This window comes from Neofelis nebulosa, chromosome X, assembly GCF_028018385.1.
Source record: "Neofelis nebulosa isolate mNeoNeb1 chromosome X, mNeoNeb1.pri, whole genome shotgun sequence".
Classification (NCBI taxonomy): Eukaryota; Metazoa; Chordata; class Mammalia; order Carnivora; family Felidae; genus Neofelis; species Neofelis nebulosa.
The window spans coordinates 59,637,319-59,698,266 of NC_080800.1; the positions used below are offsets into that span (position 1 = coordinate 59,637,319).

General features: G+C 40.3%; 2 protein-coding genes and 1 long non-coding RNA gene across 19 annotated transcripts; 2 read left to right on the top strand and 1 right to left on the bottom strand.

Moving 5' to 3' along the window:
• The first annotated feature begins 11,425 nt into the window (after window positions 1-11,425).
• NONO (non-POU domain containing octamer binding) lies at window positions 11,426-27,524 on the top strand. The gene is made up of 11 exons (XM_058714464.1): window positions 11,426-11,583; window positions 18,744-18,903; window positions 19,876-20,069; window positions 21,245-21,546; window positions 23,030-23,125; window positions 23,310-23,506; window positions 23,849-23,933; window positions 24,329-24,431; window positions 25,008-25,047; window positions 25,274-25,383; window positions 26,497-27,524. The coding sequence occupies exons 2-11, from the start codon at window positions 18,753-18,755 to the stop codon at window positions 26,629-26,631; spliced, it is 1,413 nt and encodes a 470-aa protein (XP_058570447.1). The 5' UTR covers window positions 11,426-11,583; window positions 18,744-18,752; the 3' UTR covers window positions 26,632-27,524.
• Window positions 21,366-21,968, bottom strand: LOC131503094 (uncharacterized). Its single transcript, XR_009257318.1, has 2 exons — window positions 21,828-21,968; window positions 21,366-21,588 (listed from the first exon to the last, which is right to left on the bottom strand). It is a non-coding gene; the product is annotated as an uncharacterized LOC131503094 (long non-coding RNA).
• Window positions 27,525-27,667: 143 nt separating the features above from the next.
• Window positions 27,668-59,145, top strand: ITGB1BP2 (integrin subunit beta 1 binding protein 2). 17 transcript variants are annotated; one of them, XR_009257311.1, is made up of 13 exons: window positions 27,668-28,221; window positions 28,470-28,519; window positions 28,608-28,664; window positions 28,743-28,888; window positions 29,793-29,887; window positions 29,992-30,050; window positions 30,191-30,261; window positions 30,380-30,479; window positions 30,708-30,821; window positions 31,071-31,133; window positions 34,590-34,628; window positions 50,494-50,677; window positions 52,344-52,392. XR_009257311.1 is itself a non-coding variant. In XM_058714469.1 (13 exons), the coding sequence occupies exons 1-12, from the start codon at window positions 28,158-28,160 to the stop codon at window positions 52,380-52,382; spliced, it is 897 nt and encodes a 298-aa protein (XP_058570452.1). In that variant the 5' UTR covers window positions 27,668-28,157; the 3' UTR covers window positions 52,383-52,419; window positions 57,909-59,145. The 17 variants fall into 17 exon arrangements, 11 of the variants coding, with proteins under 11 accessions (XP_058570452.1, XP_058570455.1, XP_058570449.1 ...); XR_009257314.1 differs by lacking the exon at window positions 50,494-50,677 and adding an exon at window positions 35,984-36,155 and having other exon boundaries at window positions 52,344-52,360; XR_009257312.1 differs by lacking the exon at window positions 52,344-52,392 and adding an exon at window positions 35,984-36,155 and having other exon boundaries at window positions 50,494-50,710.
• Window positions 59,146-60,948: the final 1,803 nt, after the last annotated feature.

The window sequence follows — 60,948 nt, forward strand, 5'->3', positions numbered from 1 at the left end:
TTCGGCTTAGGTCATGATCTCACAGCTTGTGAGTTTGAGCCCTGGATCAGGCTCTGTGCTGACAGCTCAAAGCCTGGAGCCTGCTTCACATTATGTGTCTCCCTCTCTCTCTGCCCCACCCACGCTTGCACTCTGTCTCTCAAAAATGAATAAACCTTAAAAAAAATTAAAAAGAAAGAGAAATATATCTGACCTCATGCATGGTCTGGGACTTTGTATCCTGAAACCTTCATATTGTATAAATATATATATTTTTTGTCTTTAAGCCAAGAATGCCCACAGTTGATAGATCTGAATATGTACCAGCCACAGATAAAAGGCTGTAATATAGAACTGGGTGGGGGGGTTGGGTAAGAGTGTGGCCTGCAATTCAACACTGTCATTTTCAGCTTTGTTAGTTACCACACAGTTCTCAATTGTGTTACTTGTTAGTCATCATTTACAAAGCACTCCTGAAGTGCTGCAAGCACTATAAGGCAGGTAAAATCTCTATCCCTGTCCTCACAAGAGCTCTTTCATTTTAATTATATATACACATGTGTCTATATATAATATATAGACACATGTGTATATATATATGCACATATATATACTTATATATGTTTTCTGATTACAAAAATACAAATGTTCACTACAAAAATTTTGGAAAACATGAAAAACCTGAAGAGGAAAGCACTAATCACTTATATTCTACCTATTATACCTGGAGATAACCACTGCTCTATTTGATGTATAGCTTTCTGGTCCTTTTTTTGCATACATATTTTTTACAAAATTGGAATTATCTTGTACAATATGTTCTAGAACATATTTGTAATGGCTGTGTATTATTTCATCATTTGGATGTACCATGCTTTAATTAATTACTCCTGGATGTCAAACTTTATTAAAAAAATTTTTTTAGGGGCACCTGGGTGGCTCATTTGGTTGAGCGTCCAACTTCGGCTCAGGTCATGATCTCAGCTCGTGAGTTCGAGCCCCGCATTGGGCTCTGTGCTGACAGCTCAAAGCCTGGAGCCTGCTTCTGCCTCTGTGTCTCCCTCTGTCTCTGCCCCTAACCCACTCGCATTCTGTCTCTGTCTCTCTCTCAAAAATAAATAAACATTAAAAAAATTTTTTTTTAAATTTTAATGTTTATTTTTGAGAGAGAGAGACAGAGACAGAATGCAAGCTGGGGAGGGGCGGTGAGAGAGGGAGACACAGAATCTGCAGCAGGCTCCAGGCTCTGACTGTCAGCACAGAGCCCGACGTGGGGCTTGTACTCACGAACTGTGAGATCATGACCTGAACTGAAGTCGGATGTTCAACCAACTGAGCCACCCAGGCGCCCCTCAAACTTTTATTTTTTCACCACAGGCAAACCTACATATAACCTGGTCAAATAAATGGAAGTGCTATTTGGCGATCATTTGATTAGAGTGAAGTTCACTCTTTAGAACCAAGTATGGAAACACATGGATTCTTAATGTTTTATACCATTCTGAAGTACCCTGGAATGAAGAAAAGGAAATATGTATTTAGGGAGACATTGGGAAATGCTAGACGGTCAGTTCCTCAATAATAGAGACCAGTTTTTACTTATCTCTATCTCCAGCATCTAGCATAGTTCCTGATACTCAGTAAATGTTTATTGGATGAATTGATGGATGAGTGAATTAAGGACAGAGAGAGGAAAAAAGCCCCTGATGAACTCAAATTGTAGTACTATTTCTATAATGTAAGGCTTAACAAGGAAAAAGATAAGAGTGAAATAAGAGAGGAGCAAAGGCAGGAAGGCAAAAATAAGGAATCTTCATCTTTAAAAAGAAGGATTAGTATAAACCCACAACTATATGGTCAATTAATCTTCAACAAAGCAGGAAAGAATATCCAATGAGAAAAGGACAAATGGTGTTGAGAAAACTGGTCAGCTACATGCAAAAGAATGAAACTTAGCCACTTTCTTACACCATACACAAAAATAAATTCTAAATGGATTAAAGACCTAAATATGAGACCTGAAACTGTAAAAATCCTAGAAGAGAGCACAGGCAGTAATCTCTGACACAGGCTGAGGCAACTTTTTTCTAGATGTGTCTCCTGAGGCACAGGAAACAAGAGCAAAAATAAACTATTGGAACTACATCAAAACAGAAAGCTTCTGCACAGAACAAAACTAAAAGCCTACAGAATGAGGGAAGATATTTGCAAATGACATATCCGATAAAGGGTTAGAATCCAAAATATATAAAGAACTTACAAAACTCAACACCCCCAAAACATAATCCAGTTACAAATGGGCAGAAGACACACACATTTTTCTTTTTTTTTTAAACGTTTATTTATTTTTGAGACAGAGAGACAGAGCATGAACAGGGGAGGGGCAGAGAGAGAGAGGGAGTCACAGAATCTGAAACAGGCTCCAGGCTCTGAGCTGTCAGCACAGAGCCCAACGCGGGGCTCGAACTCACGGACCGTGAGATCATGACCTGAGCCGAAGTCGGACGCTTAACCGACCAAGCCACCCAGGCGCCCCGACATTTTTCTAAAGAAGACATGCAGCTGGCCAACAGACACATGAAAAAATGTCTAACATCACTTACTATCAGGGAAATGCAAATCAGAACAATGAGATAACACCTCATACCTGTCAGAATGGCTAAAATCAACAACACAAGAAACAACAGGTGTTGGCGAGGATGTGGAGAAAAAAGAACACTCGTGCACTATTGGTGGGAATGCAAACTGGTGCAGCCACTGTGTAGAAACAGTATAGAGGTTCCTCAAGAAGTTAAAAAATAGAACTATCCTAGCATGGGACTCAATCTTGAGATTGTAAATTCATGCCTTATGATAGGCATAGAGCTTACTTTAAGAAAAAAAAAAAAACTACCCTATGATCCAGTAATTGCATTACTGGGTATTTACTCAGTACTTCTATATGTGGAATTTAAGAAACAAAACGGATGAGCAAAGGGAAAAAGAGACAAACCAAGAAACAGATTTTTTTTATAATTTATACATGAGATTTAAAAATTTTTTTAATATTTATTTATTTAATTTTTTATTTATATTTGGGAGAGAGAGACAGACAGAGACAGAGCATGAGCAGCAGATGGGGCAGAGAGAGAGACACACAGAATCTGAAGCAGGCTCCAGGCTCCAATCTGTCAGCACAGAGTCCTATTGGGGGCTCGAATTCACGAACTGTGAGGTCATGACCTGAGCCAAAGTTAGACGCTTAACCGACTGAGCCAGCCAGGCGCCCCTAATGTTTATTTATTTCTGAGAGAAAGAGAGACAGAGTGTGAGTAGGGGAGAGGCAGAGAAAGAGGGAGAATTGGAAGCAGGCTCCAGGCTCTGAGCTGTCAGCACAGAGCCTGACACGGGGTTCGAACTCACAGACTGCAAGATCATGACCTAAGCCGAAGTCAGACGCTTAACCTACTGAGCCACCCAGGTGCCCCCAAACAGATTTCTAATTATAGAAAGCAAACTGATTGTTACCAGAGGGGAGGGGAAGGGGTTGGGTTAAAATAGGTGATGGGGCATTTGTCATGATGAGCACTGGGTGATATATGGAATTGTTGAATCACTATATTGTACACCTGAAACTAATATAACACTGTATGTTAACTAACTGGAATTAAAATTAGAAAACAGAAGGATTAGTGAAATGCAGTGAAAAATTCCTCCTTAGTAGCAAGTCCATTTGTGGCAATCTGACCTAGTATGCTTCTGACTATACTCCCCTCTTTAACATTCCCTCTGTCCTGTCCAAACATCTTTCCCAACTTTGGAGGCAACATACCCCAATTTACTCCCATAAGATCAACTGACTTTATAAGGCACACTCTAGGATATATGTGGGTCCCAAGGTCTCTACAGACTTTCTGCTATGGCACTATCCCTTGGGAAGTCAACTTACATAAATATTACTTCTCTGAGTTCCATTTACACTTTTTTTTTAAATGAGAACTTTATTGAGATAGAATTCATTTACTATACAATTTGCCCATTTAAACTGTATAATTCAATGGATTTTAGTATATTCACGGATGTGTGCAATGATTACCTCAGTTTTACATCGTCATCATTTATTTTTTTATTATTTTAATTCCAGTGTAATCAACACACCATATTATATTAATTCCAGGTGTACAATATGGTGATTCAACAATTTCACATATTATTCAGTGCTCATCAAGATACGTGTACTCTTAATCCCCTTCACCTATTTCACCCATGCACCTCCCCTCTGGGAACCATGAGTTTGTTCTCCATAGTTAAGAGTCCGTTTTTTGTCTCTTTTTTTCCCCCTTTGTTCATTTGTTTTGTTTCTTAAATTCCACATATGAGTGAAATCATATGGTATTTATCTTTCTCTGACTGGCTTGTTTTATTTATCATTATATTCTCTAGATGCATCCATGTTGTTGCAAATGGTAAGATTTCATTTTTTATGGACAAATGATATTCCATTGTATGTTTATATATGTATACATATATACGTATATATGTATTTCACATTTTTTTTATCCATTCATCTATCGACGGACATTTAGGTTGCTTCTGTAATTTGGCTATTGTAAATAATGCTGTTTAAATATAGGGGTGCATGTCTCCTTTTGAATTAGTGTTTTTGTTTTCTTTGGGTAAATACCCAGTAGTGTGATTACCAGATCACAGGGTAGTTCTATTTTTAATTTTTTTAAGGAAACTCCATACTGTTTTCCACAGTGGCTGTACCAGTTTGCATTTCCACCCATTGTTATCATTAAAAAAAATAGAAAACCTGTATGCTTTAGCTATATTCTCCCATCCCTCCATCCCCCATAGCCTTATGCAAGCACCATTCTACTCTCTGTCTCCATAGATTCACCTATTCTGGACATCTCATATAAATGGAATCATATATGTGGTCTTTTGTGACTGGCTTTTTTCAATTGACGTAATGTTTTTAAGGTCCATCCATGTTGTACCATATGTCAGAATTTATTCCTTGTATGCCTGAATATTATTCCATTGTATGGATATACCATATTTCGATTATCCATTCATCAGTTGATGTACCTTTGGGCTATTATGAATAATACTGCTATAAACATTCATATATACAAGTTTTTATGTGAACACACATTTTCATTTCTCTTGGGTATATAACTAGGAGTAGAATTTCTGGATCATGTGGTACATTATGTTTAATTGAGGAACTGCTACACTATCTTCCAAAGTAGCTGCACTATTTTATATATCCATCAGAAGATTTCTAGTTTCTCACATTCTTGCTAACACTTGTTATCTGCTAATCAAAGTCCATTTATTTAGATGTTCTTGAATTTCTTCCAGCAATGTTTTGTAGTTTTCAGAGTGTAAGTTTTATGCTTTTGTTAAATTTGTTCCTAAGCACTTTATTCCTTTTCATGTTTTTGTAAATGGATTTGTTTAATTTCATTTTCAAATTCTTCACTGTAAGTGTATAGAAATACAATTTACATTTGCATATTGATCTTGTATCCTGCAACCCTGAACTCATTTATTAGTTCTAATAGTTTTTTTCTTCCAAAGTCTCCAAATTTTTATTTACATTCTAGTTAGTTAACATATCTTGTGACATTGGTTTCAGTAGATTTTAGTGATTCATCACTTACATATAACACCCAGTGCTCATATAAAAGTGCCCTCCTTAATACCCATCACCCATTTAGCCCTCCCCCCCACGTCCCTCCACCAACTCTTTGTTCTCTTTTTTTAACTTAATTTTTTATTTATTTTAATTTTTTTGTTTTTATCTGTTTGTTCTCTATTGTTAACCCTCTTATGGTTTGTTTCCCCCTCTCTCTTATTTTCCCCTTCCCAATTTGTTTCCTAAATTCCACATGAGTGAAATCATATGGTATTTGTCTTTCTCTCAGTGACTTATTTTGCTTAGCATAATACACTCTAGTTCCATCTACGCCGTTGCAAATGGCAAGATGTCATTCTTGTTTATGGCTGAGTAATATTCCATTGTGTATATATTTATATATATGAATGGACACTTGGGCTCTTTCCTAGTTCTAGTAATTTTTTTAGCAGATTCCTTAGGGTTTTCTATATACAAGATGTCATCTGCAAACAGAGATAGTTTTACTTCTTCCTTTTTATTTTGGACACCTATTATTTTTTTCTTGCCAATTTCCCTGGCTACAACTTCTAGTACAATGTTGAATGCAGATGATGATCACTTATAGTTCTTAAAACAGTATTGGAGACCAGGCTGTTCACTTTTTTTTTCACTTTCTCTTTTAAAATTTTTTAAGTTTTTTTATTCATTCTGAGAGAGAGACAGAGAGAGTGAGTTCACAAGCAGGGGTGGGGCAAAGAGAAGGAGAGATAGAATGCCAAACAGGCTCCAGACCATCACAGCACAGAGCCGGATGTGGGGCTCAAACTCACAAACCATGAGATTGTGACCTAAGCCAAGATCAAGAGTCAGACACTTGTCCGTGAACAATCTCGCGGTCCGTGAGTTTGAGCCCCGCGTCAGGCTCTGGGCTGATGGCTCGGAGCCTGGAGCCTGTTTCCGATTCTGTGTCTCCCTCTCTCTCTCTGCCCCTCCCCCATTCATGCTCTGTCTCTCTCTGTCCCAAAAATAAATAAAAAATGTTGAAAAAAAAAATTAAAAAAAAAAAAAGTCAGACACTTAACCGACTGCACCACCCAGGCCCCCCCTTTTTCCACTTTCTCTTGATTAATGTTTTCTGTTTATTTAGTTACTTGGTAACTTACTGAGGACAGAAATCATACTTAGTACTGATATATCCCATATTATTATGTTCAGTACCTTGAAAGTATTCAATAAATATGATTGATAATAATAATTATAAAATATTGACCTCTCAGAGGTCAAACTCTTTTCCTCTGTTGCTTGGCTGGCTCCTCTCACCTTGAACTTGACTTGGCCAAAGTGCACCAATGGACTCCTCGCCCCACCCTCCCAATGGTGCTCTGCCTCCACTGTTTCCTATCTTAGTGGCATAATCAGATGACCAGGCACCACAAACAGAAACCTGGGAATCATTCTAATCTTCCACTCCTTACCCCTGCATTTAATTGGCTATTAAGTCCCCTTTGATCCTGCCTTCTATATATTTGGATTCGGTTTCCTCTTCTCTATGCCTACAACCACTTAGTTCAGGCTTTCATTTTTCACCTGAAATTATTATTGTATTCCAACTGGTGACCTGATCTCCTTTGTTATCTCCTCCAATCTTTTCTACACACTGTTGCAAGGGTGATTGTGGGAAGCTTAATAATGACCCCCAAAAGATATCCATGTCATAATTCCTGGAATTTGTGAATATTACCTCACATGGCAAAAAAGTAGGACTTTGCAGATGTGACTAAGTTAAGGCTCTTAAGATGGGGAAATTATCCAGATGGGCCCTGAATTTAATGACAAGAGTTCTTAGAGAAGCAGAGAGAGATTTGACACACAAAGGAAAAGGCAATGTGAACATGGAGGCAGAAATTGCAGTGATGCAGTCACAAGCCAAGGAATGCCAGCAGCCACCAAGAACTGGAACTGGAAGAGACAAGACACGGTCTCCCCTAGAGCTTCCTGAGAGATACTGAAGAATCACAGCCCTGCCCACATCTTAAAGTCTTCCCAGTGATAGTGATTTCAGACTTCTGGCTTCCAGAACTGTGAGAGAATAAACTTCTGCTTTTTAAAGCCACCTAATCTGTGGTAATTTTTTACAACAGCTTCAGGACAGTAATACAGTGATCTTTCTGAAGTTCAAACCTATCAGATATAGAAAAAATTTATTCTGTCTCTCAGTCTCTTTCACTCTCAATAAATAAATAAATAAATAAATAAATAAATAAATAAATAAATAAATAAAGAGGCACCTAGGTGGCTCAGTCAGTTAAGCGTCTGACTCTTGGTTTTGGATCAGGTCATGATCTCATAGTTCATGGATTTGAGCCTGACATGGGGCTCCTCACTGTTGGCGTGGAGCCTGCCTTGGATTTTCTCTCATTCTCTCTCTCTCTGCCCCTCCCCTGCTCACTCTCTCTCAAAATATATAAATAAGCTTTAAAAAATTAAAAAATAAATGAACAAATAAATACACACACACACACACACACACACACACACACAGAGGCACGCATGCCCACGTCTGTGGTAATCTGGAAGAAAATATACCAAAATGTTAACAACAATTTCTCCATAATGGGATTATGATGGTTTTTGTACTTCTCTTTTCAAGTTTTGCCCTCAAAAAGCATATATTACTTTTATTATCAGAAAAAAACAATATAAATTATTAAAAAAAAAAAAAAACCTCTTCAAGGAGCGCCTGGGTGGCTCAGTCGGTTGAGCATCCAACTTCAGTGCAGGTCATGATCTCGCAGTTCGTGCCTTCGAGCCCCACATTGGGCTCACTGCTGTCAGCCTGTTATGGCAAAGCCTGCTTCGGATACTCTCTCCTCTCTGCTCTCTGCCCCTCCCCCACTTATTCTCTCTCTCTCTCTCTCTCTCTCTCTCTCTCACACACACACACACACACACACACACACACACAAAACTTTTCAATGTCTCCCCATCACCTACAAAGTAAAGTACAAACTTCTAAGCACAGCACGGGCCCTTAATTTCGCGTATGCCTATCTCTCTTGCCTAATTTCCTATGACTTAGCTTCCCTACTTTTCTTCAACTATGCCAAATTACCTAAAACATAGGTCATTCTGCCTCTGATCCGTTGCAAATCGGTCTGACTTCAACCTCTTGGTTAAGACCCAATTCAAAAGTGTTCTTTCCTGTGAAACCATTCCTGATCCACTCATGCAGAGCCCTGCTACCTTTGAGTTACCACTAATATGAGTTACCTCTAATATGCTATTATTTTATTTGCCTAGAATATTGCAATTATTTGTTTATATCAACATTTCTCTGTTTATGTTGTGATTGTCTTGAGGAGATACACAAATGTACAATTTTTCTTTTACTTTGCTACCAAATATTTTCCAATATAAACAGCTGTTGTGATTTTTAACAAAGCATACATTCATTGAAGTGTTATTGAATTCATAGCTTTTTTTATAATTTGTATTTTTCATTCAAGAGACACTAAAAACCATCATTTGGGTGTCCGTAAAATATTTGATATTAAAAATTCCTCATAGATCTTTACACATTTATATGCAAAGAAAGCTAAATTATTTTGTAAAGTGAGAAAGTCATGGCTCAGAAAAGTATGTATAGTTTAGCTTAATCCTATGTGTATAAAAAAGTATGCACATTTGTTGACCAAGTCAGTACAAATATAGCAAATAGAAACATAGGGACACCTGGGGTAGCTCAGTGGGTTGAGTGTCCAACTCTTGATTTCGGCTTAGGTCATGATACCAAGGTCATGGTATTGAGTTCCTTGTTGGGCTCCATGCTGAGCATGGAGCCTGCTTAAGATTCTCTCTCTCTCTCTCTCTCTCTCTCTCTCTCTCTCTCTTTCTCTTTCTCTCTCCCCCTCCCTCTGCCCCTCTCCCTTGCCTGCATGTGCACATACTCTCTCTCTCAAAATAAAGCATTTAAATTTTAGCTAATTAAAATTACATACAATTAACAATTCAGTACCTGGGTGCCTGGATGACTCAGTTAGTTAAGCATCTGACTTCCGTTCCGGTCATGATCTCACGGTTCGAAGGTTCAAGCCCCACATTGGGCTCCTTGCAGGCAGGGCAGAGCCTGCTTGGGATTCTCTCCCTCCCTCTCTCTCTATGCCCCTCCCCTACTCACGCTTTTTTTTTCTCTCTCCCTCTCAAAACAAAAATACACTTAAAAAATAAAATCTTGGGGTGCCTGGGTGGCTCAGTCGGTTAAGCGTCCAACTTCAGCTCAGGTCACGATCTCATGGTCCGTGAGTTCGAGCCCCGCGTCGGGCTCTGGGCTGATGATGGCCCAGAGCCTGGAGCCTGCTTCCGATTCTGTGTCTCCCTCTCTCTCTGACCCTCCCCCGTTCATGCTCTGCCTCTCTCTGTCTCAAAAATAAATAAACGTTAAAAAAAATATTAAAAAAAAATCAGTAAAATAAAATAAAATAAAATCTTAAGGGATGCCTGGGTGTCTCAGTCAGTTAAGTGTCCCACTTCAGCTCAGGTAATGATCTCACGGTTTGTGAGTTAAGTGCTCCACGTGTTGGGTTCTGTGCTGACAGCACAGAGCCTGGAGCCTTCTTCAGATTCTCTCTCTCTCTGCCCTCCCCCGCTCACACTCTCTCTCTCAAAAATAAATAAACATTAAAAAAATAAGAAAATCTTTCTTTAAAAAAATAAAATATTTTAAAAAACACAATTCAGTTCCTCAGTCGCACAAATCATATCTCAAGCCCTTAGTGGCCACATTATGTATAGCCAGTAGTTACTGCATTGAACAGAGCAAATAACCTTTCTATACTTGCATTAGTTCGCATTGGACAGTGCAGATCTAGATCACTGACCCCACATAAGGTGACGCCAGTTTGGGTACCCTGAAACCCTGAGTGTGAAATAGTTAACTAGTGAGAACTAACTACAAACACCGATCAGTTGAGCCTTATGCTCTTGATTAACTTGAATCCTGAAAAATGAAAGTGCCTACCTGATTGGCATCCTAGAGAATAGAGAATCAGTCTGTACCTGTACATGGATACAATGTACCCATGGCAATGAAGACACCTGTTGAATCTGTGTAAATTGCAGGAACAATAGTGGTGTTTGGATTGCTGGGTTGCCTGGTTACCATGGAAATAGGTGCTGGTTACAATTATGTGCAATCACAGAGACTAAAGTATCAACCCGCCCCCCCCCCCCGTCCTCTCCCCCATCCCTTTCAAGAACCATAACCATAATCATAACCATAACGATGACTGTTTCAGTTGGGCTTCACGAGTAGACCTGGCAGCAGAAGCAACTAGAAACCTGATTAAGTATGGAGTGTCAGAGTGCAAGCCCTAATGAGGAAGTGTGAAAAAAGAAACATGGCGGGGCATTTTTTCAGAAGGAAAAGGCTAGATCTACCACGCTGAATACAATGACATTGTTACTCTCGCTTCTTGCACAGGCGCAGTGCAAGATTTCTCAGAGCACGCCTACGCGCATGTTTTCTCCCCTTCTCTTTCCACTTTTCCTCTCTCTCCCTTTTTTCCCCTTTCCTTTGCCGCTCCCATCACTGGGTCTTTCAGTCTTTCCGTCAGCCCGCTTATGTCTCTCCTTCCGACCCTCCATCCCCCTCCCTACCTATCCCCCTCCCCCTTCCTTTTCCGTCTGGAGCAGGCGGCAGTTTGCGCATGCGAATTAAGTGGACAGCCCCGCTCTTTGTCCCCATCTGTCGTTCACACGAACTCAAACCTTTCGCATTCAGTAGCCAATACGGTTGAAGAAATGGCGGAAAACCGATTCCGCCTTTGGAGATAAACCTTGATTGGCAACTCAGGTAACCAATGAAGAACACCACTTTGTACCCCTTGGGAGGCACCGAGCTCCGTCGTCTCGTTTCCGGCGGTCGCGCGCTCTTTTCTCGGGACGGTAGAGGCCGTGTAGCGTCGCCGTTACTCTGAGGAGAGAACAGTCGGTAGAGGGTGAGTTTTGGGACGACTTAGTTCTTCTTTGGGTGGGGAGTAGGATTTTCTGCGACAAGAGGCTAGGGCGAGGCTAGGTTTGGAGGGAGGTTGGCCGTTCGTTCCAAGGCCCCTTGAGGCCTTGTCCCCGCCGCCACACGGCGTCCTCAGCCCACCCGCGGGGGCCCATCGCTCTCAGCTCGCTTTGCTTTCTCGTTTGACTGGCTCCCGTTGCCTTTCCCGCTCCGTTTCTTTATGCGACTCGTCTTCGAATCCGAGTTCTGTCAGTAAGTTCCCCGGCCTTTTACCCGCCCTGGGCCTGAGGGTGTGGGGTCTATTATCCGAGAGCCCTGAAGTCGTTGCTGGAGGAGGAGGTGCTTTGCCGGCGCTCCTCCTCTCAGCCTCGCGAGGCCATTAATTCAGAATGAGAAGTGCCGCCCCCCCCCACCCCCAGCGATGTTTCTTTGTCAAAACTCTAAGCTGGGAAGTTCATCTGCTAGTCCAGACCCCGCGGTTTGCCTAATCAGGTTCTTTTTTTTTCTTTTTTTTTTTTCTTTTTAAGTCTTGTTGCCTAGCTACTCGACCCATTTACAGCATCACTTTTTAAAAATGAAAATTAATTTTATGGATTTCCTATTGGGTATTTTCCCCTTGGGGGAACTTGTTGTCCCCTGAAACCTTTCTTTGTGTTCTTAACAGAGAAATTGAGATTAGGGAGGACTTGGGAGGAACTTTATCTTCAGCCGAAGTTGAGGTAGGTGTAGGGGGTAGGACTGCCAGCTAAAACACAGGATGCCCCGTTAAATTTGGATTTCACATAGGAAACAAATTCTTTTTAGCATGCGTTGCTTGGGCTTTATACTAAAAGATCATTTTTTTTATCTGAAATTCAAATTTAACTGTATATTGTGTATCTTTATATTGTAAATCTGGCTAGATTTATACTGTGTGTTTGTCCAACTTCCTTGTTAATAAATGAAAGGTCCTAAGAAACACTTAGAAAAGTACCTTACCATGTCAGTGCATTGTACAGCTTTAAGGCAAGTCCATATCCATGCAGCCATCTAGGTCAGTAGATGTTTACCAGTTTTCCCCCACAGGTTCCACTTACAAAGTTGACCCTTTTCCTGAAAATGGATTTCAGATATGTATGGTGTAGTGTTTGGTCTTATACCTAAACCACATTTGTGCAACTGTACTGTGTCCAATAGCCCCAGTCTTTCTAAATCAGCAGTACATATTTTATCTCAAAAGTCCTTATCTGAGTTAGTCATTGGGACAGGTAAGTAGACAAATCCTTGATGCTGATCGTTGTGCTTAGTTCTCAGAGGCCCAATGGTTAGGGGGCAGTGAATTTATTGCTCACAAGAGATTTCTGCAGTTAATTCCAAATTCTGTTGGTGATCATCATCAGAAATAAGTGACAGGGCCAGTACTTAACTGAGTACTTGGTACTTTCCGGGCACTGTTTTAAGTGATTTATACGATATTATTTAGTCTTCACCATTGAATGCCTTCTTGGGAAAGAATAAACTGGAAGGAAAATTATAAAGATTAGCATTGTGGAGACATTTATTCAAAAACACTAAGGCAGTTTGGTTGTAAAAAATGATTTTTCCTAGAATCCAAAAGAGAGGAGGAAGCATGTAAATTAATGACATTTGTCTAACTAGAGCACCAATCAAATGTAGGAATAGGGATAGTGGTTCCCAGCAGGAACAAATGCTTGCTGTGGTCAGGATCTTATTTTAGTCCTTAAAGGAACTAGCCCTGTGAAGTTGCTGTTGTTACCCTCTTCTTATAGGTGAGTAAACTGAGGCTCAGAAGTTAGGTGACATGGCTAGTCAGTTTGTTGAACCCTAAACTTTGAAATTAAGCTTTGATTAGTTAGCTTGCATCATTGTGCTGAGTATGAGCTTTAGAGTTAAATAGATGTGAGTTCCACTCTTTGCTCCACATTTGAGTGACCTTAGATGGGCATCAGTTTTCTTATCCGGGAGAGTAATAGTTTTGAGCATTAAGTGAGATAATGCAGACTTAGCACAGTGCCTGGCATAGTGGTTGGTAAATATCTGGTATTATCATCTCAACTACCAGGCTCCACTTTCTAAAACCAAAAATAATCTCCCTTGAAGTTTAATCTTAAGTGGTTTAGAACGTGCTAGCATTTTATCCTCAAGGAAGCAGATCATTTCCTAGAAGTTGTAAAATGGTTTTTCTGAAATGGAGTGGTGAGGTTTGGTTAGGATGTAAATACAAATACAGAGTTTTTAATATTTCAGTTTTGAATAGATCTCTAGGAGAATTTTTATTGATGTGTAATATAAATCCATAATGTAAATTGTGTAATATTATATATATATAATGTAATGTGTAATTTAATCCACAATATATATTGTGGATTTCTGAATGGGATGCAAGATACTGAGGTTGGGGCCACTGACTCCGGAAAAAAAAAAAAAAAAGTTTCCTTGGATTCTAGCCAGGGGTAAGAAGGTAAGAGGACCTAGTTGGAGAAACGGCTGTGAAGACAACTCAAGTTTCTGAGATAGGCCAATTTGGAGTCGGGGAAGAGGGAGGTGTTTAATAGCTGGGACTCAAATAGAGATCTGATTCTAATGCCCACCTAACCCAAACCTCAACTGTTGCTGGAGTAGACTTTATAAATTTTTATGTTATAATCTCCTATTTTTACAAACATGATTTCCCTTTTTTAGAGGAAACAGTGCTGCACTATGCGGTAAGAGTCACAAAAATAGGTTCAATTCTAATTTTAAGAATTTATTATAAGGAAATATTTTAGAAAAGCAATAAGCAAGAAGATACTGCAACATTATAATAGGAAAAAGCTGAAAACAATCTAAATGTCTCATAGTTTAGTAAATTAGTGTATATCCACATGGACTTTGTATAGCTGTTAAAAATTATTATACTGACACACTAAAAGTGAAGAAAAACTGAATATACAATGGTAAATTATAACTGCATTATATTGAAATGATACTGTATGTTTTGGAAGGTAAATAAGTAAAAATCGAAATTGTAGGAGGAATATTTACTCATGGATGTGTTCCAAGATTTAGCTATGAACATGGTTTATATGTAATGTTGAAAAACTAGGAACAACTCAAGTGTCCAACACAATAGGTGCTTGGTTGATGGCTAAATACTATGTCCATTAAAAATTAATGTATAAGATTTGGGGGTGCCTGGGTGGCTCAGTCGGTTAAGTGTCCCACTTCGGCTCAGGTTATCATCTTACACACAGTTGGTGTGTTCAAGCTCCACGTCGGGCTGTGTGCCGACAGCATGGAGCCTGGAACCTGCTTTGGATTCTGTGTCTCCCTCTCTCTCTGCCCCTCTCCCGCTTGCACTCTGTCTCTGTCTCTGTCTCAAAAATAAACATTAAAAAAAATTTTTTTAATTAATGTAGAAGATTTAGTGATATAAAAGTTGTTTATCGTGTAATAAAGTAGAAAAGGCAGGTTGCAAAATAGTCTATAATATACAAATATGTATATGTACAATGACTGGAAGGGTAAATGTTGACTATTTTCTAGTGGTGGGTCTTTGGATTTTTTTTTTATTTCTAAGTTTTCTATAGTAAAGGTATGTTTTGTAATAGATGCCTTATTAATGAGAAACATAAGATTGATGAAATGATATAAATAAGATTCAAGTCTTGGCTTAAATGTCAACTTTCCAGTTAGACTTCTCTCACAGATGTATTTAAAATTTCAGTCTAGGGGTGCCTGGGTGGCTCAGTTAACCGGATTAAGTGTCCAACTCTAGATTTTGGCTCAGGTCATGATCTCACGGTTGGTGAGTTGGGCTGGCAGTGGGGAGCCTGCTTGGGTTCTCTCTCTGCCCTTTGCCAGTTCACTTTCTCTTTCAAAGTAAATAAACTTTCAAAAAAGTAAATAAAATTGCAGCCTTACTTCCTTTTTAAAATGTTTACTTTGAGAGAGAGTTCACACTCATGCAGGCAAGCAGGGGAGGGGAGAGAGCGGGAGAGAGAATCCCAAGCAGGCTCCACCCTGTTGGGCAGAGCCCAACTAGGGGCTCAATCTCAGGATTTGTGAGTTCATGACCTGAGCCAAGATCAGGAGTCAGATGAAATCAAGAGTCAGACACTTAACTAACCGAGCCACCCAGGCACCCTGCAGTCTTATCCCTTTCACTTCCTATCCACTCCCCCCTCTCATTTTTCTTTATTTTCCAGTAGTACTTATTTTTTATTAAGTACTATATAATTATGTGTATTTTGTCTTACTAGAAGGTAAGCACAACTGAAGTCAAGAATCTTTGCTTTATTCATTGATGCGTCCCAAGCACCTATAATAGTGCCTAGCCAATAGTAAACATTCAGTGAATATTTGTTGGGTGAGTTAGTGAAATATATTTCAATTTGTGTGTTTGTGTATACATATATATATATGTATATATGAAAACTGGTCAATAACGTATAAACAGGACAGGTTTCATTTTTGCTTGCCTTCTGTTCTTTGTCTACATTCATGATTTTACTTATTTATATATTTTTATTTAAAAAAATTTTTTTTAACGTTTATTTTTGAGACAGAGAGAGACAGAGCATGAACCGGGGAGGGGCAGAGAGAGGGAGACACAGAATCTGAAACAGGCTCCAGGCTCTGAGCTGTCAGCACAGAGCCCAACGTGGGGCTCGAAGTCACGGACTGTGAGATCGTGACCTGACCCGAAGTCGGCCGCTTAACCGACTGAGCCACCCAGGCGCCCCTATTTATTTATTTTTAATTTAGAGAGTGGGAGCAGGGGAGAGGGGCAGGGGAAGGAGGGAGAGAGAAAGAATGAGAATCCTACGCAGGCTCCACACAAAGCATGGAGCCCAACATGAGACTCGATCCCACAACCTGGGATCATGACCTGAGCTGAAATCAAGAGCTACCCAGGTTTCTCATTCATATCTTTTTGAAAAAAAAATACCCTTTTCCTCCTTATTAAACCTTTCCCTTTTAAAACATCAAACATGGGGCGCCTGGGTGGCGCAGTCGGTTAAGCGTCCGACTTCAGCCAGGTCACGATCTCGCGGTCCGTGAGTTCGAGCCCCGCGTCGGGCTCTGGGCTGATGGCTCGGAGCCTGGAGCCTGTTTCCGATTCTGTGTCTCCCTCTCTCTCTGCCCCTCCCCCATTCATGCTCTGTCTCTCTCTGTCCCAAAAAAAAAAAAAAAAAAAAAAAAAAAAAAACGTTGAAAAAAATAAAACATCAAACATTTTTCATGTTTACATAGTCTTCATAATTTTTAATGCTGTATAACATTCCAGTGAATAGATGTACCATAATTTATTAAAAACCATACCTCTAATTTTTTTTTAAATTTTGGGTATTTTAAGTCATTTTGTTACTGTAAAGGTCATTGAAGTGACTATTTCATGGATGTGGTTTTTAAATTTTAGAATTATATTCTTAGGATAAATTTCTAGGAGTAGAACTTCTTTTTTTTTTTTTAATTTTGTTTTTTAACGTTTATTTATTTTTGAGACAGAGAGAGACAGAGCATGAACGGGGGAGGGTCAGAGAGAGAGACACACAGAATCTGAAACAGGCTCCAGGCTCTGAGCTGTCAGCACAGAGCCCGACGCGGGGCTCGAACCCACGGACCGCGAGATCATGACCTGAGCCGAAGTTGGACGCTCAACCGACTGAGCCACCCAGGCGCCCCGGAGTAGAACTTCTTAAGTTACAGAATATTAACATCTTGATAGCTCTTTTTTTTAATGTTTATTTATTTTTGAAAGAGAGAGAGAGCAGGGGAGGGGCAGAGAGAAAGGGAGACAGTTTCCAAAGATGGCTCTGTGCTGACGACAGAAGGCCCAATGGGGGGCTTGAACTCACAAACTGAGAGATCATGACCTGAGCTGAAGTTGGACGCTTAACTGACTGAGCCACCCAGACACCCCAACATCTTGATAGCTCTTACTATTGTCTTATAAAACAATTTGTGGATATAGAATTTGATAATTGTTGTTTAGTTTTGGCGGGATATGATGAACTGTATCAGGAAAGTTTTTATATACGTAAAGTATTGTCATGTATCCATCATCCAAAATCAATAGTTATCAAGACATTGTCACATTTTCTTTGAGAAATAGTTTTCTTTATTTCAAAGGATTCATATAATGGAAACAACAAGTATTCATGACAAGGTCCTTCTCCACATCTTTCCTTCAGCTAAACTCTGACTAGAAGGTCTTGTGTTTAGGGGGAAGGATTGAGGATTGGCTTTTTCCTTTAATTACTGGAGAACTGTCCTTGAATGAGGAAGATGGTTCTCAGCTTGTTAACTAGATCAATTAGAAAATTTCCATTTTAAAACCAACTTGTGAATTCAGTCTGGATTGTACCAGGAATTTTCATTTTGTTTTCTTTTTTATCTTGATTTTTTAGATGAGATTTAATATTACAATTGTATATTCATCTTTGTGTATTGCTTTCATTGCTTTAGTAGTCCTTTATCTTTCTATTGTGATTAATAACAGTAATTACTGAGTGCTTACCAAATTCCAGTACTGAACTAGTGTTTTCACATATTTATGAACGCTCCTAGCCATCTTGAGAGGTAGGTATTTTTATTATCCCCTTTATAACAGCTTAAGGAATTTGTGAAGAAGTAATTTACTAAGTAGTACATAGCTGTTAAGTATTAGGACCATGCTTCAAATCTAAGTCTAACTCCACAGTTCATACTTTTTCTACTGTTAATTCCACAATATCTACTATAGGCTAGGACTGTGCAGTGTGCTGGAGAACAAGATTTACTACTAGTTCTTGTCCTTGTGGTAACTAGAATCTATTTCATTGTGTTTTAATATTATGATAGGGCCATTTTTTAGGGGGTGGCCTCTTTGAGGAAAGTAGCTTCCAATTAATGTATAGAATTAGTGAACTGGAAGTTTCCTCCAGTTACTCTCGTGAACCTGTTCTCATTCAGTACTTGTCTAGTTTCTGTGTGCAACATAACTGCTAATGTCTGGTTGTTCTTAGATTTTTGAATGGTACTCCTTTGCCATACTTGTTCAACATACCCGGTTGTTTGAATCTGGCAAAAGCCAGGACGTCAGAGATGATTTGTGGCATTATGTCATCAGGAAGGTGACTGATAAGCCCTGATCATGTTTGACAGTCCACATTTTCCTTTTAGGGTGCAAAAATGCAGAGCAATAAAACCTTTAACTTGGAGAAGCAAAACCATACTCCAAGGAAGCATCATCAGCATCACCACCAGCAGCACCACCAACAGCAACAGCAACAGCCACCACCGCCACCAATACCTGCAAATGGGCAACAAGCCAGCAGCCAAAGTGAGTTCACACTTGTAAGTGGGTAGTTTTAGATTAGTGTCTTGAGATTATAAGAATAAGCCTTTGTGGCACACCTTTGTTCTTCTTTTCCCTATTTATCTCCTAATACTTCTCAGGATAGAAAAAGGGTGATTCTCTGAAACAAGGAGCAGACGTGTTGGATAGCAGATGAGTACAAGTTGCTGTGCTGTGTTGGCATAGTCTACTGCCAAACAGACGTGTCTGTATTTTACCTCAGAGCTTGGTTCTTAGAGGTAATCATCAGATGACTGGTAGTTAGAAAATATAGAGCAAGTCTTTAATGGAAAAGAAGGCTGGTACTGAGTGTTATACTTTTAGCCTGGGGTCTGTACCAGCCTGTTTTTAATCAGAGTAAACATTCTTTAAAGGCACGTTCCCACTCATTTAGCCAACTTTGAGCACCTATTGTGTGCCTCTAACACTAGAACCAACCTTACCCGTCTTTTATTTCCAGAGATCCCTACAAAGAATACTGTTTCCTAACTCATTTCCTTTCATTCCATTAACCTAAGCATGAAAGAATGGGAGCTGTTAAGGTTATGAAGGTTGGTTTAAAAAAAAAAAAGGTTATGAAAATTGGTGAGAGATTGGGAAAATGGAGCAATTATGTTTTAAATTTAAAAAGCTGATCCCTTCTGACATAAGTCTCCTTGACTTGCTTAATTTTCTCTTTGACCAATAGATCCTGTATTGTCTTTCTGTCTCTGACTTAATCTGGGTGGCTCCTGGCCCATAGTGGTGCCATTGAGTCCTCTCAGATGTCTGCATACTGCTTTCACATTTTAAGGTACAATTTACTGATAAGTGGTTAGTGGATAGATTGCATTGGGAAATGGTGTTTGACTTCTCTACAGCAGTTAGGTTTCGTAATCTGGGAGCAATTGTAGCTCTGAGAAAGTGACTGTAGATCTCTTTGTCCAATCCTTTGAGTGACTGTATGTCTTCTCTCAGATGAAGGCTTGACTATTGACCTGAAGAATTTTAGGAAACCAGGAGAGAAGACCTTCACCCAACGTAGCCGGCTCTTTGTGGGCAATCTTCCTCCTGACATCACTGAGGAGGAGATGAGGAAACTATTTGAGAAATACGGGAAGGCAGGCGAAGTCTTCATTCATAAGGATAAGGGCTTTGGCTTTATCCGCTTGGTGAGCAACCATGGGTTTTTAGAATGTGTGCTCTAAAAGGTGGGGAAACCGGGGAATGATGGACTTGGAAAATTAGACAGTGGAAACAATTCTCAGATGGTCTGTTTGTTAAATGTTTATAGTTGGAGTTGGTAGCACAGGACAAAATGCAGATTTTGTTTTTATTTTTCCTCATAGGTTTTTGCTTTGTTTCAAGGACAACATAGGTTTATTTGCCTTGGACGCTAAAACTAAAGTATGCCTGTTGGAACTTTTTAATTGGTAAATTTCAAACATATAGAAGTAGAGTAGTATATGAACGTATACATACTTAATGCCCGGCTTCAATAATTATCAACTCATAGTTTATTTTATCTTAGTAACGATTAGGGTTTATATAATTTCTTTGAAAAGTTCTTACATAGGACTTTATAAAATCATGAGGGGACAATTTTATTTGTATCTTATTTTTAAAAAATTTTTAAGTTGTGCTAAAAAAAGGTTATCGTAACCATTTTTAACTGTAGATCTTTTTTCATAAAATCTGATTTAATTAGGAAACGCTTAAGTGTATGGGGGGGAATCTTTTCTAGACGTTATCTACATAAACAAGGAACATGATATGCTAGCAAGGTTATTAGAAGTGGCGGTTAGAACTAATTTCCATTCCAGATCTACCACTAACAAGAGTATATGGGCAAGTCATTTTCTCTGGGGCTCAAGGTTCCTCTTTAGTAATATAAGAGGGGGTTCCCATTAGGGTTTGTGGTTCTAAAAAGGTCTTGTAGAGGTCATGCATGATTCTCATTAAACTTGTATGTAGCTAGCTGAAATTAAAATATTCTAGCTACTGTTTTAAGGGTAGGTTTTGGGCTCATCATTGTCCCACTGATCTATTACCACTTGGGAGAATAACCTATGATACTGATGACCATGTAAGTAGTATTTACTTCTAGAATTCCCAATTGATTTATTGCAAGGCTATCAGAACAGTTAGGTTTATCTATTTATCATCCAAAGATTTATCTGAAACATAGCTCTATTCTTTCAGTACTATCAAGGTTCCTTTATATGTGTGTTGTCAAGGTTTTAGGGGGGGAGGCATTTTGTTTTGAGCTATGCTACTTTAGACTCTCAATGGCTGTGATGTGGTCTTTGTCAAAACTGAGTTATTCTGATTTCTGTCTGCTTCCTAGGAAACGCGAACCCTAGCAGAGATTGCCAAAGTAGAGCTGGACAACATGCCACTTCGTGGAAAGCAGCTGCGTGTGCGCTTTGCGTGCCATAGTGCATCGCTCACGGTCCGAAACCTTCCTCAGTATGTTTCTAACGAACTGCTGGAGGAAGCTTTTTCTGTGTTTGGCCAAGTGGAAAGGGCTGTAGTCATCGTGGATGATAGAGGAAGGCCCTCAGGAAAAGGCATTGTTGAATTCTCAGGGAAGCCAGCTGCTCGGAAAGCTCTGGACAGGTGCAGTGAAGGCTCCTTCCTGTTAACCACGTAAGTAGGGGTTGCTTTTAGAAATAGAATTTAGAGGGGCGCCTGGGTGGCGCAGTCGGTTAAGCGTCCGACTTCAGCCAGGCCATGATCTCGCGGTCAGTGAGTTCGAGCCCCGCGTCAGGCTCTGGGCTGATGGCTCAGAGCCTGGAGCCTGTTTCCGATTCTGTGTCTCCCTCTCTCTCTGCCCCTCCCCCGTTCATGCTATGTCTCTCTCTGTCCCAAAAATAAATTAAAAAAACGTTGAAAAAAAAAAAAAATAGAAATAGAATTTAGATTGCTACTTCTTTCAGTGGTATGGAGAGTTAGCCCCTAGGAACCATGTTCTTATGTTCACTTAAAGACTTTGGATACTACTTCAGCTCTCTAGTAGGGTTTTCAGTGTAAAATTAATGAAAATACTATGAGGATTAAGAAACCTTTCAGGGGAGCCTGGGTGGCTCAGTCAGTTAAGTGCCCAACTCTTGATTTTGGCTCAGGTTATGATCTCCTGGTTCATGAGATCAAGTCCCATGTCCACGCAGAGCCTGCTTGGGATTCTTTCTCCCGTTCTCTGCCCCTTCCCCCTACACATTCTCTTTGTCTCTCAAAATAAATATTTTTAAAAAACCTTTTAGTCTTTTAGTAGGTTGTCATTTAATCAGCGTTAAATCTCCCTTTACCTTGAAGTCTTAGAACTCTGAAAAGTTGGGGCACCTGGGTGGCTCAGTAGGTTAAGCATCCAACTTTGGCTCAGGTCATAATCTCACTGCTTGTGGGTTTAAGCCCCGTGTCAGGGTTTGTGCTGACAGCTCAGACCCTGGAGCCTGCTTCAGATTCTGTCTCCGTCTCTCTGCACTTCCCCTGCTTGCTCTCTGTCTCTGTGTGTCTCTCAAAAATAAAATTTAAGGGGCGCCTGGGTGGCTCAGTCGGTTGGGCGTCCGACTTCGGCTCAGGTCACGATCTCGTGGTCCGTGAGTTCGAGCCCCGCGTCGGGCTCTGGGCTGATGGCTCAGAGCCTGGAGCCTGCCTCCGATTCTGTGTCTCCCTCTCTCTCTGCCCCTCCCCCGTTCATGCTCTGTCTCTCTCTGTCTCAAAAATAAATTAAAAAAAAAAAAGTTAAAAAAAATAAAATTTAAAAAGTAATAAGAATTCTGAAAAGTTGTTTTGTGCATGCAAAACACATGTGCATGTATTTATTCCAAGTGATTGTCTGGTATTCTCTAGATACTGGATATTTAGGCAGTACTTAAGTATCCTATTTACTTTGAACATCTTTGAGGCTATATTCAGAGATCTAAAGCTTGACTCCATCCTTTCAACCTCAGATTCCACATAATGCCATCAAAAGACCTTAGTTACTTGGGGCTTGGTGTAAAAACCCCTTCAGAAATATGTTTAATTGTTCATTCCTGACCCCTGACTGGTTTGCTGTGCCAGTGACTGGTGTAGAGAGGAACCCTGGTATAGGGTATAATTTGATTAATGCTGAGCTGCTTGCTTCCAGATTTCCTCGGCCTGTGACTGTGGAGCCCATGGACCAGTTGGATGATGAAGAGGGACTTCCAGAGAAGCTGGTTATAAAGAACCAGCAATTTCATAAGTATGTGGTCCCATCACTTCCGTGTTAGGTGTTTGTCTATTCTTAAGGAAGCTTGTAAAGGGATGTATAAAAGAGGCAGGTCTTTGCTATATGTATTCACTGGCAATGGCCCTCAGGAGTAATGCAGTGCTTAATTGGGGGAATCTTTGACAGAGTTTTAATAGCCCAGGAACTTTGTCTATAGGGAGCGAGAACAGCCACCCAGATTTGCACAGCCTGGCTCCTTTGAGTATGAGTATGCCATGCGCTGGAAGGCACTCATTGAGATGGAGAAGCAGCAGCAGGACCAAGTGGACCGCAACATCAAGGAAGCTCGTGAGAAGCTGGAGATGGAGATGGAGGCTGCTCGCCATGAGCACCAAGTCATGTTAATGAGACAGGGTGAGTATAGGCCTGTAAGTCTTAAACCTAGAACAAGAACAAAATGGCTTTTTTCAGAAGGGTCTGTGTATCATTCAGTAGAAAAAGGCCTAAACCTCTGCTTTTATTTTCTGAAATATTTTGTTGATCTTGGTAGTCAAATGAGCTTGGAGATGTGGCAGAGAATACTGGATTCTATGGAGAAAGAAATCATACGTTTGACTTCATTTTTGGAATCTGGATAGCTCAGATGACCACTCAGGGGTTATATATCCCCTTTGCTTTCTGGATCTTTATTTATGGAAAATTATTGGGTCTGTATGAGGAGAATGAAGAATACTCTAAATTAGTCTGTTTTTCTAGATTTGATGAGGCGTCAAGAAGAACTCCGGAGGATGGAAGAGCTGCACAACCAAGAAGTGCAAAAACGAAAGCAACTGGAGCTCAGGTAACTAACTCTCAGACCCTTTTTTTCTGATCCCTCTAAAAGGTAATGTCTCATTACTGTTTCCTACCACCATGCTACCTCATGCATTTGTAAATGTGTTGGCAAATATTTCCTGGCTGCTTCTCAAGTTCTCCCTTTGGATGGGAAATATTTTGGCTGCCCATGGTTCTCGGAATTATCCAGAGCTGCACTAAAGGTAAAGCAGCTGAGTGCCGATCTCATGAGGCTCCTTTGTGAAAGAACTTGCTTTAGGGCTGGACACATTTACAGTGAATTTTTTGGAAAGCTATGATAGTTTTCAGTAGGCTCTTAATTTCCTTGGCTGAGTCCCTGTTAAGATAATCTGCTCAAGTTCTGGAATGTCTCTGCCTAAATATCTTGGTGACTCTCTGTAGGCAGGAGGAAGAGCGCAGGCGCCGTGAAGAAGAGATGCGGCGGCAACAGGAAGAAATGATGCGGCGACAGCAGGAAGGATTCAAGGGAACATTCCCTGATGCGGTATATCTCCCATGTGCCCATGATGTGCCAGGGCAGTCCTGATATGACAGACCCACCAAATGTCCACTTGGACTTTAAAACATTACAGGTTATGAGCAGTTTTTGTATTCTATGAAACTCTTTTAGAAGAATTCATAGGAAGGAAAGATAAGGTTTGAAGAGGAGTTCTTGTCTCATAGGCAATTTAGGATGAAGAGCTGGGGCCAGTGTATACCGTTTAGACTCCGTGACTGCCCAATGAGATCTGTCCAGTCCTATAGCAGCCTTGACTAGCTCTCTGGTGTCCTTGGAGTTGTTGCACATACTGGGGTCCTAGAAGAAATCAACTGTCTTTCCCCTTGGCTTTTACCTCTCCTTTTGTTCCTAATAGGGGACTCTGACTTGAGTCCTTGTAGGTCTAACCTTGAACCCACTGCACAACTAGCAAGGAGATGTTGGTTTTCCTCATCTTGGTCTCCATGTACTTGGAACGTGTTGATCACTCTATCTGCTTCCCTTAGTGTGTGTCCTCAGTATATTGTGAATGGTAGAATGCAATGCTGTCTTGGACTGTCTTGAGTATTTCTTATTTTTCAGAGAGAACAGGAGATACGGATGGGCCAGATGGCCATGGGAGGTAAGGACTTACGAGATTAATGGTTCTGATTTCCTTTTTTGTTTCATTTCTGGTAAACTATGTAGCTTCTCAGACATTGTCCAGATTTAAGGGGCTAACATTTCTGAGAGCATCGTTTTTGGGTGGGGTAACGTGTCCTTAGCTCAGAGGTCTTGTTGAATTGTTTCCTCTCACACAGAGATTGACAATCTCTGTCTCCTGTACTGATCACACTGCTCTGCTTTAGGTGCTATGGGCATAAACAACAGAGGCGCCATGCCCCCTGCTCCAGTGCCAGCTGGTACCCCAGCTCCTCCAGGACCTGCCACTATGATGCCAGATGGAACCTTGGGATTGGTAATAAACTGTGGAGCCTTACAGTAATTCTAAATGATGATAGGAGAAAGGACTTTGCTTTCAAAGTCCTTGTCTGCCACAGTTTTGCTATAGTTTTTAAGACCACTGTTTTCCATTAAATGTAATCTCAAGGTCTTGATTTGAACAAACCCATTCTCAAACTATACTTTGTCTAGGAGTTAAGTAAATGCCTTCTGTTTAGTTGCTACCTTGGGTTAATGGGTTTTTTTTTTTTTTTGGAGGGAAGGCAATGAAACTTAGGTATTATCACATAAAACAGATGTAAATCCACAAGGTTTTATGGCTCATACAATCCTGAATTAATAGTCATAGCATCAGAATTTTAAAACTGGATGGCTTAATGTTGCCGAAGAGTGATGGCATGTCCTTGTTCATATACTTAATTCAGGAGAAAAGACTTAACTAGAAATTACTCAACTTGGGAATTCAGGATGTAATATTATTTAATCAATAGGAATAGGGATAAAAAGATAAGGGTAGGATAGTTGGGTGGGTCTGTAATTCAGACAGCCTTCTTTTCAGGGATATCCACTTGAGTTCTTTATTTTTTAATGTTTATTTTGAGAGAGTGCATGAACAGGGGAAGGGCAGAGAGAGAGAGCATCCCAAGCAGGCTCTGCATGGCACAGATCTAGACATGGGGCTCCATCCCACAAACCGGGAGATTATGACCTGAGGTGAAACCAAGAGTTGGAAACTTAACCGGCTCAGCCACCTAGGTGCCCCAAGGATGTCCACTGGGATTTTAAACAGGCTTAGTCACCCCTAGCACATCAAGAGCTTTGAGTAGTTGGGGTGCCTGGGTGGCTCAGTTGGTTGAGCATCAACTTCGGCTCAGGTCACAATCTCGCGGTTCGTGGGTTCAAGCCCCACATCAGGCTTGCTGCTGTCAGTGCAGAGCCTGCTTTGGATGCTCTGTTCCCCTCTCTCTCTGTACCTTCCCCACTTGTGCTCTCTCTCTCAAAAATAAACATTTAAAAAAAGAGCTTTGAATAGTTAAGTGGAAATGGCCTTCAGGGGAGGTATTACAGATGAGTGGGAAGCTTGGGGCATAGGTTCTATTGTAACATTGCTCTCTTTTTCTCTTAAAAGACCCCACCAACAACTGAACGCTTTGGCCAGGCTGCTACCATGGAAGGAATTGGGGCCATTGGTGGAACCCCTCCTGCGTTCAACCGTGCAGCTCCTGGAGCTGAATTTGCTCCAAACAAACGTCGTCGATACTAATAAAAATTTCAGTGTCTAGTTTCCCAAAAACCCTTAAAAGAAAGACCCTTTTTGGACTAGCCAGAATTCTGCCCTGGAAAAAGTGTTAGGGATTCCTCCCAATAGTTAGGTCTTCCTTGCCTGTACTACTCTAAGGGAGTATGCTGGAGGCTGAGGGCAAGGGAGGGGCGATAAAATTTAACAAATCCGTTCTGTGTGGTATATCGTCTAACTAATTAATTCTGTGTGGTGCATTCCTGAAGTCTCCTGTGATTGTTGAGGGCCTGGGGGGGGGACCATGACAAAATGGATCCAGTTAGACCCCCTGTTAGTCTTGATCATTCCATTCTTTGTCCATCCTGTTCTCTTTGCTTTCTCATTCTTAAACCCTCCGACCCCAGAGACACTGCCACATACACCACAAAAGCAAACATCCCCCAATGACCTTAGCCCCATTGCTCCACTTGGCAGGTGGGAATTCAGGCAAATGTCCACAGAGGTCACAGACCACATACATACGGTTCTGTTGTATCCCATATATTACCCCTTTGTGTCCTAAGGAAGACATTTTCTCTTAGAGATTTTCATTTTAGTGTATCTTTAAAAAAAAAATCTTGTGTTAAGTTGCCTCCATCTTTTTTCTTGGGTAAGGGTAACCCAGGAATGGCCCTTTTGTGTCTATGATGTTGCTGTTCACAGCTTTTCTTGATAGGCTAGTACAATCTTGGGAACAGGGTTGCTGTATGCTGAAGGTCAGACAGTAGCTCTTAGCCTTGCCTATCTTAGGTAGTTATGCTGTGCATTTTTTAATTGGTGTACCATGTTTGATTTGTCCCTGATATCTTTGGAGTTTTTCTGAGAAATGGAGCAGTAATGCAGCATCAACTTATTAAAATACATTTTAAGCCTTTTAATTTTCTGTGCTATTTTTGAAAGGGAATGGAGGGAGGGGCGTTCTGACTCAAGGAGCTGAGCATAGGCTCTAGAAGGCTAAGCCTTTATCACATTTTGCTCAAAAGTATGAATCCATTTAGGCAAACTTGGGGAGGTTGGATGCATACTATGGCTTAAGTGGTTGACAAAGATTGGCAGTACATAGACGCAATGAGGATGACAAGAAAGCTACTGCTTTGAAAGAGGAAGAAAGTGAGCTGGAGGAACTGGGGTACCTTCATTGAGCTGAGAGGGGTCTAAAAATTGGGATTCATTTCTGAGCAGCTGCTGGCATGTCAGAGGCTTGGAATCGGCCTGGTAAATCTAAAACTGTCTCAGCAGTGGTTAGCTGACCTCACCCAAGTTCCAAGCCTTACTCTGCTTGATCCTTTTTTCTTGAGCCTCAGAGCTAAAATGCTCCTGAGCTCCTTCTGATTGGTTGAGAAGACCAATTGAAGTTCCCTTGCCCATGTTAGGAGGTGTACGCCTCCTGAACTAAAGATAGAAACAGCTGGCCCTTCCAGGCAGCTAAAAGCCTCCGGACTAAGAGGTGTTTCCCACTCGGCAGCCAGACTCCTTGAAATACCCTTTGAGTAATTCTACCAACGTCCTCCATGTCTCTATTCTGCCATAACAAAGGCTGTGGGCAGCACTTTGACCCCAATGCAAACCTTCCTGGTGAGTAATCCTGACTGTGCCAGGGGGTTCTGTGAGTGCTGGGGGAGTGGTCAGCTGTGGGCAGCCCATTAGAGAGTAGAGAAATTTGAGTGTATCTACCCTAGTTTAAATTGGTGTGGGTGACCTTCAATCTTTACTTATTTCTTTTTATTCTAAAGAAAACCAATGAGCATGTAAATTTGGGGGAGAGATAAGAAGTGATAGTTGGTATAGTTGCCCTTCTTTGATCCTTCTGCTGGTATCCACAGATTCCTGTTGCCATCACCCTGGGGTCCCAATCTTCCATGATGCACTTAAGGTGAGGAGTAGCAAGGGGGGACAGGAAGAACATTTCCTAAAGGAAATCTACCCGGGAATCTGAGCTGCGCTGGGTCTTTCGTTACCAGGGTTGGTCCTGCTGCCGGAAGCGAACTGCAGATTTCTCTGAGTTCTTAAACATCAAGGTAAATTATTTACTTCCTTGGATTCTGCCCCTAATAGAAGGATTCTATACCTAATCCTTCTCTCCTTATCTATACTAGGGCTGTACTGTGGGACCACACTGTGCTGAGAAGCTCCCTGAGGCCCCTCAACCTGAGGTGCCTGCCACAAGCAGTTCACTTCAGGAGCAAAAACCTCTGAATACGATTCCAAAGTCAGCAGAGACTTTGCGTCGGGAGAGGCCCAAGTAAAGAGGAGGAGGTCCCTGGGTTTTTCCTACATTTCTGGAGCTTCCTAGAAGTGATTAACGGGTCACTGGGGCTTGGGGACTAGGGATGTGAGGAGGGCCAAGTGTCAGGGCTTTGTGTATATTTTAGATCTTAAGGGGAAATTTGTGTCCAGAAGTACTGTCCTTTGCTTTAAGTTTGGTATGGGGTGATGGGATAGGTAGTTAGAGTCAACAGGGTAGTTAGCCCCTCACAAATATATACTTAATATTTTAATATATACTTAATAATACAAGGGGGATTGTTGAGAATGACTTGATTTATTTTTATTTTTTGAAAAAAGCTTTTTTTTTAAATTAAAATTTATTTTGAGAGAGGAGAAAGAGAATCCCAAGCAGGCTCCATGCTGTCAGCGCAGAGCCCAGCGTGGGGCTCAAATTCACGAACCATGAGATTATGATCTGAGCCAAAATCAAGAGTTGGGCACTTAACCAATGGAGCCACCAGGGTGCCCCTTGGAAAAAAGCTTTGAAATGAGTTTTACATCAAGAAAAAGATGTAGTGTTGGCAGCTATAAGGCTTCAGAGAATAGTTTTCTGGAAGAAGTATGAGCAACAGAAGAAAGTCATGTTAGGTCCACAATTAGAGAAGGATGAGGATATGATACAGTTCTGCAGAGAAATGTTAAATTTTTAAACCAACTGAGTAGATGGGCAAGAAAAGCCCTAGGGATTTCCCCAAGGTTCAGGGACTTGGGATGTACACATACACACACAAAAAAATTGGTGATGGAGTTGCTACCCAACTTTTCCAATCCTGCCCCACTTTCACCAGACTTTGACACCATTACCACTGGTGGGAGTATTGGACCTGTTGATCATAGTTAATGGGTCAGAACTAAATCACTCCACCTATAACCCCTAGGTCAGAGTTACCTCCAAAGCTGCTTCCACTAAATATATCCCAAGCCCTGGAAATGGCATTGGAACAGAAGGAATTAGACCAAGAACCTGGAGCAGGTAAGTGGGTCATTAGTAGGACAGGCTGTGCAGACTGGGATTTAGTGAAAGTGGCAATTAGGTGGAGGGAATGGATAGGTTCTGACTCTGTTTCCCTTGCCCAGGACTTGACAGTAGTCTGATCCGGAGTGGTTCCAGCTGCCAGAATCCAGGATGTGATGCTGTGAGTGAGAGCTTATAGGGGGCACGAGCATGTGGCCGAGAAATCCTGTACCTGGGTTGACTGGGTATAGATACGAGGCTGTGTGGGGTATACTTTAGAATGACCTAGTTCTTTTCTTGATTCTTCTTTATCCATCTTAGGTTTACCAAAGCCCTGAGAGTGATGCTACTCCATGTACCTACCACCCAGGAGCACCTCGATTCCATGAGGGGTGAGAGAGGGGACTGGGTGGCCTATGAGACAGGTTTCTCCCAATGTCGATCATAAGGTGGGAGTTAGGGCTCATGGCGGAGGGGAGGAGATTCAGTTGAATTATCTTCCCACCTCAGGATGAAGTCCTGGAGCTGCTGTGGCATCCAGACCCTGGATTTTGGGGCATTCCTGGCACAGCCAGGATGCAGAGTTGGTAGGCATGACTGGGGAAAGCAGGTAAGCTCCAACTTTCCCGAACTTTTGATTAGAACCAAATTCCAGAAATAACTTTCCCTCCTATTACCAGATAAAATTCTTCTCCTTATCCTCAACAGCCCAGAGGCTTTGCAATATGAAGTAGTATTAATCTTTTTGGATTCCGTGTCTCTTCTCTAGACATACTTGAGACCTCCCCTTGGGTTAAGACTTCATTCTTACCACCCACATTTCACATCTTCTCTTTAGCTGCCAGCATCTTGCCGTCATGATTGGCACCAGACAGATTCCTTAGTAGTGGTGACTGTGTATGGCCAGATTCCACTTCCTGCGTTCAATTGGGTGAAGGCCAGTCAAACTGAGGTGAGGAATGTCTGATGCTGGATGGGAGGCTGGTGGATTGGGTACTATTACGATTTTACAGGCAGAGTTGCTGTGTGCAGTTTAACATGTGGGCTCCATAGTTCCCTGAGAGGAAGGTAGAGCTGGTAGATCAGGGCTGTCTGGCTGACCTGTTGATGTAGGGATCACACCTCTGGCGTGGTTCTCTGTTGTAGTAACTTGTTCTGACCTTCTGAGACTGTTACCACCCCTGTAATTCTTCTCCCTCAGCTTCATGTCCACATTGTCTTTGATGGTAACCGTGTGTTCCAAGCACAGATGAAGCTCTGGGGGGTAAGTGAAGATAAGGGGCACAGGAGGGGGAGGAATATGGGGTAAAAAGAAGGACCAGATTGGAATGAATAGAGGGTGTCTTGAGGGAAGGAATTATAGTGGGAAAGTGGAGGTTTTCTCTTCATTTGCTTTGATATTCTCTCACTCTCCCCCCTCCTTCCCTTTTTTCTCCCCCCTCCTCCTTCTCCCGTTTCTTTCCTCTTTCTCTCTTTCTTACTGTATTGTTTTATTCCTCCCCGTCTTGTTTTCCACACCTTACATTTGTTTATTTTTCTTCATCATTCATCACCACCCCACCCTGACCACAAACCCTCATTTTCTCTTTCTTCTGTGTTCCTCTATCTTTTCCTCCTCCTCAGGTCATAAACGTGGAGCAGAGCTCTGTCTCCTTGATGCCATCTCGGGTTGAAATCTCCTTGGTCAAGGCTGACCCAGGATCCTGGGCCCAGCTGGAGCACCCTGATGCACTAGCTGAGAAGGCTAAGGCAGGGACTGGGTTAGAGATGGATGAGGAAGAATCTGAGGATTCAGATGATGATCTGAGCTGGACAGAGGAGGAGGAGGAGGAGGAAGCAATGGGGGAATAGTGACACCAGTCAACTATCTAGATAGGACCTCAGTGGTTACCTTAGAATCTCAGAGACCAGGATATGGTTGGCCATGTCCTGTTGTTACTGAGCAGCAGCAGGCTGAAGGAGGGGAGAACAAAAGTGTCCAAACCGTGCTGTTTTTTCCCTTAAATAAATCTTGTATTCTGCAGTTTCACATAGTGTCGTTCTCTCACCTCACTACCTGAGATTTTATTCATCTCCCCCCAACTTCTGTGTGTTTAACACACGTGTGTGAAAACAAGCACATGCACAGTCAACCTGTTCTTTATAATCACCGGGTAATCTACTGAGTACTTACTGTGTGCCCAGTTGTGTGTTAGGTGGTTTAGAGCTATCTGAGAAACAGAAAGCTTGTTTACTCCTCTCAGGAAAATTATAGTCTGGCCGACAGGCTAATCTATATAAAATATTAAAAAACATCAAGTAGTTTAGCTGAGTGTTAACTTGTATGGTACAATTATTAAGAGTTGGAAGAGTTGAGAGTGGAGCGATTAATGTGGACTGCATTAGAAAGGGAGAGCTCCGTGGAAGAACATTTTTTAACAGCTTTATTGGGAAACAATTCACATTTCATACAGTTCACCCATTAAAATGTAAAATGCAGTGTTTTTTTTAGTATGCTCAGAGTTGTGCAACCACAACCAATTTTCATCACTCCAAAAAGAAATCCTGTACGCGTTAGCAGTCAATACCAGTTCCCCCCCCGCCCCCAAACTCATGGCTGTGGGCAACCACTAATCTACTTTCTGCCTCTATGGATTTACTTGTTCTGGATGTTTTATATGAATGGAATCCTACAATATGTGGTCTTTTGCAAAAGGCTTCTTTTGCTTAGCGTAATGTTTTCACAGTTCATCCATGTTATAAAATGTATCAGAACTCCATTCCTTTTTATGGCTGAATAATATTCCACTGTATGGATATATCACATTATGTTTATTTCATCAATTGAGGTAAAGTTTGGGTTGTTTCCATTATTATGAATAATGCTTCTATGAACATTCATGTACAAGTTTTTATGTGGACTTACGTCTTCACTTCTCTTGGATATATAACTGGGACTATAATTTATGGGTCAAATGGTAACTTTAACCTTTTGAGAAACTGCCAGACTGTTTTCCAAAGAGGTTGTACCATTTTACATTCCCATCAGCAGTGTAAAACCATTTCAGTTTCTCCACATCTTCAGTAACACTTGCTATTTGTCCTTTTTATTATGGCCATCCCTAGTGGGTGTGAAGTGGAATTTCATTGTGGTTTTAACTGCATTTCCTTGATAGCTAATGATGTTGAGCATCTTTTCATATGCTTATTGGCCATTTGTGTTCTTATTTGGAAAAATGTCTATTCAAATCCTCTGCCCATTTGTTAACTGGGCTGTCTTTTTATTGAGTTGTGAGAATTTTTTAAATATATTCCAGAGACAAGTCTTGTCGGGTAGATGATTTGGAAATATTTTCTCCTATTCTGTTTTGCCTTTCTACTTCCTTGATGGTGTCCTTTGATACACAAAAATTTTTAATTTTTATGAAGTCTAATTTATCTTTCCTTTGGTTTCTTATGTTTTTGATGCCCTAGGCAAAAAAAACACTGTTTAATCCAAGGTCGTGAAGATTTGTTCCTGTTTTCTACTGAGAGTTTTATACTTTCAGCTCTTACATTTAAGTCTTTGATCCATTTTGAGTTGTTTTTTGTATGTTGCATGAGGTAGGGGTCCAAGTTTGTTTTTGCATATGGATATCTAGTTGTCCCAGCAACATTTGTTGAGAAGGCTATTCTGTCCCCATTGGCTTGTCTTGGTACCCTAGTTTAAAATCACTCGACCATGAATGTAACGGGTAAGAAATAAATTTTTAATGGAAACTTGTAGGAATGAGAATTGGATGGATATGGCAGAGTAGGGAGAGCCAAGCTGAGGCAGGAAGGTGTTCTATTTTAAATTCCAGAAGTAATACATTGTCATTGTAAAATGCTCAGTGCAGAAGTATGTAGTATGTAAACTCTCTCCAAGCTTAGTCCCTTTGCTGTTTGTAACCACTGCTAACATATCAGGGGGTATGTTTAAGGGAGGGGACAAAAAAGTTAGCTGAGTGTAGCTAGATTGGGAGGAGCCTAAAATTCTAGGTGAAGGATTTTGAACATTATTTAAAACAGAGTTAGAAAGGCAGTATAGGCCCTTTTTTAATGTAGATTTTTAATCAGAGGAGTGATCATCTCTTTCTCCCTTTCTTGAGCGAGATTTACTCCCTCAACAGAGTGGCCAGGAATCTGGGAGATTCAAAGTCTAAGAAACCTCAGTAGGAAGCTTCGCCGAACCTCAAAATGATCTCAAGTTCTTTTTATAGCACAATTTTCTCTCAGTTCCGATTCAAGGAATATAAGGTCTTGTTGGGAGCTAGAGGTAAGATGGGAGTGAGAGAATGGACGTGGGCAGCAAAGGTAAGGGATCACAGGATAGCATGGCTGAGGATTTGGAGATTGAGGCAAGATTAAGGGATCCTGGGGAATGTATACAAAGAATGCATCTCTGCCTCACAGAGAAGTTTGATCAGAGGTCAAGGGGCTTCCTGGACCTCCAGGATATTCAACAAATCTGGCTCATTTCTCTGCTCTCATTCTATGGATTTGAGGTGCAAATAAAGTTTCCCCCTTGACTCAAGCCCTTCAGATCCTTTCCAACCCTGGCGGCAGTTTACTTTTAATGTTATTTTTCTACAGATGAGTTGACATCAATAGGGGCTTTGGTGGACGTTTAAAGCTTTTAGAGGTGTAGAATGCATATAGAAAAGTGCATAAAGTGCACTAACCTTAAATGTACAACTTTTTTCTATCTTATCACAATCAGGAGACCAGCAACTACCCAGAATTCCTGGAGAGGATGAAGGTGAGGAAATCAAAAAGTTCAAGTAACCTTTGTTGTATATAAACTTGATATATAAAATTTCAAGTTCACAGAATAAGATGAGGATCTTATGCGGTCCAAAGCCTAAAATGTAAGACAGTAAAGCAGGTACATAACATTAATGGTAATAACAACAGCAATAACCATAGCTACCTCTTCTCATACAAACTAACCTGCCAGGCACTGTGTTAAGTGCTTTGCTTGCATTACCTCATTTACTCCCCCACTTCTCACCGTCAGATGTACATATTTGTTCACATTAGCATGAATCCTCTCCTTACCTCCTTTACACTTTCTCATTTCTTCCCATTGTGCTTTGTATCCTATTCCCTCATGCCTTCCCAGAAACTTTACACTATTAATTATCCTTTCTCTCTCCTGTTTGTTCATGCTTTCCCTTTCATTGGATATTTTCATTGACATCTAAACATGCTCAGGTCTCTCCAATTTTATAAAAACAATTTTCCTTGACTACACAACCCTTTCCAACTGCTAAACTCTCTTCTCTCCTTTATAAGCAAACTTCTTGAAATAACTATTGATTTTCTATTTCCTCCTTCCTGGTACCATCAAAACACACTCTATCTGACTTCCAACCTGCTCAGTCTGTGGTGATACGGTCACTTTTGGCCATCAAGTCACTAAATCTAATGGATGCTTTTAGTCCTTGTCTTACTTGATCTCACAAACAAAATTTGACACTCATGATGGTTTCTTCCGTAAAATACTTTTAATACATTGACTTCTATGACCCATCACTCCTCTTGGTTGTCCTCCTACTTCTCTGGCCATTCCTTTCAGTCTCTTTTGCAGGGTTCTTCCTTTTCTACCTGGCCATTGAATGATGAAGTTCCTCAGGACTTAGTCCTGATCTTCCTATCTTCTTATATATGACTCTTCTAGACACTCTCAATTATGCCCATGACTTCAAATACCACCCACATGTAGATGACTCACACATTTTTATCTTTAGGCCATATCTTTCCTTTGAGATCCAGATTTGTATATTATAGTAGTAATAGCTGACACAATTCTCTCTCTCTCTCTGCCCCTCCCCTGCTGTGTGTGCACGTGCATGCTCTCTCACAAAATAAGTTAATGAACTTAGAAAAAATAATAGCTAACACATATTTAGTACAGCGCCTGACATATATAGTAAGCACTATATAACTGTTTGCTATTATTAGTACTACTATTATTCCTCTCTCTACTAAAAGCTTTCACTTCAGACTATTAGGAAAGTTGGGGTGTTTTTTTTTTTCTCTTGGAGAGGAGGGACACATCTCCAATATCCAATTTTATAATGTTTCAATAAGAAAATAGGATTTTCTTGACAGGTCTTGCTGGTCTACAAAGTGATAACATATTTAACATACCATTGCATCAGCTCCAGGATTAAGGGAGATTGTATCCACTTGCTGATGGAATAAAGTCTCATGTATAGAATGCCACGGTGCTCACCACTTCTACTCACATTATTTTACTTAATCTTCACACCTGCCTTGTGAGGTAGGTATTATCCCAAATTTTTATAAATGAGGAAAGCAACACTCAGGGAAGGAAATTGCATGCTTTGGAAGTAACATAGCTCAGTCATTAAAACCTCAATCTTTGCTAAGAGCTGTCATAGAGCCATTTGAGAACATCCAAAACATAAGGACCAACTGGGGTCTGAAAAAAGAAGCCTTAGAAGAGGAACATGACACCATGCCCCTCTAGCCTGGCAGAGTCCCTTTGACAAGCCTATCGAAGCAGTGAGGCCTTTGATCAGTGCTATCTCATGTTGATGCAACACTTTTCCAATGTATTTACCAGATTCAGTGTTACTGTTTTGGGGATCCCTGCCTCCACTGTCCTCTTTCTCCCTTTCTGCTCACAAAGTTCCACAACACTGCTAGAGGGAGAACCAAGCAGACCAATATAAATTCATGCTGTCCAATTTCAACTTGGCCCTGGCAGCTGCTCAGCAACCCTTTTATTTGTCTCCTACATTCCCTGGCACTCATCCTACAGAGGATCTTAACAGACCTTCCTCTTCTCAAATTCCAGCTCCTCCTGTTCCGCTCCTTTAGACTCATATACACACTTTCACAAGATGCTTGACAATTCAATAACATTGTTTTAAAGCTTCTTTATAGAGAATTTATGATATGTACAAAAGTAGACAGAATATTATAATGAATCCTAATTTACCAAACACTCAGCTTCAACTAGTATCAACTCCATGCACTTGTTTCATCATTTCCTCCTTTCCCCATCATTTTGAAGCATATCCCAGACGTGATATTCCATACCTAAATATTTCAGTATGTTTCTTTAAAAGGTAAGGATCCTTTTTAAAAGAAAAAACCATAGTTGTAATAACATTAGCACACATAAATAAGCACAATATTCCCTTAATATCATTTATTACCAATCAGTATTTAAATTTTCAATAGTTTCATAAATATCTAAGGAATTTTTACAGGTTTTTTATTTGATTCAGTATCCAAATAAAGTCCACACATTGTGATTGGTGGATATGTATTATTTGTTCATTTTATTTTATCTTATTTTATTTTATTTATTTTTTAAGTAAGCTCTATGCCCAATATGGGGCTTGAACTCACGATCCAGAGATCAATAGTTGCATGCTCCAGCCACTGAGCCAGCCAGGCACCCCATATGTCACTTTTAAACTAAAGGTTCCTTTTCATCTATTTTTTTTTCCTTACAATTTTTTATTGAGCAACTCAGATCATTTTTCAGTAGAGTTTCACACAGTCTGAGTTTTGCTGATTGCATCTCTGCTGTATAGTCTAACATATTTCGTTGACCTCTGTTGTGTATATTGGCAAAGTCAATGTCTATACAATGCATCTTCTGTATTCATTCTCCTATTTTCAGTAGGGTGGAGAAATTGTCCATGTGACCAAAGAAACACTTGCCAATGTGTTTGGCTTGGCAAGTGACTCAGAAAAGAGCTAGGACTCTTTAGCAGCACTGAAACAGATGGTTGGGGTCAGAGCTCAATAAATAGTAACCGAGATCCAGGCAAGAGAGGATGAGTGAGGGGCCATGGAGTGTCAGATTTCCACTCTGTTGGTATGTGGAGCAGAACAGGCAAAGAAGCAGTGATCAGGCTGAAGTCAGAACTGGGAAAGGAGAGGTAGTACTTGAGGCAGCAGTTGGGATTATTTCTCAGGGGATTACTCTACTTGCTATATACCCTGTTTTCTAAATGTAACTTATTCATTCATTCCCACCTCTGTGCTTTTGCCCTGGATGTTTCCTCTGCTTAGAATATTACCTCCTTTCTCTCCATGTATCCAAATCCTATTTATCTTTAATGAACAGTGAAAGTTCTCTGTTTTCCATATTTTTGCTTGTAGAGTCATAAAATATCTCTGAAAGGTTAAATAAGATATCAAGAATATTGATTGCTTTTCCAAGAAGGGAACTAGATGGCTAGAGGACAGGGCTGGAAGGGAGAAAGAATTTACTGATCTGTTGCAGGTGTGCCAGGTAATCTGATGAAATTGTCTACTATGAATTCTGTGGAAGTAGAAGCAGGGGGATTGAGGAGAATGAGGAAGGTCTGAAACAGCCTCTGTGGGGAGAGTGCCAGGGAATGTATGAAACGAATAAAAGAGCTGCAAGGGCCAAATTGAAATTGGACAGCATGAAGTTATATTGGTCTGCTTGTTTCTCCCTGTAGCAGTATCCTGGGATTTGGAGAGCAGAAGGGGAGAGAGGGGACAGTGGAAGCAGGGATCCCAGAGACCAAAACACTGAATCTGGTGTAACTGGGAGATAATTAATTACTGATCTGGATGAAGTGAGAGGTAAAGTATGTAAGGGTCCCACTGAGGTTAGAGATGAAGAGATCAGAGACCTAAAAGTTGTTTGGAAAAGTGTTAACATCAATGTGAGATATCATTGATTAACCAAGGGCCTCACTGGTTCCTACATAGGCTTGTCAAAGGGACTCTTTTAAGCTAGAGGGGCATGGTATCAAGCTCCTCTTCTAGGACCCCAGTGGGGTCCTTAAGTTTTGTATATTTCAAATGGTTCTAGAACAGCTCTTCGCAAATGACTGGGTTTTTAAGCAGGTGGAATTCATCACTGAAATTGGAGCTTCTGCAAGAGACATGGTGGGAGGGGTAACAAAAAATTAAAGAAACTACTCTTTATTGAGCCTTTACTGTGATCTAAGCACTGTAATAATAATCTGTCTATTCTTTTATCTTTTTTGTCTCTGTATATTATACACATGTATCTCAAATGATAATATATATTATTTAATTCTCACAACAGTGTATTAAAAGCATCATCATTATTTTTAAGTGTTTATTCATTTTTGAGTGAGAGAGAGACAGAACACGAGCAGGGCAGGAGCAGAGAGAGAGGGAGACACAGAATCCGAAGCAGGCTCCAGGCTCCAAGCTGTCAGCACAGAGCCTGACGCAGGGCTTGAACTCCCGAACCGCAAGATCATGACCCGAGCCAAAGTCGGATGCTTAACCGACTGAGCCACCCAGGCGCCCCTTGTTATTATTATTTTAGAGAGAGACAGAGTGGGGGTGAAGGGCAGAGGGAGAGGGAGAGAGAATCTTAAGTAGGCTCCAAACTTAGCATGGAGACTGATGTATGGCTCCATCCCACAACCCAGGGATCATGACCTGAGCCAAAATCAAGACTCACATGCTAACCAACTGAACCACCTAAAAGCATGGTGCCCCTAAAAGCATGGTAATTATCATTTTCATAGTACATGAAGAAATTGAGGTTCAGGGAGGTTACATAAATTTCCCTAAGTCACACAGCTATCAAGAGTCAGAGCCTGGGACTCAAATCTAGGTCTTGACTACAAAGCCTGTGTTCTTTGGTGTCCAAGTAGTACTTTCCAGCAAACACCTCCCTCCACTAAATGAATCCTATCTGCCAGTGAAATCTGTTATAAAATTATAGATGCATTATCACTGAAAATAATGATACACTGAATTGAAAACTTTTGATGAGTAAGGAGTTAATTGAGTAGGGTAGAAGAGATATTTGGAGACAGTGAAACTAATTGAAGATAATTGGCAGTGGTCCAGGGGAGAAAGATAAGACCCCAGACTTAAGTGGGTGTGGTCATAAGAATGGAGGAGAGAGTCATAGATTTAAGAGATATGTCTTAGTTCAGGCTGCTGTAACAAAGTATTATAGACCAGGTAGTTTATAAACAACGGAAATTCATTTCTCACAATTGTGGAGGCTGGAAATCTGAGATCAGGGTGCCAAAACAGTTGAATTCTGATGAGGACCCTTTACCAGGTGGAGAGCAGAGAGAGGAAGCAAGCTCTCCCATGACTCTTATAAGGGTACCAATCTTACCTTATTCATGACCTCATCTAATCCTAATTACCTTCCAAAGGCCCTATCTCCTAATACCATCATACTGGGGGATAAGATTTCAACATATGAATTTTAGGGGGACATATTCAGTCTGTAACAAAATAGTTCCACAGGTAGGAGTGAAAGTAATGTTACTTGAACTTAAATAGCTCACTCCTTCTTCAGTGCCTCTGTAAGATCTGATTCCCCTGCCTGGAATAGTCTCCTTCCAGGTGTTTGAATAACTGGCTCCTTCCTGTCATTCATGTCTCAGTTCATGATAGGTAACCAATTCGTTATCTTGAAAATTCATCAATAGGGGCACCTGGGTGGCTCAGTTGGTTAAGCATCCGACTCTTGATGTCGGCTCAGGTCATAATCTCACGGTTTTGAGTTTGAGCCCTGCATCGGGCTCAGTGCTGACAGCGTGGAGCCTGCTTGGGATTTTCTGTCTGTCTCTCAAATAAACAAATAAACTTAAAACATTTTTTTAAAAAGAGAATTCATCAATAAAAAGAGAGAATCAAACATTTATCCTGCCTTTCCAATCTGAACTAACAAAATAGCAGATGGGGGGGATGTATCTTTTCATAAAACTATTCCAATGAATAAAAAGAAATAATAAAATCAGAACATTACTTTGGCAATCCTTGATAAATAGATATAAATAGTAAGGATCAACAGCTTCTAAGGTCATAAAGAGACGTCAGACATCGTGTCTATCCTATAGTCATACCAGAAAGATGAACCCAAGGTCAGGCTTCCTGGGTTCAAATCTTGACTCCTCCACTTACTGGCTATATGACCTTAGACTACTTAAGAGCTATGTGCCTCAGTTTCCCCAACTATAAAATGGGATTAATAACAGTACCTATATCATAAGGTCATTAGTACTATTAAATGAGTTAACATGTCGAAAGAGCTTAGTATAATGCCTGGTATAGGATAAGCATTATAAAAAGGTTAACACTGTTAATGAATAATTGGCTTTTTATTTGTACATTATTCCTCTCTTTCACCAGAATATAATTCTGTATTTATTCACTACTCCCAGAACGTAAAACTGCATAGCACATATATAATACATGCTCAATAAATATTTGTTGAATGAAGGGTCTGAATTAGAATGGTAAAGAATAGACAGGAAAAAGACATGTGAGATATTCTTAAAAATGAAGAAATAAACCTTGGACTTAGTGATTTTTTTTTCTGATAAGGGATGGAATGGAATAAGATGCATACTTCATTATTAATAGGTAGAAGCTAGTGCTTTTAACAAAAATAGAGGCAGGAACTAGAACTAATAGTTAAATAGTCTGATAATGAATTTTATTTTATTTTTTTATTCTTTATTCATTTTAGAGAGAGAGAGGGAGGTGCAGAGAGAGAGGGAGACACAGAAAATGAAGCAGGCTCCAGGCTCTGAGCTGTCAGCACAGAACCTGATGTGGGGCCTGAACTCATGAACCTGAACTCACGAACCGTGAGATCATGACCTGAGCTGAATTTGGTTGCTTAACTGACTGAGCCACCCACACGCCCTGATAATGAACTTTATTTTAGATATGAATTTGAAATGATGGCAAAACATGAGTGGAATTGCTAGCAGTTAATTGTAAATGCAAAATTGGAATTCATGAAAAAAGCATTGAAAATAGATTTGAGTACCATCTTCAATGTGACAATTAAATATTCAACTTTCTGGTAATGAGCTTCCTTCATCGTTAAAAAAAAGCAAAAGTGAATAAAATGGAGAATAAAATATTTGAACCCTTAAATTTATTCTTCAGAGGAAGTCAGTGTTAGTTTGGTGTATATCCTTTCAAATATTTTCAATGCATTTGCAAGCATATTGGCATATAACATGTAGGAACATAGTAAAAGTATGAGTAGCTATCTATATACATATGGAGAAACTTGTTTTTTTCTTTTTGGTCAATTTGGAATCATTCTATAATATTTTTCTGTAGCTTGCTTAATCATTAAACATACCACTTTATAGTCCTTGAAGATATTTTCACATCAATATGTATACATCGCTTACATTCTTTTTTGTGTTGCAAAGTACTTGATTCTACATATATGCCATAATTTATCTATCTGTTCCACTACTGATGGACACTTAGGTTGTTTCCAATTTTTTGTTATTACAAATTATGCAGCAATGAAAATCCTTTTACATGTATCTTTGATTATTTGTGCTAATATTTCTTGAAGATAGATTCCTAGAAGTGGGATTGCTGGAAAGAAGGCATATACATCTAAAATGTTAATAGAGAGAGGGATGCTTGGTTGGCTCGGTCGGAAGAGCATTTTACTCTTGATCTCAGGGTTGTGAGTTCGAGCCCCGCAATGGTATAGAGATTACTGAAAATCTACGTATGTATGTAAGTATGTAAATAGATACTGCTCAAATATCCCTCCACAAAGACTGTTCCAATTTACATGGCCATCCAACAGTATATGAGGTACCAGTTTCCCCAGTACCTTCATCAACACTTTGTTGTCAATTAAAACATTTTTACCGACCAGATGTGCAAATGATGGTATCTCATTTTTATTTTGCATTTCCTCTGATTACAAGAAAGGGTGAACATTTTTGTCTTACTGAATATTCATGTACAGGCTTTTAATTACACTTAGTTCTCAGTCCTGTATGTCATGATCACCCTCTGCTGTACCTTGTCTCAGATTCTGGAGCCTTTCCATAGTTTTACTGGCAAAATGGCCCCTTCTCATCTGTATCCTTTTTTTGCACTAGACCAGAATTTCTTCCTAGCTACTGTTTCAGGTACCATTTCTCAAATGGCTTTCCTGCCTCTAGAGAATACCTGAAACTTTTTGTCCTTTTGGGTTGTACATATTTTATGTACCACTTTTAGTGGTGTCTCAGAAGGGTTCTGAAATGCAATTTTTGTCATACACTAAATTCCCAGATAAGGGGTGCCTGGCTGGTTCAGTCAGTGGAGCCTGAGACCTGCTCTCATGGTTTTAAGTTTGAGCCCCACGTTGGATGTAGAGATTACTTTAAAAAATAAAAATAAATAAATAAATTCCCACACGTAACTGCCTCTCTATTCAGTTCCACTTATCTGTTTGTCTATTCTTGAAGCATATCACAACTTTATACAGTAATTTGATATTTGGTAGGCAAGCCTTCCCTTATTTCTTCCCCCCCCCTTATTTCCATCTTTAACAAATTTTTTACTTTATTCTTCCAGATAAACTTCAGAACCAACTTGTCTGGTATTCCCACCCTATCCCCCCAAGCCCCAATGAGATTGTTATAGAAAGTGATAGTTATTTGAAATTTTTTTCATTTCTGAAACATCTTTCAGGAATATTGTACGTCTATCTATTTTTCATATCTTCATACATATAGCCTTCAGCAATATTTTGTAGTTTTACTTATGTAAATGTTTTGTACATTTCTTTGTTTTATGATTTTATTTTTAAGTAATCTCTGCACCCAACATGGGGTTTGAACTTATAACCCCGAGATCAAGAGTCACATGCTTGGGGTGCCTGGGTGGCTCAGTCGGTTAAGCATCCGACTTCGGCTCAGGTCATGATCTTGCAGTCCATGAGCCCGAGCCCCGGGTCGGGCTCTGTGGTGACAGCTCAGTGCCTGGAGCCTGCCTTGGATTCTGTGTCTCCCTCTCTGTCCTTCCCCTGCTTGTGCTCTGTCTCTCTCTGTCTCAAAAACAAATAAACGTTAAAATTTTTTAAATTTATTTGATGTTTTTAATTATTTTGAGAGACAGAGACAGAGCACGAGCAGGGTAGGGGCAGAGAGAGAGGGAGACACAGAATCTGAAGCAGGCTCCAAGCCGTCAGCACAGAGCCTGGTGCGGGGCTTGAACCTCATGAGCCACGAGATCATGACCTAAGCCGAAGTCGGGTGCTCAACCGACTGAGCCACCCAGGCGCCCCGTAAAAAGAATTTTTTTTAGAAGTCACATGCTCTACTAACTGAGCCAGCCAGGCACTCCCTTTTATACACTTCTTGTTGGATTTATTTCTGTCATTTTTTCCCACTACTATGAATGGAATCTTCTTTCCCATTATATTTTCTCATTGGATATTTTTATAGACAGCAGTTTTATATAGAGAAGTTATTGATTTAAAATAAACTCTTTTCTTGTTTAATTTTAATTCTCAGTTGATTTTCTTAGATTATATATCCTATGTAAGCAAGGACATTTTATGACTCTTCCGTTACAATATTTATAACTTTTACCTTCTTTTGTCTTAATGTTTTCACTAGAACCTGCGGAGCAGTGTTGCATGGTATTTGTAAAAACAAGTGAATAGTTCTAATTTGGAAGCACCTGAGTGGCTCAGTCAATTAAGCATCTGATTCTTTTTTTTTTTTTTTTAACATTTATTTATTTTTGAGAGACAGAGAGAGGCAGAGTATGAGCAGGGGAGGGGCAGAGAGAGAGAGAGGAAGACACAGAATTCGAAGCAGGCTGCAGGCTCCGAGCTGTCAGCACAGAGCCCAACATGGGGCCCGAACTCACAAACCATGAGATCATGACCCGAGCAGAAGTCGGACGCTCAACCGACTGAGCCACCCAGGCGCCCCAAGCATCTGATTCTTGATTTCAGCTCAGGTCATGATCTCACAGTCACAAGATGGAACCCTGTGTCAGGCTCTGCCCTGACAGCGTGGAACCTGCTTAAGATTCTCTCTCTCCCTCTCTGCCCATCCCCTGCTTGCATGTGCACGCATACACTCTCTCTATAAATATATAAATAAACATTAAAAAATATTCTTGATATGTTCTGACTTAAAGGTGAATGCCCCTTATATCTCATCATTGAGTATGATGATTTTAGTTGTCACCTATACTCTGTATCAAGTTATAAATTCTCCTGTTCCTAGCCTACTGAGAAAATATTTTTAAGGTATTACAAACACAAGTGAAAAAATTCAAATAGTACAAAAGGGTATGTGAAGAGTTGCCATCTCTGTTCCCCAGTTTCCCAGTTCCCTTAATGAGAAGTAATTCCTATTAACAATTTTTATGTGAACTACCAGAGATAAATCAATGCAAATACAAGAATATATGCAAAAAAATATATAAGTTGATGTTATTTTTTTACACAAAGAGTGTCATACTATAAACACTTTCTAAACACTGATTTCTTTTTTGTTGGTAAATCAGCTGTCAGTTGTTTTGTTGTAGGTAATCTATCTTTCTAGCTCTGTTTTTTCCTACTTTAATTATGGAATATTTCAAACATACAAGAGTAAAAGAGAATAGTATAGTAAATCCCCATGTACCTGTCACCCAGATTCATGGCCAGTCTTGTTTCATCTATATTCCCCTAACCCTTGCTCTCCTATCTGCACCACCAAGATTATTCTGAAACAAATATCATACATCATATTATTTCATTTTACCCATAAATATTTTGGTATGTATCTCTAAAATATAAGGACTTTTCTTAAACGTTACAATAAAACCACCACCTCTAAAAAATTAACAATTCTTGTTTTTGTCTTTTCAAATTTTTATTTAAATTCCAGACAGTTAACACACAGTGCAATATTAGCTTCAGGAGTAGAATTCAGTGATTCATCACTTACATACAACACACAGTGCTCATCATAACAAGTGCCCTCCTCAATACCCATCACCCATCTAGGCCATCCCTCACCCACCTCCCTCTATCAACCCTCAGTTTTTTCTCTATCTTTAAGAGTCTCTTATGGTTTGTTTCCCTCTCTCTTTTTTCTCCCCCCCATATGTTCATCTCTTTTGTTTCTTAAATTCCACATATGAGTGAAATCATACAGTATTTGTCTTTCTCTGACTGACTTAATTTTGCTTAGCACAATATACTCTAGTTTCATCCACATTGTTGCAAATGGCAAGCTTTCATTCTTTTTGATGCCTGAGTAATACTCCATTGTGTATATATATACCACATCTTCTTTGTCCATTCATCAGTCTATGGAAATTTGAGCTCTTTCCATTGTTTGGCTATTGTTGATAATGAAAATTAACAATTCTTTTAATATCATCACATGTGCAGTCACTATTCACATTGTCCTGGTTGTCTCATGAACGTTTATATGTTTAGTTTGTTGTCAAGGATTTTCAGGATCCAAATGAGGACTATACACTGCAATTGGTTATGTTTCTTTTCTTTTAAATTTTTTTTAACGTTTATGTATTTTTGAGGGACAGAGACATAGCATGAGTTGGGGAGGAGCAGAGAGAGGGAGACACAGAATCCAAGCAGGCCCCAGGCTCCAAGCTGTCAGCACAGAGCCCGACATGGGACTCAAACCCATGAATCGTGAGATCGTGACCTGAGCCAAAGTCAGAGGCTTAACTGACTGGGCCACCTAGTCACCCTTGTATTTATTTATTTTTTAATGTTTTATTTCTTTTTGGCAGAGAGAGAGGGAGACACAAAATCTGAAGCAGGCTTCAGGCCCTAAGGTGTCAGCACAGAGCCCACACAGAGTTTGAACCCATGAACTACGATATCATGACCTGAGCCAAAATCAGACGCTTAGACAACTGAGCCACCCAGGAGCCCATGTTTTATTTATTTTTGAGGGAGACAGAGTGCGAGTGGGACAGAGAGAGAGAGGGAGACAGAGGATCCTAAGCGGGCTCTGTTGACAGCAGTGAACCCAATATGGAGCTTGAACTCACAAACCACGAGATCATGACCTGAGCCGAAGTCGGAGGCCTAACTGACCGAGCCACCCAGGTTCCCCGGTTGATATGTTTCTTAAATCTCTCTTTTTTAAAATTTTTTAATGTTTGTTTATTTTTTGAGAGAGAGAAAGATGGGAGGGGCAGAGAGAGAGGGAGACAGAATCCAAAGCAGTCTCCAGGCTCCAAGCTATCAGCAGAGCCCGATATGGGGCTTGAACTCATGGGCTGCAAGATCATGACCTGAGCTGAAGTGGGATGCTTAACCTACTGAGCTACCCAGGTGTTCTTTTTTTTTTTAATTTGAGAGAGCAAGTTGGGGAGAGGGACAAAGGGAGAGGGAGAGAATCTTAAGCAGGCTCCATGCTGAGCATGGAGTCCAATGCAGGGCTCTATCCCACAACCCTGGGATCATGACCTGTGCTGAAATCAAGAGTTGGACACTCAGGGCGCCTGTGTGGCTCAGTCAGTTAAGCTTCTGACTTCAGCTCAGGTCATGATCTCACAGTTTGTGGGTTCAAGCCCTGCGTTGGGCTCTGTGCTGACAGCCCCGAGACCGGAGCCTGCTTCAGATTCTGTGTCTCCCTCTCTCTCTGTCCCTCCCCTGCTCACACTCTCTCTCTCAAAATAAAATAAACATCTCTATCAAAAACAAATAGACATTTAAAAAAATTAAAATAAAAAGAGTTGGACACTCAACCACCTGAGCCACCTAGGTACCCCTGTATCTTAAATCTCTTAATCTATAGATGCCCCTTCTTTCTTTCCCTCCTTTTTTACCCCCATGGAATTTATTTGTGGAAGAAACTGGGTTGTTCGTCCTGTAGTGCTTCCCATAGAATGGATTTTAGTGATTGCATCCCTGTGGTGTTATTCCCTGTTCTTTTTATTTCCTGAATATTGATTAGATCTAAGCCTTGATTAGATTTAGATTCAGGTTTTACTTTTTCCTCTTTTGGGGAACAATAATATGTCATAGGTATAGTGTTGTATACTTTTATAGGTAGACACCAAGCCTCTTGCTTCTTTTAAAATATTCTCTTTGATGTTCTGAAGTTTCACTACAATGTGTTTGAGTGGGGATTTTTTTTCTTTGTTTTTTTGTTTGTTTATGTGTTTTCCTGTTTAGAACTCGTGAATCTTGTATTGATTCATCAATTCTCAGCTATTTTTTTCTTCAAATACTGCCGTTCCGCTGTTTTCTCTGTTCTTCACCTGAACTCCACTTGGACACTTGTAAGCATGGGGCCTTTTATTTTTTATTTATTTATTTTTCATCTTTATTAAGAGAGAGCATGTGAGAGGAGAGGGGCAGAGACAGAGAGAGACAGAGAGAGGGAGAGAGAGCGAGAATGAATCCCAAGCAGGCTCCACACTGTCAGCATAGAGCTGGACTTGGGGCTCGATCCCAAGAACCAAGAGATCATGACCTGAGCCAAAATCAAGAGTCAGCTGCTTAACCAACTGAGCCACGCTGCTGCACCAGCATGAGGCCTTTTAAATGTAGGCTGTAGGCTACCAGGAATCAGAGGACTTTAGAACAAAAATTTTTTCTAGCACTTAACCCAGCAGAGTTGTGTTTATTCATTGTTTACTGTCAGTGCACCATATATGTGTATATGGAATGGATATGATATATATATAATCACACACCCTTAAAAATATATCCTGAAATTTGTTCCATATCACTATATAATCTACCTCATTCCTTTTTATCATGTAATAAGGTATAACTTGTCTAGTAAAATGAATGAATCTTAAGTAGATCTTTCTATATGTGTATACATCTATGTAATCTCCCCCCAAGTCTAAATACAGAACATTTCCAGCACCACAGAAGGCTGGCTCCTTGTGCTCCCTATTTGTTATTACCCACTCCCAAGAATAGTTCTGACTTCTATGGTCATAGATTAGTTTTGCCTGTTCTTGGATTTCATATAAATGGTATGTACTCTTTTGCCTCTGACATCTTTTATTCATTTTCTGTGAGTTTCATCTATGTTGAATATATCAGTAGTTCTTTTTCATTGCTGTGTAGAATTCTGCCTTCTTTTTTTTAATTTTTTAAAATCTTTATTTTTGAGAAAGAGAGAGAGACAGAGTGTTAGCAGGGGAGGAGCAGAGAGAGAGGGAGACACAGAATCGGAAGCAGGCTCCAGGCTCTGAGCTGTTAGCTCAGAGCCTGATGCGAGGCTTGAACCCATCAACTGTGAGACCTGAGCCAAAGTCAGACGCTCAACCGACTGAACCACCTAGGCATCCCATCTTTGCCAACTATTACCAAATACTTTTACCTTTGCCAGCATGACAAGTAACACATAGAAACCTGTAATTAATACATGTTTTTAAGTGAAAATACATGCACCTGGTAAGAAAATTCAAGCAATATAAAAGGATATGCAGGGGCACCTGGGTGTCTCAGTCAGTTAAGCATCTGACTTTGGCTCAGGTCATGATCTCAAAGTTTGTGAATTCAAGCCCTGCGTTGGGCTTTGTGCTGACAGCTCAGAGCCTGGAGCCTACTTCTGATTCTGTGTCTCCCTCGCTTTCTGCCCCTCCCCCCTCAAAAATTAACATTAAAAAAAAAGAAATAAAAAAATTAAAGGATATACAATGAAAGTTATATATATATATGTATTTTAACATTTATCTTTGGTAGAGCATCCATGCAAGTGGGGGTTGGGCAGAGAAGGGGGAGAGAGAGAATCCCAAGCAGGCTTTGTGCTCACAGCACGGGTCCCAGCACAGGGCTTGATCTCACAAACCATAAGATCATGACCTGAGTGGAAATCAAGAGTCGGTCTCTTAACCCACTGAGCTACCCAGGCACCCCAATGAAAGTTACACATTACCCCTACTTCTAGTCCCTAGTTCCCCTGGTTCCCTTTCCAGAGATTACTGCTATTGTCAGTTTCTCATGAATCTTCCAGATATATTCTATGCAAATCATGCATATGCAAGTATAAATGGGTGTATGTGTGTGTGTGTGTGTGTGTGTACGCACGCACACACGTGCACATGTGTTTGGATATCTCTGTCTATCTGGCCTGGTTTATTGATGAAAATGGAAGTTTACTTTCCTCTTTCCCCTTAAAAAATGTATCTATCTATATCTATATATATATATCTATATATATATATATCTATATATATATATATATATGCATCTCTTCTCCCTTTTTTTCACAAATGGCAGCAGGCTATTCACTCTGCTTTTTTCACTTAACATATCTTTGAGATTGTGTCATTAAAACATTTATAGCTGTCTTTTCTTTTTGATGGCTACCTCATCATTGATCTGACCAGTCCCAGGCGTTTTTGTTATTTCCAATATCCTGTTATTATAATCTCCTTGAACATACTTATTGGTACACATGTGCCAGTACATTTATAGGATAAATTCCTAGAAGTATGGTTGCTGGATCAAAGTAGTTAGTGGTTGATGTGATTCCCTGCCCAACATCCATTCTGTATCTTCCCCATTGTTTAGCAGTGGTAAAGTTTGAAGGGGTGGTATTGAACTCACCCCCAGCTTCTGGCTGGGGTGTACCACTCTTGTAACCCAATCAGGGTAAGCCCATCCCCCATGCCTCAGTGATTGGTTCAGGCAACCAGGCTATAGCCAATGAATGCATACCCTTGTCCTGTCAAGGGGATTGTTCTGGAATGGGCCACTGACCCAATTCAAGTTAATGAAATATTAGAAGATGTTTGTTGAAGTATTTGGTGGAAGGTTTTTGGTTTTGGTTTTGTTCTTTGATCTTCTGAGAGAGAGAACAGAAGCCAGCTTTGTCTCTTCTTTTGGACAGTGTGGTGTGGCTGATGGGAAGCTGCAAACGCTGCATTCCGTTTGCTACCAAGAAGGAAGTGAAATTTATGATGAAGCTCACACTTTGGAAGACAGATCTGACAGAAATTAGGTCCTTGGTGATATTGTTGATCCATGGAATTAAATCAACTGCAAAGATCTCTGATCCCCTAGAATTTGTATTTGTATGAACCAATAAATCTGCTTTATTGTTTGAACCTATTGTAGTTGGGTTTTCTGTTACCTATAAAAAAGTCATATGTGGGGCGCCTGGGTGGCTCAGTTGGTTAAGCGTCAGAGTCTTGGTTTCGGCTAGGGTCATGGGTTCAAGACCTGCATTGGACTCCATGCTGATAGTGCAGAGCCTGCTTGGGATTCTCTCTGCCCCTCTCCTGCTCACTATCTCTCTCTCTCTCTCTCTCTCTCTCTCAAAATAAATAAATAAATAAATAAACATGTTTTTAAAAAGTCAAATGTTGGTGCACCCGGGTGGCTCAGTCCATTAATTGTTGGACTTTGGCTTAGGTCATGATCTCACATTTTGTGAGTTTGAGCCCCACATTGGGCTCTCTCCTGTCAGCATGGAGCTTGCTTCAGATCCTCTGTCTCCCTTTCTCTGCTCCCTGCCTGGCTCGTTCTCTATAAATAAATAATAAACATTAAAAAATAAATAATAAAAAATAAACATTTTAAAAAGTCAAATGTACTTTTAAAAGTTTTTGATAAGTTGGCTTACAAAAGTTACACCAATTTACAATTCCAACAACAAAATACAAGAGTGTCTGTGTCTTTACACCCTTGCCAAAACAATGTATTCTCAAACTTTCTGGTATCGCCATTTTTGTAGGAAAAGAGTGTTATCTCATTGTATTTTTAACACAATCTTTTTATCAGGAGTAAGGTTAAGTTTCTTTCTAATATGCTTCAGAGTCACATGTCTTTCCTTTGTGTGTGTGTGAATGTGTGTGTGTATGCTGCTCATGTCCTTTGCCTAGTTTTCCATTTTGCTTTTTCTTATTGCTTTGGAAAGCTTTTTGTATACTAAGAAAATCAGGCCTTTGTCAAATGGGTTAAAATATATTTTCTTTTTTTAAGTTTATTTATTTATTTTGAGAGAGAGAGAGCATGAGCAGGAGAGGGGCAGGGAGAGGGAGAGAGAGAATCCCAAGCACGGAGCCTGACGAGGGGCTTGAACCCACAAATCGTAAGATCATGACCTGAGCTGAAACCAAGAGCAGGACACTTAACCACCTGAGCTACCCAGGTTCCCTTAAAATATATTTTCTGAGGGGCACCTGGGTGGCTCAGGTAGTTGAGCATCCCTTGATTTTGGCTCAGGTCATGATCCTAGAGTTGCAGAATTGAGCCCTGTGTGGGGCTCCATGCTGAGTGTGGAGCCTGCTTAAGATTCATTCTCTCTCTCTCTCTCTCTCTCTCTGCCCTTTTCCCCCACTTGTGGTCTCTCTCTCTAAAATTAAAATATATATATATTTTTTTTTCTGAGTTTCTCCTGTGGCTTTTGACTTTTCTTTTTTTGTTTTCTTTTCTTTATTTTTGAGAGAGACAGAGAGCACAAGCAGGGGAAGAGCAGAGAGGGGAAGGGCAGAGGATGCAAAGCAGGCTTCATGCTGATAGCAGAGAGCCCAATGTCTAGCTCGAACTCATGAATTGTGAGATCATGACCTGAGCCAGTCAGGCTCTTAACCGACTGAGCCACCTAGGTGCCCCTACTTTCTTATTTTTCAATGGCAAAATATACATAACATGAAATTACCATTTTAAAGTGTACAATTCAGTGTCATTAAGTACATTCGCAATGTTTTATAACCCATCACCACTATTTATTTCCAGAACTTGCTCATCATCCCTAAGAGAAACTCTACCCATTAAACAATAATTCTTCATTGTCCATTCCCAATAGCCCCTGGTAACCTCTATTCTACTTACTGTCTCTATGAATTTGCCTATTCCAAGTACCTTATATGAGTGGAATTGTACAATATTTGAACTTTTGTGCCTGGCTTATTTGAGCTTTTGTGCCTGAACTATTTTGCCTTAGCATCATGTTTTCAAGGTTTGCATTTATTATAGCATGTATCAGAATTGTATTCCTGTTTATAGCTGAATAATATTTTATTGCATGCATATACAATATTTTATTTATGCATTCATCTGTTAACGGACACTTGGATCATCTCTACCTTTTGCCTATTTGCGAATGTTGCTGTACAAGTATGCAGTGAACATTGATGAACCAGTATTTGTTTGAGTCTCTGCTTTCAATTTCTTTGGGTATATATATATGTAGGAGTGTTGGATCATATGGTAATCCTATGTGTAACTTTTTTTTTTTTAACTTTCTGAGAAATCACCAAACCAATTTCCACAGTGGCTATAAACATTTTACATTTCCATCAGCAATACATGTTTCCAGTTATTTTTTAAAATTTTTACCCAATTTGTTTAAACACACATACACGCACACACACAAACAGTTCACCCATTTCTCCCACCCCCCTACACCGTGCCTCTTGCAACTACCATTCTGGATTCTGTAACTATGAGGTTGGTTTTGTTTTTTGTTTTTTTTTTAGAGTCCACATATAAAAGAGATCATAGAGTATTTGTCTTTCTTTATCTGATTTATTTCACTTAGCATAATGCCCTTGAGATCCATCTATTTTGTTGTCACATTTGTTGTCACGAATGGCAAGATTTCATTCTTTTTTGTGGCTGAATAATATTCCATTCAGAGAGAGAGAGAGAGTGTGTGTGTGTGTGTGTGTGTGTGTACCACAATTTTGTATCCTTTCATCCATTGGAAGACACTTAGATTGTTTCTATACTTTGGCTATTGAAAATAATGCTGCAATTAACAAGTGGGTGCATATATCTTTTTGAGTAGTGTTTTCATTTCTTTTGGATAAATGCCCAGAAGAGGGGTGCCTGGCTGGCTTACTTGGTAAAACTCATGTGACTCTTGAACTCGAGGTCATGTGTTCAAGCACCACGTTGGGAGTAGAGTTTACTTACAAAAATAAAAATAAAATTAAATACCCAGAAAAGGAATTGCTGGATCATATGGTAGTTCTATTTTTAACTTTTTAAGGAAACTCCTGACTGTTTTCCGTAATGGTTGCACTAATTAACATTCCCACAAACAGTGTACAAGGGTTCCCTTTTCTCCACATCCTCACAACACTTTTTATTTCTTGTCTTTTTGATAGCAGCCATCTTAACAAGTGTGAGGTGATATTGTGGTTTTGATTTACATTTCCCTGATGATTAATGATATTGAGCAACTTTTCATGTACCTTTTGGCCATCTATATGTCTTCTTTGGAAAAATGTCTAATTCAGATTTTCTGCCCATTAAATTTTTTTTTAATGTTTACTCATTTTTGAGAGACAGAGACAGAGTGTGAGCAGGGGAGGGGCAGAGACACAGAATCCAAACAGGCTCCAGGCTCAGAGCTGTCAGCACAGAACCTGATGCAGGGCTTGAACCCATGAACTGTGAGATCATGACCCAAGCTGAAGTCGATTGCTTAACCAACTGAGCCATCCAGGCACCCCTGCCCATTTTTAAATCAGATTCTTTTTTTTCTTTTTTTGCTACTGAGTTGTATGAGTTCTTTGTATATTTTTAATATTAGCCCCTTATCAGATATATGATTTGCAGTTATTTTCTCCTATTCAGTAGATTGCCTTTTCTTTTTGGTAATGATTTCCTTTGCTGTGTGAAAGCTTTTTAGTTTGATGTAGTCCCACTTTTTGATTTTTGTTTTTGTTGCCCTGGTTTTGGGTGTCAGATTCAAAAAATCAATACCAGTACTGGTATCAGGGAGGTTATTAGCTGTGTTTTCTCTAGGAGTTTTATGGTTTCAGGTCTTACCTTCAAATCTTTAATCCATTTTGAATTAATTTTTGTGTAATGTGTAAGATGGTGGTCCAGTTTCATTCTTTGGCTACGGCTGCCCAATTTTCTGAGCACCATTTACTGAAGAAACTGTCTTTTCACCATTGTGTATTCTTGCCTCCTTTGACATAAATTAATTGACTAGGGTTCCAATTGCTTCACATTCTCACCAACACTTGTTATTTTCCATTTTCTAAGTCATAGCCATCCTAATGAGTATGAAGTTGTATCTCACTGTGATTTTTTTTCATTTCCCTAATGACTACTGAATTAAGCATCTTTTTATGTGATTATTGGCTGTTTGGCTATGTCTTCTTTGAAGACCTATCTATTCAAGTCATTTGCCCATTCTTGAACTGGGTTGTTTGTTTTCTTGTTGTTGACTTGTAGGAGTTCTTTCTATTTTCTAGATGTTAATCTCTTATCAGATAAATGATTTGCAAATATTTTCTCCCATTCTATATGTTGTCTTTTAACTTTAATTTTTAATTTTTATTAACATTTATTATTTTTGAGAGACAGAAAGAGACAGAGCACAAGCAGAGTGGGGAACAGACAGAGAAGGAGACACAGAATCCGAAGCAGGCTCGGGGCATAGAGCCTGACACTGGGCTTGAACCTATGAACCAAGAGATCATGACCTGAGCCAAAGTCGGATGGTCAACTGACTGAACCACCCAGTAACCCCTTCACTTTTTTTTTAAGTAAGCTCAACACCCAGTGTGGGGCTTAAACTCACAACCCTGAGATCAAGAGTTGCATGCTCTACTGACTGAGCCAGCCAGGCACCCCATCTTTTCACTTTCTTGATATCTTTTGATACACACAATATTTTAATTTTTATATAAATTCCAATTTATCTGTTTTTTCTTTTGTTGTCTGTGCTTTTGTTGAAAAGACTGTCAATTTCCCATTGAATCTTCTTTTTTGTTTTTTAATGTTTATTTTTGAGACAGACAGAGGACAAGTGGGGGAGGGGCAGAGAGAGAAGGAGACACAGAATCAGAAGCAGGTTCCAGGCTCTGAGCTGCCAGCACAGAGCCCAATGCAGGGCTTGAACTCATGGACTGTGAGATCATGACCTGAACCAAAGTCGGAAGCTTAACCGACTGAGCCACCCAGGCTACCCTCTCACTGAATTTTCTGACATCTTATTGAAAATCTCTCGGAGCCTGGAGCCTGTTTCTGATTCTGTGTCTCCCTCTCTCTCTGCCCCTCCCCCGTTCATGCTCTGTCTCTCTCTGTCCCAAAAATAAATAAAAAACGTTGAAAAAAAATTTAAAAAAAAAAAAAAAAGAAAATCAGTACACTATATATTTGAGGATTTTTTTCTGGGCTCTGTATTCCATTGGTCTATATGTTTATCCTTATGCCAGTACCACACTGTTTTGATTACTGTAGCTTTGTAGCAGCTTTTAGTTTTGAAATCTGGAAGCGTCAGTCCTGTAATTTTGTTCTTTTTCTTTTTATTTTTTAAGTTTATTTATTTATTTCAAGAGAGAGTGCATGCAAGCAGGGAAGGTGCAGATAGAGAGTGAGAGAGAGAACCCCAAGCAGGCTCTGCGTTGTCAGCACAGAGCCCGACGTGGGGCTCAATCCCACGGATCATGGGATCATGACCTGAGTCAAAAGCAAGAATTGGATGCTTAAACCGACTGAGCCACCAAGGCGCCCCTAACTTTGTTCTTTTTCAAGACGGTTTTGGTTAATCAGGGTCCCTTCAGATTCCACATGAATTTTAGGATGGATTTTTCTATTTCTTCAGGAAAAAAAATACATTGGGATTTTAATTTGGATTACATTTATATTGAATTTGTAGGTCACATTGGGGAGTATTTTTATCATAACAATACCAAGTCTTTCAATCCATGAACTCAGGATGTCTTTCTATTCTTTTATGTCTTTAATTTAGTTCAGCAGTGCTTTGTGGTTTTCATTGATAGTGTATGTAATTGCAGCTGATTTTTGTGTATTGATTTTGTAGACTACAACTTTGCTGAATTTGTTTAGTAGCTGTAACAGTTTGTGTGTGTGTGTGTGTGTGTGTGTGTGTGTGTGTGTGTGTGTAGAGTTTTCTACATATAAGCTCATGCCATCTGTGAACAGGGATAATTTTACTTCTTCCTTTCTTTTTTATTTTTTTTCAAGTTTATTTACTCATTTTAAGAAAAAGGGTGTGAGCAGGGGAGGGGCAGAGAGAGAGGGAGAGAGAGAATCCCAAACAGGCTCCATGCTCAGCATGCTTAGCATGGAGCCCAATGCAGGGCTTGATCTCATTACCGCAAGATCATGACCAGAGCCAATATCAAGAGTTGGATGATTAACGGATAGCCAGCCAGGTGCTCCTCCCTTGTTGCTTTAAAAATTCTGTCTTTGGGGCGCCTGGGTGGCGCAGTCGGTTAAGCGTCCGACTTCAGCCAGGTCACGATCTCGCGGTCTGTGAGTTCGAGCCCCGCGTCAGGCTCTGGGCTGATGGCTCGGAGCCTGGAGCCTGTTTCCGATTCTGTGTCTGCCTCTCTCTCTGCCCCTCCCCCGTTCATGCTCTGTCTCTCTCTGTCCCAAAAATAAATAAAAAACGTTGAAAAAAAAAATTAAAAAAAACAAAATTCTGTCTTTGGGGGCGCCTGGGTGGCGCAGTCGGTTAAGCGTCCGACTTCAGCCAGGTCACGATCTCGCGGTCCGTGAGTTCGAGCCCCGCGTCAGGCTCTGGGCTGATGGCTCGGAGCCTGGAGCCTGTTTCCGATTCTGTGTCTCCCTCTCTCTGCCCCTCCCCCGTTCATGCTCTGTCTCTCTCTGTCCCAAAAATAAATAAAAAACGTTGAAAAAAAAATTTTTTTTTAAAAATTCTGTCTTTGGGGCGCCTGGGTGGCTCAGTCAGTTAAGTATCCAACTTCGGCTCAGGTCATGATCTCGCGGTCCGTGAGTTTGAGCCCCGCGTCAGGCTGTGTGCTGACAGCTCAGAGCCTGGAACCTGTTTCAGATTCTGTGTCTCCCTCTCTCTCTGACCCTCCCCCGTTCATGCTGTCTCTCCCTGTCTCAAAATAAATAAATAAATAAATAAACGTTAAAAAATTAAAAAAATAATAAAAATTCTGTCTTTGGGTTTCAACAACTTTTTTTTTTAACGTTTTTTTATTTATTTTTGAGACAGAGAGAGACAGAGCATGAACGGGGGAGGGGCAGAGAGAGAGGGAGACACAGAATCGGAAGCAGGCTCCAGGCTCCGAGCCATCAGCCCAGAGCCCGACGCGGGGCTCGAACTCACGGACCGTGAGATCGTGACCTGAGCTGAAGTCGGACGCTTAACCGACTGAGCCACCCAGGCGCCCCAGGTTTCAACAACTTAATATATCTTGATATAGAACTTTGAATTTGTCCTATGTGGGTTTCATTGAGCTTCTTGGGCATATATATTCATGTATTTACTAAAATTGGGGACATTATTGGCTATTATTTTTTTTTTTAATTTTCTGCTTTCTCTCTCTTTTTTCCTTCCAGGACTTCTATGTGGAGTATGTGTACCATGGTACATTTGATGATGTCTTACAGGTCCCTCAGGCTCTATTCATTTTTTAAAAATGTTTTATTTATTTGAGAGAGAAGGCGAGAGAGAGAGGGATAGAAGAGTACATGTGAGTGTCAGGGAGGGGCAAAGAGGGAGGGAGAGAATCCCAAGCAGGCTCTGCACTGTCAGTGCAGAGCCCAATGTGGGGCTTTGACGTGGGGCTTGGTCTCATGAACCATGAGATCATGACTTGAGCCAAAATCAAGAGTCAGATGCTTAACCAACTGAGGCTCTGTTCATTTTTCATCATCCTTTTTTTCTTTTTCCTTGGAATGAATGATTTCAAAGAAATCATGGTCTCATCTCCCCTCCCTCCAGTGGTCTCATCCTCCACCCCAGTGGTCTCATCTTAAAGTCTGTTGATCTCTTTTGCCTTCTCACATCTTCTATTGACCCCTAGTGAGTTTTTTCATTTCAGTTGTTGTACTTTTCAGTTCCAGAATTTCAGTTTGATTTTTTTTGTAATTTCTCTTTCATTGATACCCTCCTTTTTTACATACATTGTTTACCTGATTTCACTTAATTCTTATCCACGGTTTCGTTGAGCTTATTGAAGATATTTAAGACCGTTGATTTAAAATCTTTGACTAGTAATTCCACTGTCTGGGCTTCCTCTTTCAAATCCTCTTTTCCCTGTGACTTGGCCATACTTTCATATTTATTTGTATATTTTGTAAATTTTTTTGAGAACTGGACATTTTGAATAGTAAAGTGTGTATTATTTGTTGTACATGGTCACTGAAGTTTCTGTTCAGTTATTTCTGTGGTCAGCCAGTTACCTGACAAAGATTTCCTTAAACGTCTCTCTCCCCAGAGTGGGGAAAGAAGCAAAAGACCAAAAAACCCAAGTACTGTTTCTTTAAACCCCCTGTAATCTGCTTCAGTCCACGTGGTTTGAAACAATGGTCAGCCTCTGTGTCAGTCTCTCAGCCATCAAAAACATCAATCAGCAATCAAACCACATGATCCTGATAGTTGAAGGACAGACAATGTCTTTATTGCCCACTCAAGCTTCAGGAGGCTGCACTAGGAACTGTTCTCTTACCTACCTGCCTTAGTGATGGAGGATGAAAACTACTGGGTAAAAGGCCAATGTTTGAAGAAATTTACCAAAATTGATAAGCCTCTTTATGAAGCTCTCCCTTGGACTCTGCAAGTATTTAACTACACTCCATAGTTCCGAGTTGTTACAATTGACAGTTCCTGCCAATTCAATAATTGTTTAGGAGGATGGATGGATTCTTAGAGAGTCCTGCTCTGCCATCTTTTGTGACATCTGGCTGGTATTTTTAAAAAAAAATTTTTTTAACGTTTATTCATTTTTTTTTAAATTTTTTTTTAACGTTTATTTATTTATTTATTATTATTTTTTTTAAATTTTTTTTTTTTCAACATTTTTAATTTATTTTTGGGACAGAGAGAGACAGAGCATGAACGGGGGAGGGGCAGAGAGAGAGGGAGACACAGAATCGGAAACAGGCTCCAGGCTCCGAGCCATCAGCTCAGAGCCTGACGCGGGGCTCGAACTCACAGACCGCGAGATCGTGACCTGGCTGAAGTCAGACGCTTAACCGACTGCGCCACCCAGGCGCCCCTAACGTTTATTTATTTTTGAGACAGAGAGAGAGAGAGCATGAACGGGGGAGGGTCAGAGAGAGAGGGAGACACAGAATCTGAAACAGGCTCCAGGCTCTGAGCAGTCAGCACAGAGCCCGACGCGGGGCTCGAACTCACATACCAAGAGATTGTGACCTGAGCTGAAGTCAGACGCTTAACCGACTGAGCCACCAGGCACCTCTAACGTTTATTCATTTTTGAGAGATGGAGAGAGACATGGCATGAGTGGGGGAGGGGCAGAGAGAGAGGCAGACACAGAATCTGAAGCAGGCTCCAGGCTCTGAGGTGTCAGCACAGAGCCCGACACAGGGCTCGAACCCACGAACTGTGAGATCATGACCTGAGCCACAGTCTGATGCTTAACCAACTGAGCCACCCACGCGTCTCAATAAAAACTTTTTTTTTTAAGTTTATTTATTTATTTATTTTTTTGAGAGAGAGAAAGCAAGTGAGAGTAGGGGAGGGGCTGAGAAAGAGAATCCCAAGCAGGGTCTGCACTGTCAGCAGAGAGCCCAATGCAGGCCTTAAACTCACTAACCATGAGATTATTACCTGAGCTGAAGTTGGTTGGACGTTTAACTGACTAAGCCACCCAGGTGCCCCTTAAATAAATAAAAACTTAAAAAAAATTTTTTTTAAGTTATCAAGCTGTAAACTTAAAATGAGCTTATGGCATATAAACTATACCTCTGTAAATTTGATTAAAAATGTAAGTTGGCAATAAAAAGGAATGAAGTACTGATACGTGCTACAACATGGGTGAAACTCAAAAACATGCTAAGTGAAAAAAAATCAGATACAAAAAGATGATATATTGTGTGATCCCATTTATGGGCAATAGTCAGGAAAGACACCTTTGTAGAGACAATAAGTAGATTAGTGGTTGCCCAGTACTGGGAACAGGGAGTGACTGCAACTGGGCAAGAGGGATCTTGTTGGGGTGATGAACATGTTCTAAAATCATATTGTGATGATAGCACAACATTGTAAATATACTGACAATCATTAATTGTACATTTAAAATGAGTGAATTAGGGGCGCCTGGGTGGCTCAGTCGGTTAAGCGTTCGACTTCGGCTCAGGTCATGATCTCACAGTCCGTGGGTTCGAGCCCCGCATCAGGCTCTGTGCTGACAGCTCAGAGCCTGGAGCCTGTTTCAGATTCTGTGTCTCCTTCTCTCTGTGACCCTCCCCCGTTCATGCTCTGTCTCTCTGTCTCAAAAATAAATAAACGTTAAAAAAAATTTTTTTTAAATAAAAAATAAATAAAATGAGTGAATTAATTGTATGTAAATTTTTATTTCAATAAAGATGTTTTATAAAGATAATTGCCCGGGGTGCCTGGGTGGCTCAGTCG

Coding starts and splice junctions, on each gene's coding strand:
- NONO (XM_058714464.1), top strand. CDS start 18,753: ATGCAGAGCAATAAAACCTTTAACTTGGAGAAGCAAAACCATACTCCA. Junction 23,507..23,848: donor AGTCATGTTAATGAGACAGG/GTGAGTATAGGC, acceptor CTGTTTTTCTAG/ATTTGATGAGGCGTCAAGAA. Junction 23,934..24,328: donor CGAAAGCAACTGGAGCTCAG/GTAACTAACTCT, acceptor GACTCTCTGTAG/GCAGGAGGAAGAGCGCAGGC.
- ITGB1BP2 (XM_058714465.1), top strand. CDS start 28,158: ATGTCTCTATTCTGCCATAACAAAGGCTGTGGGCAGCACTTTGACCCC. Junction 28,889..29,792: donor TTGCGTCGGGAGAGGCCCAA/GTAAAGAGGAGG, acceptor TATAACCCCTAG/GTCAGAGTTACCTCCAAAGC. Junction 30,262..30,379: donor GCACCTCGATTCCATGAGGG/GTGAGAGAGGGG, acceptor TTCCCACCTCAG/GATGAAGTCCTGGAGCTGCT.